The sequence below is a fragment of the Anabrus simplex genome, chromosome 3, assembly GCF_040414725.1.
Source record: "Anabrus simplex isolate iqAnaSimp1 chromosome 3, ASM4041472v1, whole genome shotgun sequence".
Lineage (NCBI taxonomy): Eukaryota > Metazoa > Arthropoda > Insecta > Orthoptera > Tettigoniidae > Anabrus > Anabrus simplex.
Window position 1 is genome coordinate 73,069,398 of NC_090267.1, and position 72,089 is coordinate 73,141,486.

Below are 72,089 nucleotides of genomic sequence, written 5' to 3' on the forward strand. Positions count from 1 at the left end.
CCGTTCGTGACAGTTCAAACGACACCGGGAATATTCGAACGCGTACGACAGAACTTTGTGCGACGGTGCCATTTGGAACATATGTTGTAGATGGAGCAGCTTGTGAAACTTGTGCAGGTAAACGGACTTAAGTGAGTAGAATTTTGCTTAACTTTTGACTCGATCGTTTCTGGAATACGGTTCCTTATCTCAAATTGATCCATTTGCCATCCTCCATCATTCTGAAAGTTTGTAACATCATTACTAGTGAAGGGATTTATGGTGCACCACCTTGCCTAGCATAGAGCTATTTTCATATAGATCAATGCATGTATTTAGGGACATGAATTGAAGCGAAATATACATAATTTCTTGCACCTTTTACGCCTTTTTTGTGAGATTACTACATGTTGCCGTCTTATTCCTTCTACTTCATACTTCAGCACTTTCTCCCCCACCACACAATCAATCAATCAATCAATCAATCAATCAATCAATCAATCAATCAATCAATCAATCAATCAATCAATCAATCAATCAATCAATCAATCAATCAATCAATCAATCAATCAATCAATCAATCAATACTGATCTGCATTTAGGGCAGTCGCCCAGGTGGCAGATTCCCTATCTGTTGTTTTCCTAGCCTTTTCTTAAATGATCGCAAATAAATTGGAAGATTATTGAACATTTCCCTTCGTAAGTTATTCCAATCCCTAACTCCCCTTCCTATAAACGAATATCTGCCCCAATTTGTCCTCCTGAATTCCAACTTTATCTTCATATTGTGATCTTTCCTACTTTTAAAGACACCACTCAAACTTATTCGTCTACTGATGTCCTCCCACACTATCTCTCCACTGACAGCTCGGAACATACCACTTAATCGAGCAGCTCGTCTCCTTTCCCCCCAAGTCTTCCCAGCCCAAACTTTGCAACATTTTTGTAACGCTACTCTTCGTCGGAAATCAGCCAGAACAAATCGAGCTGCTTTCCTTTGGATTTTTACCAGTTCATTAATCAAGTAATCCTGGTGAGAGTTTCACACACACTTGTACCCGCCTTTTTAAAATATTATACAGAATCTGTTTTCTCTGCTTCACCAGATTTCCTTGGGCAAACATTTTGATAAATGCTGAAGTCAACGGACGCAGAAGGCATCAAGCAGCCCCAACGATTTATCAAAAACAAAGACCTGGTGTTGGAACATTTCGCAGTGCATAGCTACAAGTATTTGCCTGATGTGATTCAGAGTTTGGATGAAATTGGTGAGTGTTAGGGAGAAACTCGATGGATTTGATAAAGAAAAATTCAAATTAAATTTGAAGGAAAATACAGATGTGGAAACTGAACTTGACTGAACTTCCTGTACGAGGGCTGACAAGATATGCTTCATTGGTTTCTGAATAATCTACTGAGCTAAAAGCGCCAGCGACTTACTGTCAACATGTTGGGTCCAATCCAATATAACAAGTTTATTCATTATTAGAAACCAGTAAAGGGGGCAAGGAAAGTTCATATAACTGGTTTAAACCTTAATAATGTGATTTCATCAACACCTTCTTCTCCTTCCTTTCTTTTCCAAGTTGCTTTACGTCGCACCGACACAGATAGGTCTTATGCCGACGATGGGACAGGAAAGGCCTAGAAATGGGAAGGAAGCGGCCGTGGCCTTAATTCGTGTACAGCCCCAGCATTTGCCTGGTGTGAAAATGGGAAACCACGGAAAACCATCTTCAGGGCTGCCGTCAGTGGGGTTCGAACCAGCTATCTCCTGAATACTGGATACTGGCCGCACTTAAGCGACTGCAGCTATCGAGCTCGGTACACCTTCTTTTGCAACATTTATGTATTTTCAGACCCTCCCCCTCTTTCGTGATCATACTACCTTAAAATCCTTTCCCTAATCATCGCGGATACACTCTGTATATTATGTCAATCCTTTTTGCCACCAAAAGCAATAATTCCTTCCCTTGGAACGTCATATTAGGCTTGTTTCTTCGTTTACATTCAATAGCGGACATAATTTATGACAACTTATTTGCAAACACCGTAAGTAATTATAAACCTGTTTACATTTCGATAATGGCGGTAGCACGCAGCCATTTGTTTTTCATGCATCAGTATGAAAAAACTGAGGTTCTAATTCCGATTGAAACGAAAACGGTTTGGTAAATCGTGATAATAAATTGAGGCTCTAATTCAGATTGAAACAAAAACGGTTTGGTAAATTGTGATAATAAATTGAGGTTCGAATTCATATTGAAACGAAAACGGTTTGGTAAATCGTGATAATAAATTCTGTGGTGAATACAGAAGTGAGCGTTATCCGAGATCGTGACATTATCCGAGTTTTGGAAGTCTAAGATAACAGTAAATGAAGTTGATGGTTACGGGCCTACAAATTACTTACTCACTAACCACTACGCCAAAAAACTAATGCTCACTAACAGTGCGATATCAGCCGCACCGAACTGAATACAAATCTCACAACTGGCAGGTGTCTGTTGACCTTGACAGGGTACAGTACGTTATGCATCTAAAAATAGACGGAGTGTACACTGCGCTGCTGCAGTGTGGGCATTATCGCGCGGGCCGGATGTTTGTGTAGAGCCAACACATGGTAGCACCAGAGTAAGTAGTTGCAGGATTATGAGCGACTTAAAAAAAAAAAAAAACCACCTCGACAATGTTATGAGATGGACACCAGCCAATGGCAAACGGGATGAAAAGACAGAATGTACGTTTCACCTAGACGAAAAGTTCTCTTACTGTTACTAAGTGAGTTGATAGGGTGAATGTACTCATGGGAATCTAGGTGTTAATATAAGGAAAGATCTAATCACATGAACGAGGTTGTAAGTAAAGATGAAAACTCTTCATATGGCTGTGAAAGTATTTAGGGGTTATAGTAAGGTTGTAAAGGGCAGGAGGTATAAGTCTCTGGTAAGACCCCAACTAGAGTACGATTACAGAGTATGGGACCCACATCAGGATTACTTCATACGTGTACTGGGATAGATTTAATGGAAATCAGCACAATTTGTTCTAATAATAATAATAATGTTATTTGTTTTACGTCCCACTAACTACTCTATTACGGTTTTCGAAGACGCCGAGGTGCCGGAATTTAGTCCCGCAGGAGTTCTTTTCCGTGCCCGTAAATCTACCGACACGAGGCTGACGTATTCGAGCACCATCAAATACCACCGGACTGAGCCAGGATCGAACCTGCCAAGTTGGGGTCAGAAGGCCAGCGCCTCAACCGTCTGAGCCACTCAGCCCGGCACAATTTGTTCTGGCTGATTTCTGACAAAAGAGTACTGCCACGAAAATGTTGCAAACTTTGACCTGGGAAGACTTGGGAGTAAGGAGATGTTCGACTGTGTGGTATGTTTCGAGCTGTCAGTGGAGAGATTGCGTGAAATGACATCACCAGAGGAATAAGATTGACTGAAGATTTTAAAAGTAGGAAAGGTCATATGAAGAAAAGTTGCAATTCAAGAGAAAAAATTGGAGTAAATATTAATTTCTAGGACGGGAAATAAGTTTTTGTATTAATTTATGCAAGAAAATGTTCTATATGTTTCCAAACGCTGTAAAAACATTTAAGAGAAACCAGATAAACAATTGATAAGGAATCTGCTATCTGGGCAACAGCCCTAAATGCAGATCATTGATGACTGATTGATTGATTGCTGTAAACAGCTGGCCTTACCAGCAATGGACTTGCTCTTTGATAAATTACAGTTATACGAAAAGAAATACAGTAATGTAATAATTTATTTGTTTAACGTACCACTAACTACTTTTACGGTTTTCTGAGTCGCCGAGATTTAAAATCCTTCAGAAGCGATTTCCAGTTAAACACGATCACGCACGATTTTTTTAAGCAATTCGGTTAATCCGAAAATTCGGTTAATCGGGATTCAGTTAAACGGGACGCTAGTGTAGTTACAGAGATTTGTTTACATGGATGATTTTCTGAAAGGTATAACATGACAGGCAGTGATGGGAAGAGTAGGCTACAATAAGAAGATAATTTTGCTGAATTACCGAGCTCGATAGCTGCAGTCGCTTAAGTGCGGCCAGTATCCAGTATTCGGGAGATAGTAGGTTCGAACCCTACTGTCGGCAGCCCTGAAAATGGTTTTCTGTGGTTTCCCATTTTCACACCAGGCAAATGCTGGGGCTGTACCTTAATTAAGGCCACGGCCGCTTCCTTCCAACTCCTAGCCCTTTCCCGTCCCATCGTCGCCATAAGACCTATCTGTGTCGGTGCGACGTAAAGCAACTAGCAAAAAAAAAAAAAAAAAAAAAAAAAAAAAAATGCTGAATTACAGTTTTTTAAGAAATATTTTATTCAATTACGATTACAAATTACCTTTTCAGCAAGTAATCCGTAAAATTACAATTTCTTTACAGAACGCCAGTAAATCACGGCCATATTCTCCCGCATAATGCCGAGCTTACACGGAAAATATATTCATCATCAGTCGGTTTACTCATTGCTGAGCGTCGTGACCTCATTTCTTCACTTCATTAGTAACTGCATCCTTTACGAGATTTTCCAGGTCTTCAGCTCTTCTTAAGATATTGTGAAGAGGTAGACCGGTGATCTTCTTTGCTTGGTCTAACCATCTACTTGTTGTTCTGGCCCTTGGTCTGGTGCCTTCAATTTTGCCTTGCAGAATGATCTCCTCTAAATTGCCTCCTTCTCTCCTCAAATCGTGTCCCAGGAACTGGAGGTAACTTTCACTAACGCGGGAAGATAAACGTTTTGTGATGCTCAGTTCTTCTATAGTGGAGGCATTTGTTCTTCTTTCTGTCCATAGTATACGGAGCATTCTCCGCCAACACCACATCTCAAAGGCATCTATTCGGTTCTTGTCACTAGCCTTCACAGTCCAGGTCTCACAACCGTACAGGAAAACAGAGAACACCAGTGATTCCACCAATCGTAATTTCACTGTTTTGGATAATGCCCGGTTCTGCCAGATCTCTGTAAGTTTAACCATTGCGGCACGACCTAGGACAATCCGTCGTTTTATTTCTTTATCACAATATCCCGTGTTACTGATTATGGAGCCCAGATATACACAATCATTCACCAACTCCAGATCTTTCAGGCATCCTGTTATTTGGATTGGGATTTGACTTTGTCGCTTGATAACCATTAATTTCGTCTATTTCATGTTCATTTTTAGACCAAAATCCGAACAAAAAAAAATATTATTGTACTTCATTTTGTGCGTGTTGTTTTTCAGCATAGAGACATTAAGTGGTTATCATCACTAAGCGAGTCCGACTCGTTGGCTGAACGGTCAGCGTACTGGCCTTCGGTTCAGAGGGTCCCGGGTTCGATTCCCGGCCCGGTCGGGGATTTTAACCTTAATTGGTTAATTCTAATGGCACGGGGGCTGGGTGTATGTGTCGTCTTCATCATCATTTCATCCTCATCACGACGCGCAGGTCTCCTACGGGAGTCAAATAGAAAGACCTGCACCTGGCGAGCCGAACTCTTCCTGGGATATCCCGGCACTAAAAGCCATACGACATTTCATATCATTTCATACTAAGCGAGACTAAGTATGAAACCATGGAAATTCCGAAATGACTCTTTTCCATCATATTTATTTTAGTTAACGACTGTAGCGTTTCAGATATTTTTCTATTTAATATATTAATTGGTTTTCAACATTCACTTTACACTTACTGAAAAGACGCCCAACAGGGGCACTTTAAGGAATACTTGTGTTTAATTTTAAGAACATCCTTGGTATAAGGATGATTCCTTTGAAAGTACTGGAGAGGTAAGAAAGTACCTAATCCAGAACTGGTGAAGTTACGGGTTCTGCTGTAATGGAGCGGTGCGGCGTGTATCAGTTACTAGAATATAACGATTACAATGTTATTTCAGGAAGCAAATTATTGAAATGAAATGAAATGGCGTATGGCTTTTAGTGTCGGGAGTGTCCGAGGACAAGTTCGGCTCGCCAGATGCAAGTCTTTTGATCTGACTCCCGTAGGCGGCCTACGCGTTGTGATGAGGATGAAATGGATGAAATGGAGGAAAACCAGCATCTTACCCAGGCGGGCTCACCTGCTAAGCTGAACAAGCGTTTAGGGGAATTTTGGAGGAGACGGGAAAAGAAAAGGGAAGAAAGTGTCCGTGGCTTTAAGTTAGGTACTATCCCATCATTTGCCTAGAGAAGAAGTGGGAAACCACGGAAAAGCACTTTGAGGATGACTGAGACGGAATCGAACTCCTCTCTACTCAGAAGACCTCCCGGATCCCGTTCCAGTCCTCGTACCACTTTTCAAATTTCGTAGCAGAGACGGGAGTCGAACCGGGGCCTCTGGGGATGGCAGCTAATCACGCTAACCACCACACCACACAGACACACCAAGAAGTAAATTAGACGTAAAATTACATTTTGATAAAAGTAACGATTACAACTAAAAGTGACTAAGACTGTAATCGTTAAAAGTAATTCGATTACCTTACTCAATAATTACTTCCCAACTGATGACAGGTAGTAGTTCACATTTGTGAGCATATGGTAAGACAAATTTGTCTCACGAAGGCTTTCTCTTCAGTGTAAATTGTGTTTGGAAAAAGATGTCTAATATCCTCGAGCTTCAAAAAAGAAAATTGTTAAGATTATGATTTGAAACTGAGCATTTCCACAACGAAAGTGATGTGAAGTGGAAAGAAACTTAAGAAGTTTGAATGTAGGACACGGAATACAAACTGGAACAGGAGGACCATTTCAAGTACTGAAGGTGTGTAATCTCCAAGGATGGTAGCACACTAAGTAAAGCTGGATCGAAGTCACTTGATGTTGTGATTCTTGTCTTGCTGAAGATGTTTGCTTGATCATCGTTCGTCAAGCTGGTGAAATAAATAGTGTCCGTCCGGAAGAGTTCGCCTTAGCTGCTAAATGATAAAGCCAATGAAAATATTGAAGTAATAAGCAAGTTATGTAACCTGATGGTGTACGTACAAATAATAATAATAATAATAATAATAATAATAATAATAATAATAATAATAATAATAATAATAATAATAATAATAATAATAATAATAATATCATGGCCGCCAAGCTGGAGTCATGAAGTGGAGCTCCGCTATCTTGACATCTTTTCTCGCGTTCTGTGCAGTGTCGGTGGGCATCAGGGAGTATTTGAGCATTTGATTGGTGTGGTGGTTGTGTGAACGTATTGTCTTGCGAGTCTGGAGCATGTTTTGATTGATTTGAGGGCATAGTTTTGTTTCATTTTATTGCCCTAAATGCCTCCATGTTGGATTTTACTACAATTGCTCCATAGATAACTTACCAAGAATGAACGTGATCGTAGAGTAATGAACTTACCAAGAATGCACCAAGAGTGTATGTTGGTTACTAACCTTGCCTAACAACCACCCACTCGCTAAATTTTCTTGGTCTCCATAGATACTACCAACTAGATATATAATTCCACTCTTCCATTGAGGCGTTTCTAAGGCAACAGCCTACTGCTGGGAGCTATCTTGGTGGTCTGTGAAAATATAATAATAAACATCATAGCAGAACATCAGCTACCCGTATGGACTAACAACCCTTGCGATGAGGGTGAATCAAAATGAATGATTCATCCGTCCCGGGCTCACACCCACCAGCTAACATCAACCACGAACTTAGCATGATGGAAACACAAGTGACAGAGCAACTACCTCAGGCCTGCACTGCTAACAGTAAAGGCGAACCTGGTCATTCGGATTCTGGGGGACCATGACATCATGCAGGGAAGAGTCGGAGCTTCCCAAAACTTCTGAAACACAAGAGAATGCAGTTAATTGGCATACTCAACGTACAGACTCTGGCTAAAACAGGCAAACTCAAGATTGTGACTGATACCTGAGACAAGTTTAGAATTCTTATTCTTGCAGTTCAAGAAACGCGATTTTGTGATTACGATCACTTTGATTCAGGTGGATATCGAATATATAAGGGGAGGCCTGCAACTAAACTCGCAAATAGTAATTTACATATTTTGGGCACTGCATTCCTAGTACATAACAGCATACAGAACTCGGTGATAAATGTTACATCACCTTCGGAACGTCTCTCTCTACGCACGGTTAAATGTGCTAACAAAGCCTACACACTGATTAATGCACACGCTCCGGTGAACAGTGAAACTGACAAAAACAAAATTGAGAAGTTCTGGTTGCAACTCCAACGAGCACACGCCAAGATACCTCAGCATCACGTTAAAATTCTCCTTGGGGACTTCAGTGCACAAATCGGCAGGGAACGAGAATACAGAAGCATCATTGGATGCTTTTCAGCACACAAGAAGACTAATGCCAATGGACATCGCCTAATGAACATATGTAGAATGGCTAACCTCCAAATAATGTCCACACACTTTAAGAAACCTCCGTGGAAAAGGAACCACTTGGAAATCACCAATCAACTACATAGGTGAATACCCAAAGTCCGCTTCAGACCTAACCGGAAAAGTTATCAGAAACCTAAAATACCACGCATTGATCCAGAATACTTAAACGATCACGCACAGGAATTCATGGAATCAATGCAGACTAACACAGAAACATGGGACACCCTTCTTGCAACCATTCAAGACTCAGCGAAGAAACTTGGCCAATCTCCACGAAAACGTAAACACAGGTGGTGGACTGCCGATTGCGATAGAGCTCTGGAATCCCGGATGCAAGCCTGGAAGAATTGGCATAGTCACCAAACACCAGAAAATTGGAGTAACTTCATAGAAATACAGAAGCGAACAGCCAAAACTATTAGACAAGTTAAACGTACCTGCCACCTCAATAGATTGTCGGAAATCGATTACGATTTCAAAAGGAACAACACTCGAAATTTCTATAGAACTTTTAGAGAAGAACTGACTAACTAAAAACCCTCTAGTATTTGTTTTCGTCGCATCGATGGAACACTTGAGCCGAATACAAAAGCCAACTGTGACATCTTAAAGCAGTACTTTGAGGCGTTACATAACTGTGAACCTCCTGCCGAAAAACTACAATTCAGAATATCCACCCCAAACCATGACTCACTTCCACCAACACAGGACGAGATACAGAATATTGTATTAAATCTTAAAAACAACAAAGCACCAGGGGAAGATGGTGTAACTGCCGAAATGCTCAGGACCGGATGTGAGGTCATTATTGACCGATCACAAGCCATCATTATATGGGAGAGCGAAATCATACCTGCAGAGTGGACAGCTGCTTTGATTCATCCTCTACACAAAAAGGGTGACAAGACAGATCCGAACAATTACCGAGGTATCTCTCTCCTCTCAATTGCTTACAAAGTATTCTCTCGTGCTCTCCGTACCAGATTAGAACAACAGATAGAATGGAAGATTGGAGAATACCAGGCGGGCTTCAGACCTCACCGATCGTGTGCAGAACAGATCTGGAACCTCAAGATGATTCTCCAACATCGCCAATCAATTCGAACAGTGGTCACTTTTGTTGACTTTAAAAAAGCTTACGACTCGATTGACCGTGCCACCCTATTAGATGTACTTCATGAATATGGTGTTGACAACAAAACAACGAAGTTAATCCAACAGACTTTAACTAACACAACTTCCAAAGTGAAATTCATGGGCGAAATCTCTGAATCATTTGCGATAAGAACAGGCGTGAGGCAGGGTGATGGATTATCTTCACTGCTGTTCAATCTTGTACTAGATAAGATCGTTAGAACGTGGGAGAAAGAAGTACACAAGATAAATATTGGAACGAGAGATAAGCGAATCAATATTAAGTGTCTTGCCTTTGCTGACGACCTAGCAATAATCACAAGCACTCCCGAGGAAGCCAGAACCACTCTTGAGAATCTACATGAGATTGCTATTAAGACTGGCCTCCAAATATCATATGAGAAAACACAATACATGGACTCCAAGAACACCAGTGTGGAATCACTTGGGACCAAATATGCCAATATCACACGAGTTAAACATTTCAAGTACTTAGGTGAAATTATCGGAATCTCTGGTAACGACAGGATAGCCAACAAGACCCGTGCCGAAAAATTACGTAAAGCCTACACAGTCACCTGGAATATCTACAATAAGAAATCCCTTTCCATCCAAGCCAAGCTGCGTCACTACCACACAGTAGTTCCTCCTGAAGCACTCTACGCGATTGAAACATCAACACTGACCATCAATATAAATGGCATCGAGAAAATGGAACGGCAAATACTTAGAAAAATATTTGGACCAAAGTTCCAAGATGGAATATGGATGCGAAAAAGCTCGGAAGAACTCTACTCGCTGACCGAAAGATTCACTTCAATCGCCCAGAAAAGACGTATGCAATTCTACGGACATCTAGCACGAATGGACGACTCGCGACTGAGCAAGAAAATCTTCCTCCATTATCAGCGGAACCCGACAAAATAAAGTACGGTGGCTTGCTGACACCCAGAAAGATCTCTCAGAAGTCGGCGTTGACCCACTGACAACTACACGGGCTACATTTAGACACAAAATTAACTTCCACAGCTTTGCAGCCAGACAATGTACAGGAAACTTCAAACTCCAGGAGGCATGGACTCAAGAAAGACGACAGACTCACAGTGCGAGGATGAAGAAGTTTTGGGAGGATAAGAGAAACAAGAAGAAGCTTGCTAACTAATGGTTCTACGTGCTCCTTAGAGGGCCTAACGCATATATATATAGGCTAATAATAATAATAATAATAATAATAATAATAATAATAATAATAATAATAATAATAATAATAATAATTGTACCGGGTGGTACACCTCCACGTCGCTAATTCAAACTTTGCGCCTGTTGAAACTCCCCTACTGGAGGAAGTCTGAACTTTATCTAATGTGTTAATTTTCAAGTTTCTCAGAAGATGTCACTACTTGGAAATTTTGAAGTTTCTGAACTGGGTCGTTTTCGATGTATTTTTGTTTTACCTGCAGTAAGAAGTGTGAACTTTCTCTTCTAGAGGACACTACTGAAGAATTACAATGGTGCACCCTAGTGCGAAGTGAAAGAACTGTTTTTTGGAGAAATTTTTATTTCAAAAGTTTGTTCCTTGTTAAATTTCTTTCTGTTATTGTTTAAGTTGGCTGTATAACACTTTCTTTCCCCTTGTTTTGAATCTAGCCAATCCCGTATTTTTTAATTAATTTGTGACCAATCAGGTGTATCTTCTCCAAAAGGGATGTGTGGCTTAACCCTAGCCAATAAAATTCTTGTGGGAGGGTGTTTTCATTCCTGAAACGCCTCGAACCTTCCGCGAGAGTATATAAACTGCTGATTTTAGGGTCTCTGCGCCACTTCAGTAACATTTTTCAATGTGTAAAGTACGTAGCAGGGGGCGGGAAGCGCCTCTTTCTTCGGGCAGCAGTTCATCCATAAGGTAATGGCCGTTTAATAACTTCTTTTCTTGCTAGCTCAGCAGTTTAACTCTCCGGGCAGGTCCGAAGCCTTTTACCATGTAACTTCCCTTAAAATGTAAAAACACTTGGTATCTATTCTATCTTTTAAATTACAAATTGGGATAGAGAGTGTTTAACCCTCTCGAGCTCCCACTCATATTGCATTGAGGTGAACTTATTTTCACAACCTTTTCTTCCTTAACGTAATGTAAATTGTTCCTTCTATAAGTCACCTCTTTAGTATGGGATTAGCCCTTGTATTAGCGGCCTAGAGCCAGATTAGGTTTTAAACAAAATGTATTAGGAGTGCAAGAACGCCTCCTCTCGAATTGGTATTTTAGAGGCCATGTAATTAACCTTTTCTCACTTAATAGGCCTCAGTAGGTTGGGTATTTGTACCCTTGTGTCTATGTCCTAGGAGGACAGCTTGAAGGTGGAATTTGGTGTGGCCTTTGATAGGCTAGAACTTTGAGAGTTGGTTGCTCTTTCCAAAATAAAAATTGTGTTTTCTGCGCGCCTCGAGGAGGCTTTACTGTGTAATTGGGAGCAAGTGCTCCTGGGCATGATTGGGGTCTTCTGCCCCTTTTTTTGAATTCTGTATATCGTAAAGTTGGGCTAATTGCTCAAGAATTGTGTGTCTGGCTCTCGGAGCCCAAATCCTGTAACTGTCATTGTACATTTTCGAATTGTGTTTCGGCTACTGAGTACCTGTTCAATTGTTATTCCTTATTCTTGATTTTGAAAAGAAATATAACCTTGTTAAATTTTACCTTAACTTTAATTTCGTAGTTTGAGACCCGTTCACCCCCGCACCTTTTTTCACCTCTGCTGTTCCACAGATACCTCGGAATAATAATAATAATAATAATAATAATAATAATAATAATAATAATAATAATAATAATAATAATAATAATAATAATAATAATAATAATACACTGATGGCGCAACAGCCCCCTTGCGCCTTAGCCAACCGAGTGACCATTGCTCATCTCGAAGGCCTGCAGATTACGGGTTAACGCGTGGTCAGTGTGACATATCCTCTCGGTTGTTATTCTTGACTTTATAGACCGGGGCCGTTACCACAGCATCAGATAGTGCCTCGATTGATCTAATGTACGCCTCGATTCTGCTCTCGGATCCAACCCGCTGTGGTAGAATAACATCCACGGAGTGTCCCTGCCTATCGTAAGAGGTGACTAATAGGGGCGACAGGGAAAGTGGATTGGTGACCACGGGGCCCTAAGGTTAGTCCTGGCATTGCTTCCACTTACTTGTACCAGGCTCTTTACTTTTATCCATCTTATCTGACCTCTCTTGGTCCACTCTTGTTCTTTTCCTACCCCGACGGTAATAGGTTTGCGAAACCTAGGGTATCTTACATATTCACGCCCGTCGTGATTCCTGTCTTTCTCTAGCTGATACCTTCATTTATCGACGTGTCGGATCCCTTCAACCTCTTCCCTCTTATTAGAGGATGGTTGCCCAGGTGTTCTTTCTCTTAAAGCAATAATCACCATCTCAGATCCCTGACCGAGAATGGCAGGTTCACTACCCCTAGATTGCGGGGCTGTAATAATAATTGTTACCGTGGTTGGTGGATCAGCAGAGGTGAAAGAAAGTGCCGGGGTGAATGGGTCAACTACCAAATCAAAGTTAACAAGGTTATATTTTCTGAGTTTTAACAATCAATAACAACAAAATTTAACCACTTTTCACTGGTTGAGATAACCATAACATACCAGGTACCAGGACAAAATTTATACAGAGCAAGTACATCCAAAATTTAGTGACAGTTCAGTAATCCGGGCTTTCAGCTCCTCGCATTACATTTCCTGAGCTCTCGGCTCGACCTTACAACAGATTACTATTTACACAAGGGCAGAAAACTCCTAGTCCCTGGAGCCCATGCTCCCAAAATGTCAATGTCAAGCCTCCCAGAGGCACTTTTACAACACTTGGAAAGAGCTGACACGCTCTCAGTTTTCCAAGCCTCTTAAAGGCAATACCAGACTTTACAATTAATTGCCATCAAGGCACAACTTACAATAATGATACGGGGGTATCTTGTACCCAACCTACTGGGCCTTAGCGGAAAAAGAACAGGTTAAGTAAATGGCCCGAAATACCAAAATGAATGGAGGCGTGTACTCGCACACCTAAATACTAGGCACTAGGCCGATGAAACAGGGGCTATTCCTAAACTGTGGAGGTGACTCGTATAACAATAATTTACGACATTACAGAAAGGAAGAAAACCAGTTACGAAATGTAGTCACCTCAAACCAATATGAAGGGGAGCTCGAGAGGGTACAGCACTCTCTATCCACGATTTCCAGTTAAAGATATTTACATAAGCCGGTAGAAAATTACATTACAGAAAAGTAGGTTACATCGTTAAAGTTTCGGACCTATCCCTCTGGTTAAACTGCGGAGCTAGCAAAAGGTGAAGATGGCAAGTGGCCATACCTTGTCGAAGTACTGCTGCCTGATGAAAGAAGCACCTCCCGCCTCCTGCTTCACATACACACACTTAGTTAGATGTTGATCAAGTGGCGAAGAGACGTGAAAATCCGCAGTTTATAAACCCTCGGGGAAGGTTCAAGACCTTTCCTGAATAATCAAGACACACCCACTGCGTTTTATTGGTTAACATCAAAAGTTACACTCCAAATCGAAGAAGAAATACATGATAGGCTTAAAATTAATTACAGAAATTAGGGATTGGCTGAATTTAAAACTGGCGGAAAGAAAAGATAAATATTGCCAATCCAAAGATGAATGAACAAAATTTAGTAAAGAAAAACTTATGAATACAAAATTTCTTTAAAAAAGGTTCTTTCCCTTCGCACCAGGGTGCATGATCATAGTTTTTATAGTGGCATCTATGAGAGAATGTCCACACTTCTTGATCAATGGAAAACAAAACAAGTTGAAATTCACACAGTACTGGCAACTTCATAATCACAAAATTACGGTAGTGACATCTTCTGAGGAAAAATTTAAGTAGGTCTAGTTCAAAGTTCAGTGTTTCTCCTGTAGAGGAGTACTAATTGGCGCAAGATTTAAATTTGCGGCGTAGAGGTGTACCTCCCGGTACAACAACAACAACAACAACAACAACAATAATAATAATAATAATAATAATAATAATAATAATAATAATAATAATAATAATAATTCTGACGTTTGCTGTGATGGTTTGTATATTTTACGTAGTTCAAGTACATTTTGGATCCTTTAAAAACTGCATTAAATTTTACGTCGAAAATTGTGGGACACTCTGTACCACACATGTCGATTTTTCTGCGACTTGCACAAGATATAAGCTTCGAGATGTTTCCAAAAGACAAGATAACACGCGTCCAGTTTAACATTTAAATTCGATTGGTTAAAATAAATCGAAAGGTAACTCTTGTGCGGTCATTGGTCATTAATTTTGCTGTGCCATTTCCGGTTGCACATCCAGCGCGGGCTACTTTCGGGAAGCGCGTCGCAGGGTGTCATAATTCTATCTTCGGCATCATGTAGAACGGACGTGTTGTCCGGGAGTTCTGTGCTCCATGGGAGATCTGCCTTCTCTAGAGGTAAGCAAATCTTAAATGTCCTAATGTAACTTAATTTTATTTTATTTCACGTTTTAATTTGTCAGAGGAGTTACCCCTCGATCTTTCCATCAGAAGTCACTTGTAATTACGGCGATGTAAAGAGCTTTTACATCCATGCTCACGTTGGCACGAGGCAAGTTTTGTCTACCAGTTTTGTAATTTAATCAAATTGCTCATAGAAATTGACCTCGGTAAATCTGCTTCTTTGGATTTATTTTCCTTTAACCTGTAATTTATTTTTGGTGGAGGTGGTCGCTTCACATTACAAGTATTTTCTATGAAGACTAGGATTGGTAAGACTGCAACTTCATTTCATCTGGGTTTGTATTTCTATTTTGTGCTTATGCTACCGGTAGTGTTCTTTATTTCCTTTCCCTTCATATGCTTTATAACAAATTGGTATTAACTAAACTGTTCTTGGTTGAAGTTTCAGCCATAGAAGTCCTTCGATCCACAACCTCATAGGGTTCCTTCCGCTGTCTCATCCTGCCGTTAGTTTTCGTGTATTTAGCTTGTTTAATTTTGATTTTATGATTTTATGGACTCTAAATTTTATTTAATGTTCCAAATGTTTTTCTATTATTATTGTAATGTATGCCTTTGCTGGCAGTGTTTACAGTGCACTGTGTCTTCCGGCATGGGCTAGAATGAATTTGTTGCTTTCCTTGACCTATCGAAGTCTCCTCCTTGGCTTTGACTATATCAAAGTGGCTGAGGTATGAGCGATGCTAGTAATACCGTTTATTATGCAGCCAGTCCCTGTTATGAATGTTGTGAATGTATCGCTCAGAGGGTCGGTTGGTGCATGCATTTCAGTGGGCTTGGCAGACTGATATGCAATAGCAACTTCTGGCCCAGTGAGGAAAGCAACGGGAAACTACCCCACTCCTCATTTCCCTAGTATGCCTCTTCAGTGACACCTAGGCTATCTATGGCAGCTGTTGGTGCGTCTGTGGAGGATCAAACCAGCCTTCGAGCTGAATACCCAACAACATTGTTATGTAATGCAGCCAATCGTCGCTCAATCATAATAATAACGCGACGACCTGCTGATGTTCTACCAGTTCATCCCATACCGGGCGAGTTGTCTGTGGGGTTAGGGACGCGCTGCTGTTAGCTTGCATTCGGAGGTAGTGGGTTCGAACCCCATTGTTGGCAGCCTTGTAGACGGTTTTCCGTGGTTTCCGATTTTCACACCACAGCAAATTGTAAAAAGAAATCATCCCATAGAGAAATTCTGAACACACTCGTTTGAAGCTTCCTTTAGTAGTTGAGGCTTTCAAGGCCGGCGTAGTAAAATCATGTCTGTATTTTCTTTCCACAGCAGGTGTCTACAAGAGCCCGTGTGGCTGCGGTAGGTTTACAAAAGAACTATGAAACGTAGCATTGCCACCCGACTGAAGGAGCACATCAGGCACAGCCGGCTGGGACAAGCTGAAATGTCATCAGTCGCCGAACACTTGCTGCTACCGGGCCATGGCATGTAGTACAGGAGAAAAGGGTCAAAAAAGCCTGGTTTCCAGTCCTGAAAGCTTTAAATCATGGGGGACACGATAGCCACGGCAGACCAGAAAAGGCGCCAGGTGATCAGTTGCTTGTCTCCGCCAAGGCAGTTCGACCAACGTCGTGCTCCTAAACGCTTCAATCATTGGCCAAAGAACAAGATATCGGCAAACGCCCCTCCAATATGGCGGATCAATAGGCGAGCAGGGCACCGTAGCATGGACAATGTAATGAGGTGGAATTGCATCACTCCATTCTCACCTCCTTTAATCATGCCCACTCTCCCGCCCAGTGAGAGGGCGTTGCCCTATGGGTGGCCCGCCTCACCCCTTCAGGGAGGTGAATGAAAGCATAATAAAAAATCACTCCTTTTCACTGTGAGCTTCGCAGCTATCGAAGTAAACTGGAGCCATTGAAACGTCGGGACAATCATATGCTCCTACAGACATGATTCAAGCTTCCTTAGTTTGAAGTCCCTCTGATCTCTTGTGGAAAGTGGTTCCATTTACTGCTGGTCTCCACCGTCTTCTTTGTGCCTCGGTCTTGGTCCATCCTTATGATGTACCAGAGGTACTGAAGTCTCCTCTGTTTCTGGACTCTGAGTCAATTTTGAGGTCACCGTACAGGGTGCGGGCTTCTTCGTTGGTGTTGATGCGCTACTTTCATTGATCGTGAACCGCGCCGAAGATCTTCCTCAAGATCTTTCTCTCCCACACCCATATGAAGTTCTTGTTAGGTTCCACGTCTTCCATGCGTACAGCAACACTGGGCGGATTCTAACCCTGTACACGGTATGTTTCAATGATCTGAAGAGCGTTGCAATCCTGGAAGGCGAAGTAACACCTGTTCCCAGTTGCGGCCCTTGCCTTTATGTCATCGCCGACCTTGTTGTCCTCAGACATGAAGGCAAAAACTGTTGGTCGAAATTCATACCAAACTGCATGGAATTGCATGCGTTTGAAGCCATGGCCAAATGCTGGTCTCATTGCAGATGTCCCTTCATTACTGAGGATCTTGACATTCTTCGAGACAGTTGTCCATGTCGTTCTCTCTTGAGATTTTCTATATACGTTATCAACTGTAGGACCAACATAATATTTAATTTTATGAGCCAATGGTAGTCGCGTTCTCATAAGTGGTCTGGCCGGACACCGGCACCTTATCCAGAGATTCACTTCCTCTACTTACGATGCGGTGAATGAACTGCGGTTTTCATTGGAGACAGAAACTATATAACTATTTCTCAATTTCCAGCTCGTTTAAAATCGAGTCCTTAGTATTAAATTCCGTCAAAGAAGTACGGGGCATTCTCAAACTCATTTCAAAAGCATCTATTTTCTTCCTATCCCAGCCCTACAGTAATAGTCTACGTGCCTGCATCGTACAGGAAGATGAATCTGTTAATATAGAAAGTGAACGGTAGAGTACATTACACAAATTTGACCATTTTCACATACATGAGACAGAACCAGGGGCGTCTCGTATTAAGGATCAACACTAATTAACGTTATTTGCTTTTAAGTCCCAGTAACTACTTTTACGGTTTTCGGAGACGCCGAGGTGCCGGAATTTAGTCCCGCGGGAGTTCTTTTACGTGCCAGTAAATCTGCCGACACGAGGCTGATGTATCTGAGCACCTTCAAATACTACCGGACTGAGCCAGGATCGAACCTGCCAAGGTGGGGTTAGAAGGACAGCCCCTTAACTGTCTGAGCCCGGCGTGTTAAGGATCACACGAGCACGTGAGCACACTGGTAATCCCAAAACTCTTGAAATTTACACGATATTGAGAACAAAATTTCTGTACGTTGGGAACGTATTTACGAAGTTGTAAGTACCGAATCACTTTCCGTTTCCATCTGAATCACGCGCCTCTCCAGCCCATCACAACCCCGTTTTGAACTATAAAACTTCGGCGTATTGCATAGCTAGAGCTTGAAGGTGAAATGCTGTGGGTGTGACGAATATGATCACAGTTTACTGTGTGATCACGGCACTGCCTGCTCAATATGCTTCCGATGGCTGTTTCATATCGAGCAGGCAGTGGATTACGGACCACTGATCCGCTTCCAGTGCCTCCTCTGAAAGTTCTTTTGAAATCCCAAAGACGTCAGCACGTATCGCGTAGTACGTGGCAGTGGTTAATGCACAAAACTGTTAGCCCAGAGTGGCTAATTGACTAACCACATGGCGCTGTTGACAGTTGCATATGTAACATAATATTGCTTAATGAACCAAAGAAGCGACGCAATACAGGCTAACTTGAGCCCCTGTTAACGTGTTGACCGACTGAGGAGCAACTTGGACCTATACATCGGTTATTTTTATCTACTGTCAGCTCTGTGTGAACACCCAAAGATCTTAAGCATGCGACGCCACTGGAGAGGAGGTCAGTAGATCCAGAGTGGGTCTCTGTCAATAAGTGACCACGGCTGGTCCATGGTCCAACAGCTCTGCATTCTGATCGGCCAACCGAGCAGAGGAGGGGGGACCATAGCTCTACCGTGGCTCCACGCCTCTGTATTCGGGAGACGGGGCAGGGCTGGACCTCATGACTGGCCCCAACCGTCGGCTGTCCTGAGAATAGTTTTCCGTGGTTTTCCATTCTCCTGCACTAAGGCGAATGCCGGGACAGTTACTAGTATAGGACACGGCCACCAATCCCCTCAACTTTTCCGAGCATCTCCTTCACCGTAAGAAATCTCCCGGCCTGAGATACGGTGTCACCGTCTAAGAGGCCCGCATCCCCCTTCCGGAGAGAAATGAAAACATTTTTAGTAGTTTAGTAGTAGTCGACAGGACAGGACATACCAACTACCCATAACCTGCCAGGAACCGAAGGCACTGTGTTGCTTTATTATTATTATTATTATTATTATTATTATTATTATTATTATTATTGTTATTATTATTATTGCTATTTGCTTTACGTCGCACCATCACAGATATGTCTTACCGCGACGATGGGATAGAAAAGGCCTAGGAATTGGAAGGAAGCGGCCGTGGCCTTAATTAAGGTACAGCCCCGGCATTTGCCTGGTGTGAAAATGGGAAACCACGGAAAACCATCTTCAGGGCTGCCGACAGTGCGGCTCGAACCCACTATCTTCCAATTACTGGATACTGGCCGCACGTGAGCGACTACTTTATTTGAGCATCCTCAAAGACGCCTACCACAGTCGAGATCTAACCTGCTGTTTTGGGTACAGAGCGCCAAAGACTTAGCCACTATTCTAGATTTTTACATCCTAAACAGAATTTTAGATGAACTGGGTTTCCCGAAAGATGTATCACTTTATGGTTACATCCAGCGGAAACGTTCCGATACGTGCTGTCATCAAAGTGAGGATTTTATAGGCCCTAAAAGTTGGAAGGTGTTTATACGAGCCCCGTTGGAGCTTAGAATGCAGTAACTTAGCGACCTCGAGCAACAATCGATGGCGCACAGGAGACGGAATCCTAAAATAAGTTCGCTTTGGAGCGCAAGGTCGAATTAAACGACTTCTATTCTGGAACAAAGAGTGACGGAAGGTTATGAATAGGAAACGACTGCTGTTATAAATGCCAAGATAATGTGAGAGTTTTTACACGGTTATTATTATAGCATCATCATCTACTACACGCATAAATGCATACATACATGTAAAAGATCAAAGGTGACTTTCGTGAAAAAGGAAATATTTTAATGAAAAGTGTTTCAGGATCAGGGAATTTGTGCATTAATGGTTACGGCGAGAGAGTCAATTTTTCGTATTAAATTTTATAATCAATTAGGAAAGTAAAAGTCATTTAGTAGAATATTTAATCCATTTACCCTCGAGGGTTGTTTTTTACTCGGACTCAGCGAGGGATTCCACCTCTACCGCCTCAAGGGCAGTGTCCTGGAACGTGAGACATTTGGTCGGGGATACAACTGGGAAGGATGACCAGTACCTCGCCCTAGCCTCACCTGCTATCCTGAACAGGGGCTTTGTGGGAGATGGGGAGATAGGAAGGGATAAGAAAGGAAGGTGTAAGGAAGTGGCATGGCCTTAAGTTAGGTAATTTCTCGCATTTGGCTGGAGAAGAAGTGGGAAACCACGGAAAACCACTTCAAGGATGGATGAGATGCAAAACGACTGCCACAAAGCTAGTATCGAACCCGGGCCTCCGGAGGTGGCAGCTAATCACGCTAACCACTACACTACAGTGGCCGATTAGTCTCATTTTAATTCTTTTATATACGTAAGAGTACTTCCGAGGGCGTGTTGGTTGGTCCCTAGTAAGCATAAACGAAGGCCCTCTCTTCTATTTCAGGTATCGCTGTAAATCATCATTTTAAAATAATAATGCTACATTAATCTTACGTCCCACTAACTACTTTTCCGGTTTTCGGGGACGCTGTGGTGCCGGAATTTTGTCCCGTGGGGTTCCTTTGCGCGGTGGTAAATCTACCGACACGGGGATGACGTATTTGAGCTTCTTCGAATACCACTGAACTGAACTGAGCCAGAATCGAACCTGCCCAGTTGGGCTGAAAAGGTAAGCGCTTCGATCGTCTGAAACACTCAGCCCGATCATATCATTTTTAAATGCTATGTTTCCAAATATGAGTACCCGCAAAAGAATCGCTACCATTCTTCTTCTACCGCTTTTCTCACACCTGTGCGGTCGCGCGTGCGAACTTTGTGCCAAATGTTTCGGCAGAATGACCTTCCTGATACCAATCCTATGTGGACAGATGTATTCATTATTACGTGTTTCTGTGTTGATTTGATGTGTGTAGATGTGTACTGATACAAAAAAAAAATAACTAGTCCCCTAGCCAGAGAAATTAATCGGGCATGTTTAAAAGCCTAGAACTGGCCGGGAATCGAGCCCGGAACATTCTGTATCGAAGTTCTGGATGGTGGCCATTCAACCAAGGAGTCCGCTGACTTTATTATTGTTATTATTATTATTATTATTATTATTATTATTATTATTATTCTTTTCCTGCCGCTTTTTCCCACACCTGTGGGGTCGCGGGTGCGAACTGCGTAGCACATGTGGATCTGGCCCTGTTTTACGGCCGGATGCCCTTCCTGACGCCAACCCTCTATGGAGGGATGTAAGCACTATTGCGTGTTTCTGTGGTGGTTGGTAGTGTAGTATGTTGTCTGAATATGATGAGCAGAGTGTTGGGACGGACATATACACCCAGTCCCCGAGCCAGAAGAATTAATCAGGACCCTCTGAACCGAAGGCCAGTACGCTGACCATTCAGCCAACGAGTCGGACTATTATTATTATTATTACTATTATTATTATTATTATTTCTATTATTCTTTCTTTTCTTTCTTTCTTTCTTTCTTTCTTTCTTTCTTTTTAAATCCTTTTACCCTCCAGGGGTTGGTTTTCCCTCCGGCTCAGAGAGAGATCCCACCTCTACCACTTCAAGGGCAGTGTCCTGGACCGTGAGACATTTGATCGGGGATACAACTGGGGAAGAGGACCTGCTATGCTGAACAGAGGCCTTGTGAGGGGATGAAGGATTGGAAGGGATAGCCAAGGAAGAGGGAAAGAAGCGGCCGTGGCCTTAAGTTAGGTACCATCCCAGCATTTTCCTGGAGGAGAAGTAGGAAACCACGGAAAACCACTTCGAGAATGGCTGAGGCAGGAATCGAACCCCCCATCCTCTACTCACGTGACCTCCCGAGGCAGAGTGGACCCCGTTCCAGGCCTCGTACCACTTTTCAAATTTCGTGGCGGAGTTGGGAATTGAACCCGAGCCTCCGGGGAATGGCAGCAAATCGCACTAACCACTACACCACAGAGGCGATTGCTATTATTATTATTATTATTGAAAATGAAAACCTACAACCTGTTTTCCAGTCACTGACCGGGTCAGGGAAGTAACGAATGAAACATATATAGGCTGTTATTACAATGGGGTCGCCATTCCCAAGGTGATTTATTAATGAGTGATAAATGGTATGAAATGATAATGGAGAGAGTTGCTGGAATGAAAGATGACAGGGAAAACCGGAGTACCTGGAGAAAAACCTGTCCCGCCTCCGCTTTGTCCAGCACAAATCTCACATGGAGTGACCGGGATTTGAACCACGGTATCCAGCGGTGAGAGGCCGACGCGCTGCCGTCTGAGCCACGGAGGCTTTACTATTATTATTATTATTATTATTATTATTATTATTATTATTATTATTATTATTATTATTATCACACCTATGACAACTAACATGTCTTAATACTCTAATTAATTGTCAAGTATTCATTTTAATCGTAAGAGCTTTAACAGTATATAGCCCTCTCCTTCTTCTTGTACCATATCCTCACTGGATGTCGGCTGTCATCAGGGCGATCTGTTTCTTTATCTCAGCAACTCGGAAAACAGTGGGGGTATTCTCGTAGATTCCGTAGCCAAGATATTCTCCTTCTTATCTTACTTGTCCTTCATTCATTTTACCTTGTAAGATAAGGTGAAGGAGTCTCAAGTTTCTTCTTTTTGGTTGTGCATGCCCTCTAGCTCGTTGTCCAGGCGTTGGAGTACTTCAGTGTTACGTATTCTGTCAACCCATGATATTCTGAGCAGGCGTCGTTAGCACCATATCTCAAACGATCCAAGTTTTTTGGTGGTGTTCTCTGTTAGGGTCCAAGTCTCGGCACCATAACATTAAAATTAAGAGAGAGAATACATAACACTGAAGTCAACGGAGATGGAGATTGTTCTTAAAGTCCTTGTTACAGAGAAATTTGCTCATTCTCTTGAATACAGTCCTTGCCTGTTCAGTTCGGGACCTAATTTCCACAGCATTGTTCCAGCTGTGATCAAGTATGCTGCCGAGATAAAGCGAAACAAAATCCGTTTGCAGCCCAAGGTTGGTTTTTCTCCCGGACTCAGCGAGGGTCCCACCTCTACCGCTTCATGGGTAGTGTCCTGGAGTGTCACACTTTGGGTGGGGGAGATACAATTAGGGAGAAGGACCAGTTCCTTTCCCAGACGGCCTCAACTTCTATGCTACAGTGGACTTGTAGGGGGATTATAATGCCGTGTGGCCTCCGGAGAGGTCTTTTGATTTGACGGCCGTAGGCGACCTGCGTGTCGTGATGACGATGAAATGATGATGAAGACGGTGCATGCACACAGATCTCGTGCAGGGAAATTAACTAATTATGGTTAAAATTCCCCACACTGACGGGAATCGAACCCAGGACCCCTGTGATCATAGGGCCAGTACGCTAACCACTTACCACGGAGCAGGACTCTGGGGAGATGGGAAGATTGGAAGAGATAGACAAGGAGGAGGGAAGGAAACTTCTTTCAAATGTTCATTTTTGCAATGTGCTCTACGTCGCACCGACACAGATAGGTCTTATGGCGACGATGGTATAGGAAAGGCCAAGGAGTAGGCGGCTGTGACCTCAATTAAAGAACAGCCCCAGCATTTTCTTGGTGTGAAATGGGAAATCATGGAAAACCATCTTCAGGGATGCCGACAGTGAGGTTCGAACGCACTACCTCTCGGATGCAAGCGACCGTGGCCTTAAGTTAGGTACAATTCCGGCATTTGCCTGGAGGAGAAGTCTGCAAACTTCGGAGAACCACTTCGAGGATGGCTGAGAAGGGAAGCGAACCCCCCTCTATTCAGTTGACCTCTCGAGGCTGAGTGGACCCCGTTCCAGCCCTCATTCACTTTTCAAATTTCGTGGCGGACTATTATATCTTCCGCCTCTGTGGTGTAGTGGTTAGTGTGATTAGCTACCACCCCCAGAGGCCCGGGTTCGATTCCCGGCTCTGCCTCGAAAATTTGAAAAGTGGTACGAGGGCTGGAACGGGGTTCACTCAGCTTCGGGAGGTCAACTGAGTAGAGTAGGGGTTCGATTCCCTCTTCAGCCATCCTGAAAGTGGTTTTCCGTGGTTTCCCATTTCTCCTCCAGGCAAATGCCGGCGTGGTACCTAACTTAAGGCCACGGCCGCTTCCTTCCCTCTTCCTTGTCTATCCCTTCCAAACTTCCCATCCCCACACAAGGCCCCTGTTCAGTATAGCAGGTGAGGCCGCCTGGGCGAGGTACTGGTCACCCTCCCCAGTTGTATCCCCAGACCCAGAGTCTGAAGCTCCAGGACACTACCCTTGAGGCGGTAGAGGTGGGATCCCTCGCTGAGTCCGAGGGAAAGACCGACCGTGGAGGGAAAACAGATTACGAACGAACGAACTATTATATCTTACTATAATTATGAGTATTCATTTTAATCTTAAGGCATTAACTATATATAGTCTCCTTTTAACACATTCCATGGTGTATTCTGCAATTTTTCGCCGTCTGTCATTTCCAGCAATCTCAGTGGTATGAAGATGAAAAATAAATACTATTGAAGTCACGGTATCATGGATAAATGACCTTGTGAACAACGCTTTAACAAGATTCAACCTTCGTACGATTTAGTATCGCGATCCAAGGCTTACGCAAGAAGCGTCACTCTGGACGTTCTGAGTCATTAAGCTGGCAGTTCCTACGAAAAACAAAAATAAAACACAGCCTTGTATAGTTTATGAGTCGGTCTCAAGGTGCCGTTAGTACAGCCCGGCTAGCTCAGTCGGTAGAGCATGAGACTCTTAATCTCAGGGTCGTGGGTTCGAGCCCCACGTTGGGCGATTATTTTTATTACAATGAGATAATCTAAAAACATAAGAACGCACCAGGTTATTACGTGAAACATACCGAGGGTTGATTACGTGGAAGAGATCGTTGTAACTCCAGTTTCTATATGAACAGCAGTTTCACGTTACGTCAGCAGTTGTTTGAAGTTGAGATTCGTCACAATGCCCTTCGCTACCAAGATTAGAATTAACGGCCATTATATCAATGGCTATCACTCTTGCGTTTCTTCCTGAGTCGTTGTGGAGAGATAGCTCATTACCTCGTGGTTAGTAACTGTTACAATTCCAAAGTACGAAAGTCCCCGCCGCACTGCACCGTTGTTATGTTGTTACTAATTAGCTACCATACTTGACTTGGACGGAACAGCCAAGCAGATGGTTCAAGGAAATAGGAAGAAATAGTAATTAATCAGTAGAATGTTGCGGTTAAAAACAACCTGTTATGAACAGCTCGATCAAAAGAAAAGCGGCTATTATCACTTTGAAGAAGAGAAAGGACATCACCGGGCGAGTTGGTCATGCGGTTAGAGGTGCGCAGCTGTGACCTTGCATCAGGGATATAGTGGGTTCGAGCTCCTCTAGCCCTTTCCTATCCCATCGTCGCCATAAGGCATATCTGTGTCGGTGCGTAGCAAAGTACTTTTAAAAGAAAGAACACCTGCACGGAGCAGAAATGGATACTTGCTACACGACATCCGTCAAGGATAACAATAATAATGTCCGCCTCTGCGGTCTAGAGCTCCGAAGACCCAGGTTCGATTTCCGGCTCTGCCACGAAATTTGAAATGTGGTACGAGGGCTAGAACGGAGTCCAGTCAGCCTACGGGGGTCAACTGAGTAGTGGGGTGGGGGTGCGGGGGTTCGATTGCCACTTCAGTCATCCTTGAAGTGGTTTTCCACTGTTTCCCAATTCTTCTTCAGGCCAATGCCGGGATGGTACCGAACTTAAGGCACGGCCACTTCCTTCCCTCTTTCTTGTCTATCCCTTCCAATCATCCCATCCCGGACAAGGCTCCTGTTCAGTATAGCAGGTAAGGCCACCTGGGAAATGTACTGGTCCTTCTCTCCAGTTGTATTCCCGACCAAATATCTCATGCTCCGGGGCACTACCCTTTAGGCGGTAGAGATGGGATCCTTCACTGAGGAGTCCGGGGGAAAACCTCTGGAGGGTAAGCAAATCAAGAAAGGAGAAAGAAAGAAACAGAAATAATTCCTGATTGAGCTTGAGAACCGAGTTAAGTCTGGTATTTTATAATTTGCTTTTCGTCGCACCGGCACAGATAGGTCTTATGGCGACGGTGGGTTAGGAAAGGCCTAGGAGTGGGAAGGAAGCGGTCGTGGCCTTAATTAAGGTAGCCCCAGCATTTGCCTGGTGGGAAGAACAACTTCAGGGCTGCCGACATTCTGAATAGCACGATTTATCGTTTACTTGTGTAAGGAAGCAAAGCAAAGCGAAGTCACCTCCGTACAGACCATGAAGCCCCTTGGAGGAGTGGAAGGTAAACGCTTCCACCACTGATAACCCCGGCACGTGATGGGGTAGGGTGGTTAGCTCGACGCCCGGCCGCTTTTGCCCCCAGGAATTAACCTGGTACTCATTTTTGGTGTACGTCTGGAAGTGGAAATCTCGTTACTGAGCTCGATAGCTGAAGTCGCTTAAGTGCGGCCAGTATCCAGTAATCGGAAGATAGTGGGTTCGAGCCCCACTGTCGGCAGCCCTGAATATGGTTTTCCGTGGTTTCCCATTTTCACACCAGGCAAATGCCGGGGCTGTACCTTAATTGAGGCCACGGCCGTTTCCTTCCAATTCCTAGGCCTTTCCTATCTCACGTCGCCATAAGACATATCTGTGTCGGTGCGACGGAAAGCAAATAGCGAAAAAAAATCTCGTTTCTTAAATTTTACGACTTCCTGATGGGGATTCGAACTCACGTCCTTCCGGGCGAACCAAGCACGCCTTTACCGCCTCGGCCAGGAAGCCCATACTTGTGTAAGGGAACCTCCATTATTGATGCTTAAGCTGAGGTTATGATTATGTCATTTCAGTATGTCACTAGTCAGGTTGGCAGCAATGATTAGCCATTAAATATAGGAGTATAGGCGGCGCCTCCTGTATGAACCATGCGACCTTGCCGCGGTGGGGAGGCTTGCGTGTCCCAATGACGCAGATAGCCGAGCCGCAGGTGCAACCATATCGGATGGGTATCTGTTGAGAGACCAGACTAACGAATGGTTCATCGAAAGGGGAGTAGCAGCCTTTCGGTAGTTGCAAGGGCGGCAGTCTAGATGATTGACTGATACGGCCTTGTAATAATACTCAACATGGCTTAGCTGTGTTGATACTGCTACACGGCTGAAAGCAACGGGAAACTACAGCCGTAGCTAACTCCCGACGACATGCAGCTCTCTCTGTATGAATGATGTACTGATGATGGCTTCCTCCCGGGTAAAATATTCCGGAGGTAAACTAGTCCCCCATTCGGATCTCCGGGTGGGGACCACACGAGAGGGGGCGATCATCAGGAAGATGGATACTGACATTCTGCGAGTCGGAGCGTGGAATGTTAGAAGTTTGAATCGTTGTGGAAGGTTAGAGAATCTGAAAATGGAGGATAGACTGAAGTTAGATGTAGTTGCTATAAGTGAAGTACGTTAGCAGGAGGAACAGGATTTTTGGTCAGGTGACTACCGAATTTTCAACACAAAATCAAACACGGGAAATGCAGGAGTTGGTTTAATAATGAATAAGAAAATAGGGCAGCGGGTGAGCTACTACGACCAGCACAGTGAAAGAATTATTGTTGTCAAGATAGACATCGAACCAAAGCCTACCACAACAGTGCAGGTTTATACAATATGTAAAATGTGACGAGAATCTAATTGTGATGGGAGACTGGAATGCAGTGGTAGGCCAAGGAGGAGAAGGTAATACAGTAGGAGAATTCGGATTGGGACAAAGGAACGAAAGAGGAACTCGGCTGGTTGAATTCTGCAATGATCATAATTTAGTCCTTGCCAATACGTGGTTCAAACACCACAAACGACGGCTGTATACGTGGACGAGATCTGGAGACACTGGAAGATATCAAATAGACTTCATTATGATTAGGCAGAGATTCAGAAACCAGGTGTTGGATTGCAAAACTTCCCCAGGAGCAGACGTGGACTCTGACCACAACTTGTTGGTCATGAAATGCCACCTGAAGTTCAAGAAATTCAAGAAAGGAAAGAATGCAAAAGGATAGGATCTAGACAAGTTGAAAGAAAAGAGTGTGAGGGATTGTTTCAGGAACATGTGGCACAAGGGCTAAATGAAAAGGCTGAAGGAAACACAATAGAGGAAGAGTGGATAGTCATGAAAAATGAAGTCAGTAGGGCTACTGAAGAGATGTTCGGAAGGAAGAAAAGACCAACTAAGAATTAGTGGATAACTCAGGAGATACTAGACCTGATTGATGAACGACGAAAATACAAGAATGCTAGAAATCAAGAGGGCAGAAAAGAATACAGGCGGTTAAAGAATGAAGTGGATAGATAGTGCAAGGTAGCTAAGGAAGAATGGCTGAAGGAGAAGTGCAAGGATGTCGAAGGTTGTATGGTCCTGGGAAAGGTAGATGCTGCATGCAGGAAAATCAAGGAAACCTTTGGAGAAAGGAAATCTAGGTGTATGAATATTAAGAGCTCAGATGGAAAGCCACTTCTAGGAAAAGACGACAATGCAGAAAGATGGCAAGAACATATCCAACAGTTGTATCAAGGTAAAGATGTAGATAATTTGGTTCTGGAACAAGAAGAGGCTGTTTTTGCTGATGAAATGGGAGACCCAATTTTGAGGTCAGAGTTTGACAGAGCTGTGAGAGACCTAAATAGGAACAAGGCACCTGGAATTGATGACATTCCTTCTGAATTACTGACTGCCTTAGGAGAAAGCAGCATGGCAAGGTTATTCCATTTAGTCTGTAAGATGTATGAGACAGGAGAAGTCCCATCCGATTTTTGGCAGAATGTTGTTATACATATTCCAAAGAAAGCCGGTGCTGACCGGTGTGAAAACTACTGCACCATTAGTTTAGTATCTTATGCCTGCAAAATTTTAACACGTATTATTTACAGAAGAATGGAAAAACAAGTTGAAGCTGAGTTGGGAGAAGATCAATTTGGCTTCAGAAGAAATGTAGGAACACGTGAAGCAATGCTGACTTTACGTCTCATCTGAGAGGATCGAATCAAGAAGGACAAGCCCACGTAAATGGCATTCGTAGATCTAGAAAAGGCATTCGATAATGTTGATTGGACCAAGCTATTTATGATTCTGAAGGTAGTTGGGATCAGATACCGAGAACGAAGAATTATCTACAATGTATATAAAAATCAGTCTGCAGTGATAAGAATCGAGGGCCTTAAAAAAGAAGCAGCAATCCATAAAGGAGTGAGGCAAGGCTGCAGTTTGTCCCCTCTCCTTTTCAATCTTTACTTAGAACAGGTAATAAAGGAAATCAAAGAGGAATTTGGAAAAGGAATCGCAATCCAAGGAGAGGAAATCAAAACCTTGGGATTTGCCGATGTTATTGTTATTTTATCTGAGACTGCAGAAGATCTCGAGAAGCTGCTGAAAAGTCTTGGGTAAGGAGTACAAGATGAAAATAAACAAGTCCAAAGCAAAAGTAATGGAGTGCAGTCGAACGAAGGCAGGTGATGCAGGAAATATTAGATTAGGAAATGAAGTCTGAAAGGAAGTAAGTGAATATTGTTACTTGGGTAGTAAAATAACTAACGATGGCAGAAGTAAGGAGGACATAAAATGCAGACTAGCACAAGCAAGGAAGAGCTTTCTTAAGAAAATAAATTTGCTCACTTCGAACATTGATATAGGAATTAGAAAGATGTTTTTGAAGACTTTCGTGTGGAGCGTGGCATTGTATGGAAGTGAAACATGGACGATAACTAGCTCAGAAAGAAAGCGAATCGAAGCTTTTGAAATGTGGTGTTACAGAAGAATGCTGAAGGTGCGATGGATAGATCGAATCACGAATGAAGAGATACTGAATCGAATTGGTGAGAGGAGATCGATTTGGCTAAATTTGACAAGAAGAAGGGTTAGAATGATAGGACACATCTTAAGACACCCTGGACTTGTGCAGTTGGTTTTTGAAGGAAGTGTAGGTGGTATGGACAATAGGGGTAGACCAAGGTTTGAATATGACAAACAGATTAGAGCAGATGTAGGATGCAGTAGTTACGTAGAGATGAAAAGGTTAGCACAGGACAGGGTGGCATGGAGAGCTGCATCAAACCAGTCTATGGACTGATGACTCAAACAACAACGACAACAACAACAACAACAACAACAACAGGGCGGCGATATTTACTTTTTAGTGCATAGTCTTATGTGCCGAATACTACACACAACATCCCACGAAGTTTCAGAAAATTAGAACAAAGTAAAGGAAATGCCACGGTGGAAGAGAACAAAGAGGAGAAGGAACTAGCCCGTCTTAATACAGCGATACTTTCAAATATTAGAAACAAGACAGAGAGCATTGAGAAGATCTGAAGAAATAATTACATCAAGACCATTTAAAAACCACCGAGCTCGATAGTTGCAGGCGCTTAAGTGCGGCCAGTATCCAGTATTCGGGAGATAGTAGGTTCGAGCCCCACTGTTGGCAACCCTGAAAATGGTTTTCCTTGGTTTCCCATTTTCACACCAGGCAAATACTGGGGCTGTACCTTAATTAAGGCCACGGCCGCTTCCTTCCAACTCCTAGTCCTTCCCTGTCCCATCGGCGCTATAAGACCTATCTGTGTCGGTGCGACGTAAGGCAACTAGCAAAAAAGAAAAAAAACTCGCCGGAAAAGAACTTGTTATCAAGACAAAATAGAAATATAGGCCCCTGGAGACCTCTACTCAGCTGACCTCCCGAGGCTGAGTGGACGCCGTTCCAGCCCTCGTACCACTTTTCAAATTTCGTGGCAGAGCTCGGAATCGAACCCGGGCCTTCGAGGGGGGCAGCTAATCAGTTAAGCACTACACCACAGAGGCGAACGCAGATATTAAACATCCTGAATATGTTCGAATTTTTCTATTTTGAAAGTAATACGTATGTCTCTTTAAATTGAGCTTTGCTCGTTGGGGCATTTCATGAATAATAATAATAATAATAATAATAATAATAGTAATAGTTACCGTGATTATGTGGATCACAGGGAGGTGAAAGAAGGTGCGGGCTTGAATGGGTCTATCTACGATCTCAAAATTCATATAAACTTAAAATTAAGGTTATATTTCTTTTCATATCTCAAAACTTAACAAAGTCTTCACTTAGTGAAGGAAAACCAATGTATCAGATACAATGACAATTTAGATACCAGAATAGAAAACCCCAGAATAGGGAATTTAAGACATTTGGGCTTCAAGCCCCTAATTGACAAATATACAATGCCGCCAATATAGCGTTTACATAGAAAAGGATAGAAACCTTGCGCCGATCGATACACATTTATAGCCTTATAGAGGCATCCCTCAATATTACAGTAGAATTAGCAATCACCGAAAAGAGCTTACATGCTCTCCGACTTTAACCAAGGAGACTGCGCTCCCAGTTTCTTACAGCCCACTTAAGGCAAGATTACACCAGAAATCTTACAAATTTATTGCCTCTCTAGGCCCAACCTACAATTTACAATTTTACACAGGGTTATCTATTACCTAAACTCCTGGGACTCCGTGGAAAGAAGAACAGGTTAAATTACTAGCCCGAACACAAAACGTATGGAGGCGTACACTTGCGCTCCTAGAAAATTAAGTATAAAACCCTAATTGGGCTCGCTGCCCGATGACGCGGAGGCTAATCCCAAGCTACTGAGGTGACTAGAAAGAAGGTTTATTAATGCTTTACAGAAGGGGAAACAGTTACAAAATCGTAGTCACCTCAAGATAAATTGAAGGGGAACTCGAGAGGGTAACGTACTCTCTATCCCCGATTTACAGTTAAAGACTTTATGAAGTTTTACATTAACAAAAAGTAGTTTACATTTTTAAGAAATGGATGGTTTCAGAGTTAGAAATGATAACCTTCCCCTCGAGTAAGTCTGCGGAGGTAGCTACAGAAAAACAAGACTGGTGGCCATTACCTTGGCTGCTGAACTGTCTGGCGAAGAATGAGGCACCCCGCCTCCTGTCTTAGCACACACACTCAGTAAGACGACGATCAATAAGACAAGGTAGCTTGAAAAAGCCGCAGTTTATATACCCGAGGGGACGATTCGAGAGGGTTCTGGACTAAATCCGGACACACCCTCTCATTTTTATTGGCGAATTCAAAGATAAAAGAAGCCTATTATTGGCTGAAAAGTAATTACAGAAAATTCCTGATTGGCCAGATTCAAAAGCTGGCGGAAGGTGAAAGAAGTGTTGCAAACCTTGAAATAACAAAATGAATGAAAGTTAATTTAGTTGAGAAAACATAATAACACAAAACTTCTTTAAATCACTACTGTAGTTCTTCCACCGTGCACCAGAGTGCATGACCACAGTTTTTGTAAGGACATGTATGGAGAAAAGTTCAAATTTCTTGAAGTAAACAAACACAAAAAAAAAAATCCCGTCAGTTTAAGCAACTTCAAAATAACACATTACTCAATAATTCAATGGTGACATATTATGGTCAATGTGCCAACTTCATGCATTAGTTGTTTCACGTTTTGTTTGAGAGAAAGTATTCCTTAAGGTGCTTCTTTAAATGTGCGGTGTTGAGGTGTACCTCCCGATACAATAATAATTAATAATAATGATAATAATAATAATAATAATAATAATAATAATAATAATAATAATAATAATAATAATAATAATAATAATAATAAATCATCACTGGGTAAGAAAACTCGTCTCCTCGCCCTGAGGTGGTGCAGCTCTTTTCAGGCATATCCCTAATAGAGGTGAGCTGCATGTACCATTTTAACCACATACCAGCCCTCCTGACTTTCTCAAATTTCTGGCAGTTCAAGGAATCGAACTTGGGCCCCGAGGACGGTAGCTAATAGTGCTAACCGTTACGCTACGGAGGCGGACATCAATAGGTAAGACTAAACCAAACTTTCAACATGATTGCTTTCAAGTAAAGTTTGTATGTCTCATTCGTGTTTCCATTACTTTCAGGATAACTAATTCAACGTATGTGTAACCAAATAGGGGAACGAAATTTTATTAACCCATTCGCAGTCACATGTTTATTCCGGCTCCATTCTTGACCATGCAATCCCCTCTGGTTGGAGGAGGTAGAATAACATCCGCAGTATCCCATGGCTGTCGTAAGAGGCAAGTAAAAGGGGCGCCAGGGGTTGTCAACTTGGGAGCGTGGATTAGTGACCACGGTCTGGCATAGATTTTACTTACTTGTGTCAGGCTCCTCGGTTTCTCCCTTGGTCAACACTTCTTCTTCTCTGACACCGACGGAATTATCTTTTGAAGGTCTGGGGAGTCTTTTAATTTCACGCCCTTCGCGGACTGAACCTTTCTTTTGCCGGTAACCTCGCTTTTTGATGTGTAGGACCTCTTTCATTTTCCTTCTGAGTAGTGTTATTAGAGGGTGGTTGCTCAGTTGTACTTCCTCTCAAGACAATCATCATCTTTGCCATGAGACCTATCTGTGTCGGTGCGACGTAAAGCAAAAAAAAAAAAAAAAAAACAATCATCACCCCCAACACAACCATGTCCGTATCCGTGGCTAAATGGTTAGCGTGCTGGCCTTTGATCACAGGATTCCCGGGTTCGATTCCCAGCGGGGGGTTGGGTGTATGTGTTATCTTCATCATCATTGCATCCCCATCACGACTCGCAGGTCGCCTACGGGAGTCAAATCAAAAGACCTTCATCTGACGAGCCGCACTTGTCCTCGGACTCCTCCGGCACCAAAAGCCATACGACATTTCATTTTACCACCACCATCCCCACCAACTCGACCAAGCAGTACATGATTATATAAATCTCAACCAGTAACTCCAACTGCCTGAGAGTAAATGAACGTGTGCGCGGGGTATTTTGGACTTGAACCCTTGGCGTGATGCCTTGTGAGTGCTAGCACTCCAGAGTTGCCAGGCTCTCGATGTTATCTATATCGATTACTAGAATGTAACGCTTACAATTTTAATTTTAGAAGTAAATTCTTTCTTAATCTGTTTATCGGTCAGGTTTGGTTGTTCCTTCGAATTCAGCCAGGGATACCTCCTCTACCGCCTCATGGCCAGTGTCCTGGAGCGTGATTCTTTGGGCCAGGAGATATAACTGGGGAGGAGGACCAGTACCTCGCCCAGGTGGCCTCAACTACTATGCTGAACAGAGGACTTGTGGGGAATGGGGGTGATTGGAAGAATTAGACGAAGGAAGGAAGCAAGCGGCCGTGGCCTTAAGTTAGGTACCATTCCTGTATTTGCCTGGAGGAGAAGTGGTAAACCACGGAAAACCAAATCGAGGATGGCTGAGTTGGGAACTGAACCCATCTTTACTCAGTTGACATCGCGAGACAGAGTGGACCCCGTTCCACCCCTCGTGCCACATTTCAAATTTCGTGGCAGAGTCGGGAATCGAACCCTGTCCTTTGGGAGTGGCAGCTAATCACGCTAACTACTACACCACAAAGGCGGACCAGAAGTAAATTACGAGTAAAATTACTAAAGAAGTAATCGTTAGAAGTAATTCAATTACTTTTATTCAATTACTTCCCAACTCTGGCCTTCCCATGGTATATGGTACCGCTTCTGCCACTGGAATTTCAAGGTGGTTTTTGGCAAAAGGGTTGAGATACTTGCCTTGAGGAATATGAAGGAAATGCTAGCTAAACTTGTGAAACGAGTTGTAGCCGTAGTGAAGACAAACCGATCTTGCCTACTGACATTTCCCTAATGTTGTTTCCTCGCCTCCACAAACGTACCTTGTCGAATAATTCATGATATTATATGATATTATTTTAGAATGTTCCCGCGTCACAGAAAACAAGGAGAAACTGTTTACGTTTCGCGGAGTCTTTGCTCCACGTCTTCAGAAAAGAAATCACGTCTGTCCAAGACTAAGACTTCTTTAACAATGACGGTTGGAACCTGGAAGTATCTGACCTTTAATCTATTTTAAATGATACTCTCGTTCGTAAATCAATCAATCAATTAATCAATCAATCAATCAATCAATCAATCAATCAATCAATCAATCAATCAATCAATCAATCAATCAATCAATCAATCAATCAATCAATCAATCAATCAATCAATCAATCAATCAATCAATCAATCAATCAATCAATCAATCTATCCAGATGTATATTTAGGGCAGTCGCCCCGGTGGCAGATTCTCTATCTGTTGTTTTCCTAGCCTTTTCTTAAATGATTGCAAAGAAATGGGAAATTTAATGTACATCTCCCTTGGCAAGTTATTCCAATCCCTAACTCCCCTTCCTACACATAAATATTTGCCCCAATTTTTCCTCTTGAATTCCAACTTCATCTTCACATTGTGATCTTTCCTACTTTTAAAGAAACCACTCGAACTTATTCGTCTACTAATGTCATTCGACGCCATCTCTCCACTGACAGCCTGCAACATACCACTTAGTCGAGCGGCTCGTCTCCTTTCTCCCAAGTCTTACCAGCCCAAACTTTGCAACATTTGAGTAACGTTACTGTTTTGCCCGAAATCATCCAGAACAAATCGAACTGCTTTTCTCCGCCAGATGACTCACTGATCGCGTTCCTTCTGAGCGAGTGAGAGTGAGAAATATTCAAAGTAAGATGTTGCATGTTCAATACGCTGTGTGTTGCAGAATGGACAGCAAGGTCATCGAAATAACCAAAGAGGATTGGAGGAAGAATATCATTTAAAAGAATAGACCAACGGTTAGGTATTTTGAAATTCCAACCGTCGTAGTCCCAATTTAACAGATTCTTTCCAGTTCCATTCAACCATTCATAACATTCCAATCAGAGCTGCAGCTAACCTAATCCTCAAAATACCAAAACACAGATCCACCCTCTACAATAATTCTTTTGTTGCCAGTACAATTCGAACTTGGAATTTGTTGTCCAATGATCAAATTGATTGTAAATACAGGAATTCTGTTTTCCTGTTTTGTTATTTCATTCCTTGTATAATTAATTTTTGCTAAATTCGTTTTTATTGATGCATCAGGACAACTTTCTTTATTCTTGGTTATTTTATATACGTTTATTTTTCTTTAATTTTGTTACGGGGATACCCGTGGATCAGCAGAGGTGAAAGAAGGTACGGGCTGGAATGGGTCTAACTACAAGTCCGAAAGATGAATTAAAATTTAAATAAAGGTTATATTTTCAATAGACAACAAGATTTAACAAACTTTCACTAGGTGAAATAACCATAAAAAACACAGGTACAATGATAATTTTACAAGTGAAAACACAAGTTTTAAGGGGATCATTACAAGATCTGGGCTACGAGCCCCAAGATCAATAATTCCTGAGCTCTCGGCTCACAACCACAATTTACTAAAGGGCAGAAAAACCCTAATTGCATGGAGCACTTGCTCCCACCTAGTAATGTCAAGCCTCCTGGAGGCACCTTTCAAAATACCAGAAAGAGCTGGCCCGCTCTTAATCTTTCAAGCCTATTAAAGGCAATACCAGACTTTACAGTAACTTGCCATCGAGGCACAACTTACAAGAATTAAACAGGGGTATCTCGTACCCAGCCTAGAGGGCCTTGAAAGAAAAATAATAGGTTAATTAAATGGCCCAAAATACCAATAAGAATGGAGGTGTTGCTTGCGCTTCTACATGAAACCTTATAAAACCTAAGGGGCACTAGGCCGATGATACAGGGGCTATTCCCAAGCTAGGGAGGTGACTCGTATAAGAAAATTTTAAGACATTAAGAGTAGAAAATCGGTTATGAAAACGTAGTCACCTCAGCTCAAGATGAAGGGGAGCTCGAGAGGGTGAAGCACTCTCTATCCCCGATTTACAGTTAAAGTAATAAGAAACTTTTACATAAGCCGGCACTAAATTACATTTTTCAAAAGGTAGGTTACATTGAAAAAGTTTCGGACCTTCCCCGAGGGCTAAACTGCTGAGCTAGCAAGAATTATAGTTAAAAGGCCATTACCTTGTAGAAGAACTGCTGGCGGATGAAAGAGGCGCTTCCCGCTTCCGCTATACTTCCATACACTAGGCTAGATATTGTACGAATGGCGGAGAGCCAGGAAAATCAGCAGTTTTTATACTCTCGGGGAAGATTCGAGACCTTTCATGAATGATTAAGACACACCCACAGGCGTTTATTGGGTAGCTTACAGTTACGCATCGACATAGGGGAAGAAAGAAGCCATTGGCTGAAAATTAATGACAGAAATTTACGATTGGCTAATTTCAAAACTGGCGGAAAGAAAGATTAATATTGCCAACCCACAAATGAAAGAACAACATTTAGTAAAGAACAAACTTATGAATACAAAATATCTTCAAGAAAAGTTCCTTCACTTCGCACCAGGGTGCATGATCATAGTTTTTGGTAAAGACATCTGTGAGAGAATGTCCACACTTCTTGATAATTTGTAAACAAAAACAATTCGAAATTAACTCAGTGACATCTTCTGGTAAACGGTTGAATTAATTCAGTTTTAAAGTTCAGAGTTTCAGCAGTAGAGGAGTACTTTAAGGCGGAAAATTGAAATGTGAGGCGTGTAGGTGTACCAACCAGTACAAATTTAATGTCTTTTTTAAATTATGTGTACAGTTTAGTGTTATGGTGTGTGTGTGTGTGTGTGCAATATATTGTTAAACCGTATATACATTATAGGACAGGAATAACGAGCTTCATAACCTGAGTCACGCCATGCATATAAAGGCATAATAATAATAATAATAATAATAATAATAATAATAATAATAATAATAATAATAATAATAATAATAATAATAATAATAATAATAATAATAATAATAATAATAATAATAATAATAATAATAATAATAATAATAATAATAATAATGCATTATCATAGCTATTAATACGGGACTGAAAGGATCAGTTTAAATACAAATATTATATTAAAGTCATAGGAGTTAACAAGAGCGAATGGGAAATATTAAAACCAGATGAAAATTAAAGGCAGTACCTCATTGATTTTCGCTGGACATATTAAGAACCAAGAAAGATGCATTCAATTTTAATGTTGAAAAAATTGTTCTTAACAGACGAAGTAGGGGTTCCCATAGTAAGAAAAGCCTAAAATTAAGAAATGTTCTCAATTGTGCCGAAATTTGATGGACTAAAGGGCCCAGAAATATTTCAAACTATGAGTCTTGGATAAGTTTATCAAACTAATAAAACACATTTCGAAAATCACTTAGGGCTAAATGCAATTCCGGAAAAACCGCCTAAATCTTTTGTTTCTTTACTCGTTTTCTTTTATTAAAATCCTAGCCAAATTAACTTATTTATATAATTCTTTCTGTAATGTGTTCCTTTGTTCATTACCCTGAGGAGATTTTTAATTTTTGATTTTTGATTAATATCCACACCGAATGTTGTTTTAAGGGCTTAAGTGAAATTCTGCATTGACTCACAATAGCGCTCGTAGTGGTAGATAAAATCAAACTGGTAATCTAATCGACCGGATAATGATGATTAAGAAAATGATTGCCATTTTAGGAATAAGTAAGGAATATATTCTCATACTATATTATATTTTATTTACCCAAAATTTGTATCTCATATTCCTAGGATGTTTTCAACATTGAGTTGCTTGTCTGAAGGGCTAAAATTGGATTTTTCTTATATTAAAAAAAAAAAGTTTCTTTATTAACAAACCTCCCTCGTGCAAAGAGTGGATAATTCAGCAAGTATTGTATTGTAACCACAATAAAATATGCTCCGGTATGCGATCTCTAAATCTTATCAGCCTCGGACTGTTTAATGACAGACACTCTCTGGAGGAACATTTAACAATCTGCAAGATCTAACCCAATTTTTTCCAGTGTATTGTTCTGTAAGGACGTTATCTACCTTATCACACGGGCCAAGTAGCACAGAAACTTAATCTCTCTTTCTATATTAAGTGTCGTTGTTAGATTAAGACATCTCCTTCTATATTTACTCTCATGATAATGTGTGTGTGTGTGTGTGTGTGTGTGCAGTTCACATAAGGTATGTAATGCGAGCAGCATGTACAGTACTTGTATTCAAAACACCTGAATCATATTTAGAGTATGGATTTTTAGGCAGTAATAGGATAGAAAGCAAACAGTGTTGCCAACTTATATTTTCAAGATCCGCTAAATACTACTAAAAATCCGCTAAAATTTCGTCAAGTAATCCGACCTCAAATAATGAGCAATAAAAATTAGCAATAATAATAATAAAAGTAAATGCGTGCACTCACCTGATCTGTGGGTTTCACTGGGATTAATCCCGTTCTTGCAAGCCGTTGCAAGGCAATTTACTGCCGGGTACAAATTAGGTGAATCCCCTACCATAAATGCTGCTCTCTCACAGTTTCATTATCTGTAGTCATTCGTCAACTAAGGGATCAGTAACCTTTCCCCACGAAATCAAGTCCAAATAACATGTTTTCCTCAAGTGACTGCTAGCTCTTCACACACATTAAAAAAAAAAACGGAATAGCTCGGAGACAGACTGGAGTACAAATTTAGACAAAATCGTAAAATGTTAAAACACTAAATTCCGCTATAATAAATCTAGAATTCCGCCAAAAAATCCGCTGTCCGCTAAATAACATATTTCTCCGCCGACAATCTTCTAATTCCGCCAAATTTAGCGGAAAATCCGCCAAGTTGGCAACACTGAAAGCAAACGTACTGAAGCGAGTAAAAAGTAAACTCCAGCCTCCGCAACGGTAATGCAACCAGTTTTGCACAAACATTAGGGGTTTGTCTACAGAATCCCTAGAATTTATGTTATTCTCGCTACATTATGGAAGAGCGGTCTAGTCGGCACCTGCTGATAACTAAAGTAGTTTGCATTCTAACCCATTACTGGCTAAACAGCTGTCTTCATTATGGACTGTTATGTATTTCAGAGTTCAGTCTGTAAGTCTCTGTGAATTATGTAAGCCTCTACACTATTCGCAGTGTGTAACTAGCTCTTTGGTCTTGTTCAATTCAGTCTAACAAACCGTCAAATTCGTCTCCCTCTGCTTCTCTTACCCTCCACTACTGCATCCATCGAGTTAATTCCTATTGTATCTTACCCTATTTCTCCTAATTACGAGTAACCTCCTGTCATTGTTCCCACCGTCCGGCTCCATGGCTATATGGTTAGCGTCCTGGCCTTTGGTCACAAGGGTCCCGGGTTCGATTCCCGGCAGGGTCGGGCACTCCCAGCACTAAAAGCCATACGTCATTTCACTTCATTTTTATAAGTAACTAGCTGTTACCCACGGCATCGCTCGTGAGGATTTTGTAATTTGATAAAAATTACTTGTTCCTCGGTACTGCACTAAGACGTTATCTGTAAATCCCTAAAGTATAAAAACTCACCGAAAAATTGCATTTCATTTACCCCAGAACCTCTTTGTAAACCACGTTTGTGGCATTGCCTTTTGGGGCTAAGATGACCAGGCTACTGGCAGACCTTAATATGGAACATGCGACATGGAACTCTGAGAAACAGTCTTCTTTTATGTCGATAAAATTCTTTATTTCTAAAGGAAATCCCAAATACCAAATTTCACGTCTGTAACGTCTTAGTTTTGGAGATATAAGTATCCTAATTAAGAGAATCATCCCCTTCTTCACTTATTTTCGATCTCCAGCTTAAGCTGATTTTCCGAAAACAAAAAGTACGTGTTTCTTTATTTTTAAAGGAGACTATAAATACCAATTTTCACGCCTGTAACATGTTACGTTTATGAGATATAATGTATATATACTCATTATAAAAACTGCTCCACTCCTTTGCTGAGTGGCCAGCGTTGAGGTCTTCAGTTCACATTGTTCCGGCTTCGATTCCGGGCTAGGTTGGGTTTTTTACTCGCGTGTGATTAACTCTTCTGTCTTGGGGACAGGTTGTATGTGTTTGTCTCAACATTCTCCGCTTCATATTCACTCAACACACCACACAACCAACCACAACAGGAACACGCAATGTTAATTACATCCCTACGCATACGGTTGCCGTCAGGATGGGCATCCAGCCATAAAACAGGGTCAAATCCACATGTGCGACACAGTTCGCACCCACACCCCACAGGTGTGGTAAAGCAGTAGAAGAAGAAGAAGATACTCATTTTAAAAATTCACCCGCATTTTTATTCTTTTCACCAAGTGGATGTTACAACAAAAAACTGTGTTCATATTTAAAGAAGATTCCATGTACCAATTTTAACGTCTGTAACATCTTCATTTTTTGAAATATATGTATCCTCATATAAATAATTAATTTAACTCCTTCCTCACTTCTTTTCACACCCCCCTCCTTAAGTGGATTTTCTAAAAACGAATATTTGTGTTCTTTTATTTTTAAAGGGGATTCCATGTACCAATTTTCATGTATGTAACATGTTAGGTTTTTGTGATATACTGTAGATAATTTCGCTGCTGTAGAATACTGGAGCTGACGTTGCCATGGTTACGTCAGTTCATTACTTTATCCGATCCCTAGAGCAGGGGGTAGTGTGGCACCAATATCTCCGTAACGGTTGGTTTTAGGACGTTAATACATGGTTTTCGGGCCCATAGGATTTAACGAGTTTTGTTATTTGCGTCAAGAGGATTAAATTGGGCTTTGTCTCGTCCTTGTGCGACAAATTCGATATTTTGCTTATATTAGCCTATTATTTTTATATCTCCCCCCGTGCCACCCACCTCGAATTGTTTTGAAAATAAAGTACTCGGTGGCAATATAGCTTTCTATAGGTGAAGTAATTTTTAAAATTGGTTCAGTAGTTTTTGAGTCTATCCGTTATAAACAAATATACAATTTTTTCCTCTTTATAATATTAGTATAGATAACTTGACTCCACCCGGATTTCACTCCCGAATAATTGGATCGTTCTGAGAACTGACTGGCCTAACCGGAATTCAATAATAATGTTATTGTTTTTACGTCCCACCGATTACTTTTGCGGTTTTCGGAGAGGTGGAGGTGTCGGAATTTTGTTCGAGAGGAGTTCAACACTATCCTCCCTAACCAGCCTTTATTGGAGAATTCCACTTCTCTTCTGGGCTCAACGGTATACGATTTGCGAGGCGTAGAGATAATATCCTTTTCCTGTCCCTCACAGCCCTGCTTCTTCCTTGGGCGATGTCTTCATTCTTGTTCCGATCATAAATCTTCCATTTTCCCCTCTGATCTGTGATAACAGAGAATGTTTATCTAATCATCACCATCGGCACCCCCAACTTGGTTGCTGCTGCTCAGATATATAAGTAGTGAACTGGACTGGCGGTATGTGCTGTTACTGATTGCATTCACGATCCTGGCCAAAGCACGAGAATAAAGTTCCGAAATGTAGAACTGTGACATTTCACAATTCTTGGTTCCTTCAGACTCTGCGGACACTAAACCAATTGGATGAGAGCATGGATTTATTCGGCACCTCTTCTAATGAGATACGGAGAAGTCTCCTCGAGTTGAGGATTTACTACTGAACGCAACAACACGCAACACTACACCCGATTTCACCACTCCGTCTGCTGTTAATCGCACTGTCCTGCGTACGAACAATATTACTCTTCATAAATTCAGTACCACACTGTACGGTTACAGTGGTTGTAGTTGTTGATAATCACGACTGAGTGCTTCAAAACAAGCACAAGTTTTACTGTGGTACATTTACCCTGGGTTGAGAAAGAGTTGCTTTATAGAAATGATAGAGAACAAGCCAAAAACCTGGACAATATTTACTACATAAAAAGTAATTAATGAATTTCGAAAACAGTGTGTCTTATACACCCTAGTGCAGTATTAAACAGGAAACATATTGGTATAACTCACTTTGCAATATGCCTATCGGTTCATTTGTAATTAAAGCCTAAACTCGAGTGTTTACAATGAAAAATCCGACAGTAATCCTCCTCAAAAACCTAAATATCGCATGTAAATCGAACTGTATTCAGAGATGAACATTGTACTTAGGTTTATGTCTGCATAGCTGTCAGAGTTATACGTTTGTGTTATGCATTGTTGTATGTTATGTCTTTGTTTATCGGTTGAGTTAAATGTCGTTTTGATTGACTTTATTCTATTTGATGTCTCTCTTTAATGTTTAGGGTAGGTGTATGTTGATCTCAAGTTCTTTGAAAACATTTAAGAAATTTAGGAATGTTTATTTATTCCACCTATTCAATACGTAAAAAGTGATTTTAAATTATAGAGACATGTTTCGCCCTTCATTTAAGGGCATCTTCAGCCTATATCTCAACATTTAGGAAGTCTGCCACTTGGATTACAGCCCTAAATTCAGATCATGGATGATTTATTTGTTTATTTATTTATTTATTTAATTTATTTATTTATTTATTTATTTATTTATTTATTTATTTATTTATTTATTTATTTATTTTTATATACTGTCTGTGTTTAGCGGTTAAATTAGATAAAGTTCTTTCCACTTGTCGTATGATTTCACTTCTCACCTTACAATATCACCTGTAATAGGGATTTATCCTGATGGTGATAAATCTTTCTCTCTCTCTCTCTCTCTCTCTCTCTCTCTCTCTCTCTCTCTCTCTCTCTCTATCTATCTATCTATCTATCTATCTATCTATCTATCTATCTATACATTTCGCAGTTGGATTAATGAAATCCGTGTCTAACAAGCCCACTGCAATGATACCATTATATTGGGCGTACGATTCTCTGTTCAGAGATATACAGACCATGTACCGGAATTTACATTCGGAAGTCGACATGAAGACAGTTAAAAGGGTTTCACATTTTCGACTCTGCATATCTTTGTTGTTGTATGTCCGGCGCTCCCTTTCTCGCTCCACCAGCCAGCTGCACGCGCGCCTGTGTATCATTCTGCTAGCTTCGACGCGCAGCCCTCAGTGCGCGTGCCTGACCATCGAGTGTACTATAAATAGGAGCTCCCGGCCTGCTCATTGCCCACTCGCCCGGTGTCCAGCTCCAGAATACACCCTACGTCGAGCACGGAGGCTACTCCTCTTGAAAATGTGCTTCGACCAGGTGGACTGAATTTCTGGCAGTACGAGGTTTCACCTCTGGTCACCGCTCCCTTTCCTGTTTCCGCTACCTATGTTCCGTAATTCTTTTACAAGCCATTTTCATTCCCTAATTTATGCAAGCTCCCTTAGTTTCGCTAGGTGGAATTTCTTCAATCAATTGAACTTGCTTTTTAGGAATTCAGGCACTTCAACAAACAAGGACTCTCAAAGACATTCATGTTAGTGTGCCAGATAGTTTTCGACTATCAACGTGTCAATTCACAAAGACTATCTTTTCAAGATAGAAGTGTATATAAAGACTGTAAACCTGTACATATTGTATAAAAACAGACTTTTCTCAAGATTCAATATTCCTTTTTGCTTCAAAATAATTTTCAGTTATTTGTGTAAATATCATAAAGTGAAGCAATAAAAGTTGTGTTTTGTAAACTTCAACCTTGGTTACAACATTTGTCACTAAGGGTCGTTGAACAACCGCTGTAGTACCACACCCTCAGGCCTTGAGAGAGATTTCTAAGTGGGACTCACATGTGGGGGTCGGAACTGATGTTTATACGGTCAAAGCACCTGTGTTACGATACTTCGGTGCACATTTTTATGTTCACAGTCATTTATTCGCAAATTGTACTTCTATTCCTTATAAGGTCTCTTGTACTTTTTACCCTATCTCTTTGCGAACAAAGCGAGACCAAGATATCAATCGGTGGAGTGAGACGTTGTCACGCCAATAAGAACTAATGTGTCCACCATGAGGCCTCCAAAAAGATTAAAATCAAGAAGGAGCTTCCTCGATGTGTCTGGCACTTAAAACACTTCACCAGCAACAGCGCGCCGAGATTTGTGGCGAAGTAGAATACAACACCTTTAGGAGTGGATGGTATCTCATGAATCTCCACTTCCTGGATATGTGCTCAGCCGGGCTACTTGGAGGTCACTTAATCGTTTGAGGAGTGGTGCTGGAAAATCTAGGTACAACCTCAGGATGTGGACGTATTTAGAAAAACAGGCAGCACTTTGTGACTGAGGGGAAATACAAACCACCCCGCACATGTATAACTGTCAACTGTCCAATGTGCACTTCAAGATCTCGTCCAAGCGACCAAAGAGGGGATTGCTGTCGCTCATTAGTGGATGGACTCAGTGTGATCACACGAATTATATCTGTAAACTGACGGGTATTTTGTGTCATGTAACGTGCAAGTTTTGTTTATGTAAATTAGTATTTATGTATATTTGTATTGTTCCTAATGTATCAACGGTCTGGCATGAAATAATAATAACCATAAGGTAACTTATCTCTAAACGTCGTTCTTCCCGCATCAATCAGTAAACCGTTCAGTTCTTCGGGCACATCACGAGAAGAGATGAAAAAAAAATCTTGAGAAGTGCAACATACAAGGGAAGATGGAAGGTACAAGAGCACGGAAAAGTACGGCGTAAATATGGATTGACCAAGCTAATAAGGTTCGTGGTTTACCCCTTCAGTAGACTTTAAGCAGAAATATAAAAAAAGTCTAGGAAGGAGAAGCGTATTTGATGGGGTGACGGCGCTGTGAAATAAGTGAAACGACTTGCTTATTTAGTTATTTATTTAATTATTTATTCCTGACACATTTGTGACAAAGATAGTGTCCACGACCCTTTAAATAATACAAAATATAAACATAAAAGTTAACGTAAGATGTAGTAATTCTACAAAAATAAACCTACCGACAGATACGCTAGGACCAGATTACAAATCAGAAAGGCAATTGGACTGATAACACTAACAATAATCAACACTAGCGGACAGTGATATCACAGCAATCAAACGGATAGAAGTCCTCAAGAATTTGCTGAAAACGTTGGACTACAAGTTTTATTTGAGAAAACTAAGTTCATTTGTACTAGATTCAACATCAAGAAACTCAAGACAAAACACGGGCAGACAAAACGGTTTCCACACTTCAAATACTTTGGTGAAGTTGTAGAACCAACATGGTTAGAAAAGGAAGCAAAGAAAGTTCGCCTACAGAAACTAAAGAGAGTGTACATTAAAACATGCGACATTTACAACAAAAAATACATGTCCACACACACACAAAGATGGGGCTCTACAATACTGTGATCAAACCTGAAGTTTTACACAAGAACAAAATGTTGGTACTCAGTAGAAAAGGGGATCTACAGAACATTTTCAAGGAAGAACAAGAGATGATGAGGAAAATTCTTGGTCCATAAAAAATTCAAGAGGGATACAGACTGAAATTCCGTAAAGCAACAGAGCTACTGTCCAACCTGGAAGCAGAGCATTGACATTTTATGGACACGTCCAAAGACTCCCGATAACAAGTCTTACAGACAAGATCATGCCATACAATAGAAAATCGAAGAGTCTACCATGGATCCAAGAAGTCAAAAAGGACCTGGATAAAGCCCAGATAGATATACTAGAAATATTAGACAAAAATCTGTTCCATAAAAGAGTAAACAGGTGGCTAGTACAGCCAGAGAATGAAGTTCCAAGGAGACCAGGAACCATGTGGACTGAAGAAAGGAAGAGAGCCCACGAGAAAACATGTAAGCCATATGGAAGACCAGAAAAGCGAATCATAGAAGCACTACGTGATCCAAAAGTATCCATACGCAAATAATAATAATAATAATAATAATAATAATAATAATAATAATAATAATAATAATAATAATGTGCATTATAAATAAAAGAATATAGATTTACACAATATACACACGATGACTCACACAGTTCAGTTATATGTGCCCAGGAAAAACATTCGGCAAGCAAATTTGAATCTATGATAAGAAGGAAAGTGACGAATGTCCATTGAGAGTGTTTTCCAAAATAACTAAAAAGCATGATTGTAGGATTTCGTACGATTTAGTGGAATTTCAAGTAGGGAACCAGAACGGGTACTAATTTCATGAAATGAGGAAAGGAACTAAAATTAGATGAGAGGTAAGTAGGAGTATTCGTCGAGAGCAGTTGATAAACAAGTGTTATAAAGTGAAAATTTCTTCGTTCATTTATGCGTAGTCATCCCAATGTTTTGAAATATGGTGTAACATGAGCGTAATGACGCAGATGGAAGGCACATCTTATGCATGAGTTTTGTGCTCATTAAAGTCGCAAAGCCTGTGATAATGTTGATTATCTATATATATAAAGTAAGAGTTTTGTCTGTACATTGCTCAGAATTAGAAAAAGAATGGTTATAAACCCATAACCTTTGTGCCCTAAGAATATTATGTATTAAATTGTCAATTGGAATAAGAAGTTCGATTTCTTGATAGCACGGAGTTGACACGTGATCAAGGGGATAGCTACTTTCCGTCCCACGCTCTGGGATACGTGACGTCATCCGCACGTGTCGTACGAGGAAGGATACCGAAGAAAGTTTGAGACTGCTAAGCCATTTTGGTAGGTTATTTAAGAAGAGCGCGTGTGTATGGCGTACCCACGCCAAGTCGACTTAAATATAGTGCCTGTCCAATGAGGTCATTTATCCAGCTAATCTAATATGTATAAATTTTAAATGTCCATGAACACTACCGCCAGCAATGTAGCAAGTATGTGGTTACCTTCAAAACTCTTTCAATTATAGTTCAGTTAAGTCAAAAAAGTTACGGAAATTTTCTTTGCGGTAAAAGGAAATGCTCGGAGAGAGGGGGTAGTTTCTATAAATAAGAAGGGACGCCATGATGAAGCCCCCCTGCATTTTGTATCACGAGGCTGAAGACAGAGTGTTGAACTGCTCTGTAAAATCGAACGACAAAAGTAGATCAAGTCCAACCAACAGATTTTAGCCGATGTGGCTGGGGTCTTGACTGCATGTGGAGATAGATTTTCTTGAGTGGAAATAATTGTACAAAAAGGACGGTCAAGGTACCGAAGAAATTTGTATAAATTGTGTGTGGTAAAGAAAGTAATTATTCGTGTGCGGGAAATAATTACAGTCCGTCGTGTGCGAGCAACAAGAACGACAAGTGAAGAGCATTTTCTTTTTTTATATGCTTTATTTACAGGAAACCGGAAAATAAAAATGATCTGTACAGCCAGAAATGTAAAAATGGCTAAATAAAAATGCCAGGGTCGCAGGTGAGCCCTAAGATGAATGCTGGCGTGACTCAAGGTATGAGACTTACCATCTTACCACCTACTATATCTTGTTTCATGATGTCTAACTTATAGTTTATTTTATGGGGTATATACGACGCAGTTGGTCGCCCCTATGTGGTTTTTGTAAATGTCAGGCTACGACGAAAAAGGGTCATTTGTTTTATTTTCCACCTGGATAAATTTTTGAAGTCCTGCGAGTGCCGTATGATGATGTAAAAGTTAATAATGGCGAGGTGATATCACGTCCAATGTAGATCGTCATTTCCGTGTGTTTATTGCCTATATTTTTGAAGTCAAATTAAGATGTTCATTCGACGTAAAATTTTCAGTTGGAATTTTGATGGAGTTGGTGCAAAAGGGATCTGTGGTTACCCATTTTCAATCGGATGGAAGCGCTGTACGCAGTGTTGAGTAACGCATGTCGGTGAATTTGTCATGAGTGTAATGTATTCTATGTCCGTTTATACCGTGTCTGAGTGACACTAAATCAGGAATTTTCATTTTCGTGAAAATCCAGTTATTAAAACACGATATCATTTTACACGAAGTTATTCATTATTAAAGCATTGTGCGTTATTAGACGTCGTGGATTCTAGTAAGGATTTTTATTCCATTTCTTTTGTCAGTGATAGTCGTTGAGTTTGGGAAACAGAGGTTAGTTTTGTCGTGTGAGTCGAGATAGGATTTGTGAATCAGGTGTTTGGAAACCTGTCAATGAAGCCGGGACTTGTGGGAGCCCGAGGAAGATTTCATAATGTTGGGAATGGAAAGCAGAATACGAGAATCCGCGCCGGTATTAATTTGCGACGTGTACATTATTGTGGGACTTTTAAAAGTAAATCTATGTGCGTTTTTTGTTGGTCAGAATATATCGTATTTTGTAATTAGTCTTTTTGCGAAGTTAAATGTTTCATTCTTTGAGGTCAGTCAGGAAAGATGAACAGATGTTTCATATCGAGACTGACAGATAGAGAAGGGTCGTTTGTGTCGAGATCGGCAGCTGATCGAGGGGGGACAGTTGTATAACGGAATGTGTAGTCGTTTGCGTGTGGGATGGAGATTGCATTCTTGGTAACGGAGATAAATAATTACGGAATCTAGTTGAAATTTCCATCCGAGAATAACTTGCGAGTTGTTGGATACTGGAAATTTGTTAAATTGAGATCGTAATGAACATTTGAGACCACGAACTTAGACTATAATGAGTAAGGTTAGCCAAATTCAGGGTTGTCCAAATATAGAGCGGTGGTAGTGATAATTGTTTTGTCTGTGAGGGGTGCGCAAACTTTATGAAATGTTATGACGAGATATGACCTCGTAATTGGCTTACATTATACGGCGAATTACTTTTGGTTTGTACGTAATTATTAGGGTTATCCAAGTGTTAATAACGGCTAGGGTTAGATTAGATTTAAAGTGTGAGGTCATGAAACAATATATAAACTGGACATGAATGATGTAATATTTCTTTTCCAGCAACAGTAATCAACAGATAAACATCAAACATGATAAATGAATTACGTTGAGAATTGTGTAGGGACTTGTGAAGAAACCATTCGTCCGTGGAGATAGAATTTGTTGTTCTTTAAGATTTCATTAAATCATTTAAATTTATTTAATTATTAAATTCAGTGAAAACCGTATTTTGAAATACCTTTAAATCAAGCGAATAACTTGAAGATGCATTCTGGAAATCGTAGTTTATTTTCTGGGGTGTATGTAAATGTTAACGTAACGATTAAGGGGACATATCCGAAGATAATGGATTTTACGGCCACAAAGTATTGTGAGCATTGTTGTTGTTGTTGCATTATTTGACTTTGATTGATTGAGCAGTAAATGTGCTGAGGATAGTAAAGTGGAAACTTTGGCCATCAACCGATGTAACTTAATTGTGTTTAGCCTTCAGCTTAGAAACTTGGATGGTCAGGGGGTCATCAACCTCAGTGACTTAGATTAGGGCCATATGCCACTGTAGCATCATTTTCCTTGCGGTCATCATCCACAATGACTTTAAAGTAACTTAGAAGTTTAGATGTCGGTCCATGACATAGTCGCAGGTCACATCGATTCAATTAAAGGTCTATGCCGTATAACCAATGTGTGACACACACCGATTGGACTGCATTAATTATACCCAGAGCCCAGAGTTCATGTTACGAGGGCTGGACCATAAAGAATCACTATGATGGTACATGTAGTCTCACATGGAAGCCGAATTTAAGGATTTCCAGACTTTCCTTTCTTTAATTAATAATTGAGACAATGGTTTCTAATAAGGATGCCCATCAGGCAGTTACGTCAAAGGCTCACACCAGTGTTCTGACCTTCTATGTAAAAATTATTGTGGTGTCCACTAGACACGATTGAGTTCAATGATACCGTTGATAAATCATAAATGCTTCAGGAATTACTTGAATAAATAGGGACATATTTTTAACACAAACCTTTCATTTGAGTAGATAGATTAGAATTACTGAACCCTACCTTTACCTCAGCAAGTGACAAAGAACCCGATACGACCCAAGAGACAGATCTCGTGAACTTTTGCTGATAGGTAAGGAAGGTAGGTATCCTTCAGTACGGACCAAAAGATTCAATGAGCGTAATGACGCAGATGGATGGCACATCTTGTGCATGAGTTTTGTGCTCATTGAAGTCGCAAAGCCTGTGGTAATGTTGATTATCTATATGTATATATATAATAAGAGTTTTGTCTGTACATTGCTCAGAATTAGAAAAAGAATGGTATTCCTGTGTCGGTCATGCCCACAGCAACAAGGAAATGCACGTTTTACTTTTCCGTAATTTTTGTCTGTCTGTCTGTCAGTCTGTCAGTCTGTCTGTCCGTCTGTCTGCCTGTATGTATACTTAGACTTATGGATGAGTTATGGATCGAGAAATGGGTTGATGATGAGATGAGAAGAAGATACGAGGCCGATCTCTGGGTTGTATTAGGGAAATGTGGTAATGAGGATGAGTTAGTATAAAAACGGACATTTTGGAGGGTTGCGCAGGAAGCTGGACTGGGAGTGGGGTTCCAGAGCACACTGTCCAGCGCTGAAATAAGGGGGAGACATATGTGTCAAGTTCAGGGAATGGAAAGATACCATAGGGTTCAGTGGTGTGAAAGAGGGGAGAGGGGCCAAGAGCGTGGTGTATAATTCGCCATTGGAGGGAGAGGAGGGGTTGATAGAGTGTGAGATAGAAGCAGGAAGGTAATAACGGATCGGATAAAGAATTTATAGGTGCGGAGAAAGAGCTTTTGATTTAGACTACACAGGATTACTTCTCTCATAAAGGCAATCGAAATATCTTATCTATAATTCACAACAAGCGGAAATAGACATGGAATGGACCCGGATTGTCTGCTAAATGAAAATATATAATGTAGCACTGGATTATATTATCTGAGTTTGAGAAAATCTCCTTCCGAATATATTCTTGCAGCTGGTACCGAGACCGTATGATCTTCTTCTTATTTTTCCTTCTTCTTCCTCTTATGTCGGACTGAGTCGTACAGACAGTTGAGGAGCTGAGGTTCTCTTCCCAACTTGGCAGGTTCGATCCTGGTTCAGTCCGGTGGTATCTGAGAGTGCTCAAATACGTCAGCCTGGTGTCGGTAGATTTACTGGTTCGTAAAAGAATTCCTGTGGGACAAAATCCTGTTACCTCGGTGTCTCCGAAAACCGTCAAAAACGTAGTTAGTTCGACGGAAAACAATAACAATATTCTTCTTCTTCTATTATTATTATTATTATTATTATTATTATTATTATTATTATTATTACATTTTATGTCCTTCATATTTCTGCCAGTACTTATTGTTCTGTTTCTCAAGTAACAATATTCAACAACTTCCTTTTAGATTTCACTTCCTAACATATTTCTTGCACCACTTGGCTGCTTTCGAGACTATTACTACTACTATGTAGGCACAGGGCTGTGTTATTGGACCTTTTTACCGGGCGAGTTGGCCATGCGGTTAGGGGCGCGCAGCGGTGAGTTTGCATCCGGGAGAGAGTGGGCTCCAACCCCAGTGTCGGCAGACCTGAAGATGGTTTTCCGTGGTTTCCCATTTTCAGACCAGGCTGTACCTTAATGAAGGGCACGGCCGCTTCCTTCCAACTCCTAAGCCTATCCCATCGTCGCCATAAAACCTATCTATGTCTGTGCGACGTAAAGCAAATAGCTCTTATTGGACCTTTATCTTTTTCTATATGAAAATTATATGGATAAATAACTGGAATCACAGATAAGGCTCTTTGTTGATGTTATAGAGTAGTAACTAAGTTACAGATTTGTGAGCGACTGCGAAAATACCTCTGACATATTGAGAGATGTACAGCAGCAAATGTGATGACAAGTCAGGTTGTGAGTTTCACCACGGGGAAAAGTCTTCTCAGTTTTAATTACTGTGTTGATGGGGTGATAATATCACACGGGGATCGTTGTACGTATATGTTAATATAAAGAAAGATCTTCATTGTGGAAATCACATAAACGAAGTTGTAATTGGAGCTTAGAGGCCTCTTCGTATGGTTATGAGGCTATTTAGCGGCTGTAGTATAGTAAGGATGTAAAGGGGACGGCGTATACGTGTCTAGTAACACTCCAATTAGTGTATGGTTCCAGTGTCTGGGACCCTCATCAGGATTACTTGATGCAAGAACTGGAAAAGAACCAAAGGAAGGCAGCAAGATTTATTCTGGGTTATTTTCGAAAAAAGTGTACGTTTGCGAAAAGGTTGCAAACTTTGGGCAGGGAAGATTTGAGAGAAAGGAGACAAGTTGCTCGACTAAGTAGTATGTTTCGAGCTGTCAGTGGAGAGATGGCGTGGAGTGACATTAGTGGACGAAAAACTTTAATAATTTATCAAGGCAAACGTTCGATAAATTTCCAAGCTCTTTGAACTTATTTGAGAAAAGACCAGGTAAAATACTGTTAGAGAATTTGCCGTGTTGTTGGTCAGTGATGACTGCTGATGATGGTGATGATGATTGATTACCAGGTGACGCGAGATCAGTGCCACGAATCCTCTCGGACTTTATTCTTTGCTTTATGGATCGGAGACGCTCTCTCACCGTCAGTTATTTCCTCAACTGTCCTCACATAGGCTGAGTGAACCTGAAACCAGCCCTCAGATCCTGGTAAAATTCCTTGTTCTATCAAGAAATCAGCGTTAGATGAAGGCTTTCTACCTCTAGATGACTGGGACAGACTAGATATTATTATTATTATTATTATTATTATTATTATTAATAATAATAATAATAATTGGACCGTGAGATTGCCCTCTCCGTGCCTTCAAATAGTCCTCCAGCACTACTGTAGTGCTGTCTACTTCAAAATTCATGATCCATCTGATGGAAGAAGATATCACTACGAGGACCGCACTAACGTCATTAGTATCCAAAAAACTTTAAGTAACATCAAGAAATTTCGTTTTTGTAAATTTGATCCTGATTGTATTCTGTATGCTTCGTTTATGTTGCCACTCCTGCTAGTGAAGTGTCCTCCAATCATATTGCTCCTCTTCTAGAAACCTATCATCCAATCACTTCTTCTCTTTCTCGTATGTTCGACTCATAACCTAATGAAGGACGGGTTTTTGCTTTATTCTGGGTCTTGTCTGGCGGCAGTGTAACTTGTGTTGAACATCTGAGAGGCGGGTCTCTCCAATAGGGGTACCGATAGAGGTGGGGGATTCGTCCTGCGTGAGAATGAGCTGATAAGATAGGCAGAATGAAAAATACGGTACCGTACGTGATTTAGCTGTGTGTGCCCAGTTAGGTGACCGCGTATTTTCTTTAGAGTGCTGGTGTTTTTCTTCCATTAATTTTTGTTTTCAGCCCTTTGTAAAATTTAACCTTTCTTGTTCTTTTTTCACTCGGGTGGCCGTGTAGTGTGGGCCTTGTGCTCATGTTTTCTACGGGTCTGTACATCTCTTTGTACTCCCCTATAGTGTAAATAAGGAGTGTACTGTTGCTTTTTCTTATGGTAATGTAATCTATTGGCCCATTTGTGGGGATTGTGTAAAATGTTTTCCTGGGTTCGTGACTCTTATAAGATTTTGTTCAAATGGACTTCAGGATTTCATACCCATGCTTTGTAAGTTATACTCCTGGGTTCTAGATCCATGTACATTTTTTAAATGAAACTATCGGGTTCGAGACCCACCTGGCAAATTGTATCAGAACCAACGGCTTCCTCCTTGGCGGGTATTTTGCATATCTTTTTCTAATCAGTACTAGTTCATTTTCCCCTTATGTAACGGCATGTAAGGTTTAATTCTTCTGTAAGTTTATGAGCTTCTGTGCTCGTGTGTTGAAAATTACTCTGAGCTGTTGAGCTCTTTCTTGCAAAATGATCTCCGAGCTTTCGAGCTCCTTTTGTTTGAGCTGAGGAGCTCTCATTTGGTGTTTGCAGATTCTGACTTGGGCTCGTGTTGTTGTTTCTTGAGCTTACTGCTCAACTTCCAAATTGTCTATTAAATTGTTATAGCGATTCTGCTGGAGAGTAAGAAAATATTAATTTCTGAAATTTTTATAGGTTTTTTTGAACTTCAATTTCTTTTTGCTTTTTCCTCTAATTCACCTCTCACGTTTCCTTCCATCTGCGAAACATGGAAATGCCCCTGACAATAATAATAATAATAATAATAATAATAATAATAATAATAATAATAATAATAATAATAATAATAATAATAAGGGAAGACAGAATACATGACCCGCAACAAACAAGTACCAAAATTATTTGAGACAAAATATGGCTAAATGAAACGGTTATCACAATAAATATCGTGGTGAAATAATTCGGACCGAGCTCGATAGCTGCAGTCGCTTAAGTGCGGCCAGTATCCAGTATTCGGGAAATAGTGGGTTCGAGTCCCACTGTCGGCAGCCCTGAAGGTGGTTTTCCGTGGTTTCCCCATTTTCACACCAAGCAAATGCTGGGGCTGTATCTTAATCAAGGCCACGGCCGCTTCCTTCCCACTCCTGGGCCCTTCCTGTCCCATCACCGCCGTAAGACCTATCTGTGTCGGCGCGACGTAAAGCAAATAGCAACAAAAAAAAATCGGGAAAATGGACTCGAAACAAAATCCAACGAAATTATTATAGATGCCAGAAGATGGAAACTGCATGTCGACTAACCCAAAATATCTTCAAAAAAAAAATGCACCTCCAAGCACACAAAACTAAGACATCGCAATACAGCCATTAACCAGAATGTCTATGTATGGGAAACGCGAATTTCGAACAAGAAAGCAGATATTGAAAACGTTGAGGTAAAAGGAATGCAAAATCATATGAAAAACGCTAGGCCCGAACACCAAAAACCAAACCAAACCCCACGGCACTTAACGCCCTTGAAAAGGCTTTGGATTGCCCAGCGACCGCTGCTCAGCCCGAAGGCCTGCAGATTACGAGGGGCCATGTGGTCAGCATGACGCATCCTCTCGGCAGTTATTCTGGGTTTTAGAGACCGGGGCCGCCATCTCACAGTCAGATAGCTCCTCAATTCTAATCACTCAGGCTGAGTGGACCTCGAACCAGCCCTGACCTGGACGGGAATCGATCCTGGGGCCTCCCTACACCAAGGCCCGAACATGAAGATGGACAATACAAACTCATAGGCAAACAGAAAATTAAATAATATAGAAGTATTCACAGTGACAGTAGAAAACGCAGGTTAAGATTCTATGGACATATTAAATGAATGGACACAGGGAGACTTAACAAACAAATGGTCAAGAATCTCTGTAAAAAGGATTAAAGCCAAAACAGACAAAATGAAGTGGATTGGCGAAATCAAAACCAACCTGAAACAGGCAAGAATTACACCAGCAGATGTCTAAAACCGGGTAATTTTCAGATCCAAAATCATAAATGGCAAGTTCTTCAAGAGGAAAGATCAAAGAAGACTGGAACAATCTGGTCTGAAGAGAGAAAGGAAGACAAATGCACGCCTAGTACTTTGCGTATTCGCAATGGGCTTATTTGTCGACAATGCTAATACTACTTCTAATAACAACAACAACAACAATAATAATAACAATAAAAAGCAAAGTCATCTCCGTACAGCCCATGACGGCCCCTGGAGGGGTGGAAGGTAAAGGCTTCCCCTATCAGTAACCGCAGCACAAGAGTGGGTAAAGGGGTTAGCTCTACTCCCGGCTGCGTTTGCACCCCAGGAATTAACCTGGTACTCATTTTTGGCGAAGGCTGAGTCAACCTCAGGGCCATGTGCACCTCAGGAATTGTGAAAATCTCGTTTCTTAAATTTTACGACTTCCTGACGGCGAATCGAACCCACGTCCTTCCGGGTGAACCGATCACGCCTATACAGCCTCGGCCAGGCAGCCCCTTAATACAAATAATAATATTTTTAATAATAATAATAATAGTCCGCCTCTGTGGTGTAGTGGTTAGTGTGATTACCTGCCACCCCCGGAGGCCCGGGTTCGATTCCCGGCTCTGCCACGAAATTTTAAAAGTGATACGAAGGCTGGAACGGGGTCCACTCAGCCTCGGGAGGTCAACTGAGTAGAGGTGGGTTCGATTCCCACCTCAGCCATCTTGGAAGTGGTTTCCGTTGTTTCGAACTTCTCCTCCGGGCAAATGCCGGGATGGTACCCAACTTCAGGCCACAGCCGCTTCCTTCCCTCTTTCTTGCCTATCCTTTCCAAACTTCCCATCCCCTGCCAACGCCCCTGTTCAGCATAGCAGCCTACGTGATTAGAATTGAGGAGCTATCTGACGGTGAGATGGCGGCCCCGGTCTCGAAAGACCAGAATAACGGCCGAGAGGAAGCATCATGCCTGGGCGTCGTACTGGTCATTCTCCCCAGTTGTATCCCCCGACCCGATGTCTCACGCTCCAGGACACTGTCCTTGAGGCGGTAGAGGTGGGATCCCTCGCTGAGTCCGAGGGAGAAACCTACCCTGGATGGTAAGCAGATTAAGAATGAAATAAGATAATTATAAGGCTGATGTGTTTTCTTGGACAGTAATGCTCGGATATATTACTGAGATCTATAGTTAGCCCAAAGCGCGCAGAATGCATGTATCACGTCAGGCTGAAGAAGGGACCTTGAGAAGAGGCGACCTTGTAAGGCGAAACTCATCAAGCTTGTACTACAAGCAGACCAAACATCCATGAGATGTTCACCTTGGAGAACATCTAATCAAAAGAGTGAGAAATAAACACGTTGGGGGAAGTTGTGTTTATCTTCAGGAAATACTCTTTGTATTGTTGTAAATACTCTTGCAAGTCTCAGCTAGTAATACCATTAACAAACCAAATATATCAAGGCAGCCTGAACATGAACCTTGGAAGAACAGTGGACTCTTTAATTCGAACTTCACCGGGCGAGTTAGCCGTGCCGATAGGGGCGCGCAGCTGTGAGCTTGCATCCGGGAGATCGTGGGTTCGAGCCCCACTGTCGGCAGCCCTGAAGATGGTTTTCCGTGGTTTTCCATTTTCACACCAGACAAATGATAGGACTGTACCTTAATTAAGGGCACGGCCTATTCCTTCCCACTCCTAGCCCTTTCCTATCCTATCGTCGCCATAAGACCTATCTGTGTCGGTGCGACGTAAAATAAATTCTAAAAAGAAAATCGAACTTCAAGGGGAATCAGAAAATAATTGAATTTTTCAAAATTCGAATTAACCAATTAATATTTTAACGCAAATATGGTACAGTACTGTACAAATTCATATAATTTAATGAATTCATTGTAATTAATAATTATTACAGTATTATGATTCTACCGTAACTTAACAGCTGCCGTGTGGTCCTGTGCTGTATATGAATGTTTGCACATGAAAATATACCGTATAAGCACAACAGCATTAAAACACAATTTAGCATATGTAAACAATACACACATTTTTGACCCCAGATTTTTGTGCACTAATAGGTTGGAATGCAAACTAATTTGGTAATAATTATGACGTGTCATCTAGGTCGCTCATCCATAATGTAGTGAGAGTAACATAAATTCTAGGGGTTCTGATGGTGTAACCCGTAATGTTTATGCAAACCTCACAACATTACCGTTGTGCAGGATAGACTATACTTGTTATTCGCTTCAGTAAATTTGAATTCTGACCTATTGCTGAATAAAAATCCGGGCTGTACTAATTTCATTGCTCACTCGAAAAGTTAACGATGTTTGTTTTGGTTTGTTTAGATTTACATGATATACAAAATCTTCGATTTAATTTAAAGCTTGAAACGTGTCATCATAAACATTTGACTGAGCTTCAACAAATCTTCATACCAGTCTTGATTAAGCTAGTGAACGGAACGGATGTGCTGCGTAATGGGGAACACTGTGCAACAATATAGAGCTGCGATAAGAAAACGAAGGATATGAAAGAGGGGTTAATGGCAGCTCTGCTTGTAGTAGTGGTGGCAATGTTGCTAATGATAGGGGGAGTGGAGACGAACTCAGGACCAGGACAAGGCAATGTGGGTGCTCTTGGTTGGGAGGAATATTGAGGCAATAAAGGAGCTGGTGAAGAAGGCTTGTCAGGCAGACCAAGTACGGCATCTGATAACGAACCAGGCTTAGGATATCAAGCAGTGCATCAAGGAGGAGTTGAAAGATCTAAATTGGAAGGTGGAGAACAACAGAGAAGAGGTAGAAATACTACGAAAAAGAACAAAAATTTGGAGGAGGAGCTGGTAAAGGTGAAGTTGGAAAGTTTTAATGGTGAGCAGGAAAGATGAAGGAAAAACCTTTTTATGTATGGAATACAAGAAGGAGATGGAGAAAATAAAGTGTACTTAGTGTATGAGGTGATGGACGTGGTACAAAACAAAATGAAGATAAATTTCAGCGAGGTTGACATTGATGATGTTTACAGAGTGGGGAGAAGGAAGGGAAATAGGCCCATTAAATCTTCATACAATTTTGAAAACTTCAGACGTGATCGGTAAAGGCTCTTTTGTGACCTCATGTCTGCTCTCTTCATCATTGAATGGATTGGAATTTTGTAGCACTTCTTGCAGAATCCTGTCTCCTGTCAGATCTCGACGTACTGTAACTTCAGTATCAACAGCTAAATACACGCCATGCCTGTCACCAGTCACTGCTTCTTGCCATCTCTTAGGTTCCAGGTGCATTTCTAGTTCTTCTGGAACAATTTACGCATTAGTTTTTTTTATTCCAAGGTTGATGATTTCGGGTTGGGGGAAGGGCAAGATATCCGGTGGCCAAGTGCGGATGCCCGTAGACAAGCGATGGTCAAGGCAATGCCGATCCTACACTCGTTGACAGTCGCAGAGATAAAGGTTACGGGCCGGTTTGTTTAATCTGTGTTAAGTTTTACTTAACAAATGTTAACTAACATTGGACTAGTATTTTGTCACACATGGTTCACATTATTTTGACTTTTGGTTAGCGGAGACAGCTAAGACGTAAACATGCCAAGTAAGAGGCAAACAAAAGCGTTATTATAATGAATGAGAGACAAATTCTGTTATAGATATAATTTGAAATTATGCGACTGTGCTTGAAAAATGAAGGAACGGACTGTTATGTCACAGCATACAGTATATTCTTATATGAATGCAATCTAAGGCTCCTACATCACAGGGAAAGTGTGATTACTGATATGTCTTGAATGATTTTCGGGCATTCTTTTACTGCGGAAAAAATAATGCTCTTTTTTTTGCAAGTGGCATTACGTCGCACCGACACAGATTGGTCTTGTGGGGACGGTGGGATAGGAAGGGACTAGGAGTTGGAAGGAAGCGGCCGTGGCCTTAATTAAGCGACAGCCCCAGCATTTGCCTGGTGTGAAAATGGGAAACAACGGAAAATCATATTCAGGGCTGCCGACAGTGGGATTCGAACCTCCTATCTCCCGGATGCAAGCTCACAGCCGCGCGTCCCTAACCGCACGGCCAACTCGCCCGGTAAAAAATAATGCAATGCCTTGTTGATGCTGCAAGGCAGCAGGGATTCTTTGAAGAATTCTACACACTCCTGTCTTACGCTTATGAACATAGTCGCCTGCAATTACGTGAAAAGAGTCTGAAGCATAATATCTAAGAATTATAAGCAACTGCTGCACTGGGGACACTGATAAGTTTCAATCTGTGGGAAACTCTAAACTATTTTCAATTTCTTCTAGTACGTTGTTCATCACGACTTTGCTAATTAGGCATCTTTGTAGAAAAAATTCTTCTGGAAACTCTAAAAAGTAGTTTCTTCTTAGTATGGGTCGTCCTTTGTCTTACAGCTTCAAACTTATTTCTTCTAGATGCTACAGTTTTGAAATTTTAACAGCAGTTGAGAGGTTTAACACAAGGCTGCTGCCATGTTAATTTAAAACAAGTATTAACAATTTCTTGAGTTAACAATTCTTGATGAGACGGTCATTTTGTTAAATTATGTGTTATGTCTCCTTAACAGCAGTGTTAACTCTTAACATTTGTTGAAGAAACTGCACCTAAGTCTGTTAACAATAGCGATTACCTGACCATAACTAGGAAGCTACAAAAAAAATATAGAATTCTTGGTAATTATTTTAAGGCTTAAATTAGTCGAACTGCTACAAAAACAACTTGGGATACAATTCTGACTTCGAATTATCCAAATTTAAGCATAAAAATTCGAATTTAAAATGAAATTTTGCATTGACTAGAATAGAAATTTAAAGGGGAATATTTTTATTCGCATTATATAATTTTCGAATTATTCAAAGTCAAATTAACAAGAGTGCACTATATTCAGGGGCATTTTATGGGTTCGTATCTGTAAAACTTGTAAGAATGAAATTCAGTTTACGAAACTTTGCTCACGTTTTAACACCAACTGGAACAAAAAACGAGGGCGAATGAAAAATGAAATTACACTTCCAATTTATGGTAATTTATGAAACCACTTACACATAGGCAACACGACTGTGACAACATACAATGTAAGTTCACTTTTCCACATAGTCCCTAACAGACTGTAAACATTTCTGGGAACGGTCAACCAACTTCGATTCCGGATGCGTAGAAATCACCTCCATCGCCATGTAACCACCTGGAGACAGCTGCTATCAACTCCTCATTGTTTCGGAATCGTCGTCCACCGAGATCTTTCTTCCAGCTTACCGAACACATGATAGTCGCATGGTGCTAAGTCTGGACTGTATGGAGGATGTTGTCATACCTCCCACTTTATGCGCTGCAGCAGTTCGGACGTTCAGCGAGGTGTTGCGTTATAGTGCAACAAAATCATACCGGCGCTCAATTTTCCCCGCCGCTTTTTTTTTTGATTGCCTTATGCAACCGGTTCAACATTTGACAATACGAAGCCGAGTTGATTGTCATGAGTCATAAATGATGCCATATATATAAACATAATCATTTAGAATCACCTACCACAAATTAAATATATACATCTTTCCAATGAATTACACAGTTTGATAATTTTGTACATGCTGTGATGTTAAAAACATCACATTGTCTGAACTAACGAGTCCAGCCACGGGCCGACGTTGAACTGATTTTTTGCTGTTTATTCTGAACATTCATCTGGCAACAATCCATTTTGATTTACATGATGTATTATTACCTTCTAACTAGTGTACTGAACTGTGAGGTATTGAACATTTATAACTAATAGTTTCCCAAGTCTGTCGAAATAAATATGTATTTAAAAACTACCCGAGAAAGAAAATATTAATAAGATAATTATACCTGAAATATATAAACAGCTTAATTAAAAATAGCATAATGTGTTTCGTTCCTGAAAGAGCATCATGAGGTTCTACCAAATCACACTCGAGCAGAACTGTATAAATTATGTACGTTTAAATTACGTTTAATAATTTCATACTTAAAATTTTGAATTTTTCTTAATGAAGTGCAGTGCTTCCACACTTATTACCAGTTTATATACTTTTAAGTGTGATTTGATGGAATTTGGTAATATTCTTTCAAAAACGAAACATGTCATTCTTTAATGAATTTGTTCCTTTGGCAGGTAGTTATTTATTTATTAATATACAGGGTGTATCAGAACTATACCGGCAAAAAAATATCAGGGATGCTCTTCCTGTTATGTAAAGAACAAATTATCTCATTTTCATGAAAAGAAGAATTTTCTCCGCCAATATGATTGCACCATCGTTTTCAGTTTCGGCAGATTGATGAAGCTAACATTTACAAATTGACGGATTCGAAACTGAAAACAAAATACACAAAGTGATGAAATTTGTTGGATTATTTAAAATGATACCACCGAACGAATTGGCTACGTTGTTTGGGGCACATAGCTGTAAGTTTGCAATCGGAAGATGGTGGGATCAAACCCTATTGTCGGTGTCTCTGAAGATGATTTTCGGCATTTCCCATTTTCACACCGGGCAAATTAATTAAGGCCGTTCCTTCCTAATCCGAACCCTGTTCTATCGCATAGTCGCCGTAAGACCTGCCTGTGTTGGTGCGACGTACAGCAAATAGAAAATGCGTCGTTACAGTGAAACTTGTACTTGCATAGCTTAGATCTATATCAGTTCATGGGAATCAGGACAAGAGATGTGTGCTTAACCCTTTGTAAGGCAGTGGGAATTATTTTCCCACCTCGGTTTTTTGTCATTTCTGGGCGCTCGTAGTTTATTTCCTATGTAGTGATGTGTGCTACACTCTGTGGAACTATTCTGATCTCCTTGGAACCTTTAGCTTCTTTGGAAAACATCTGAATAGCGATATTGTGCCAGCGAACGCCTGTTGTGAACAAGATTTATGAAGTGAAAATATAGTAAGAAATCAACATTTTATAAGTCTATATACTATTTACATGAATGTTCTTTGTTTATTGTGCATTTTTCTCATTTGTTCTGAGATTATTTACTTCCTTTTACCAATTGAAGAGTTCTGAGATATAAATTTCTTTCACATGGTATGTGGGAATATGCTTCCCAAAGCTCATATAGGGGTCCGAAATATTTCTGCTAAATAAAATGTGAACTAACTGAACTGAAATTGTGTCCGTAGGTGGGCCTTGGGAAATGTGTTCCCACTTCTGAATGGAAGACACCTGGCGGTGGGAAGTAAATTTCTATCTTATTACTGACCTCCTTAGCACTGGATTTTCTTTTTTCCCTGTAAAATTGTATTATTTAGCACTTACAGAGCCTGTAAATAAAGTTAGTTAGAAGAGAAAGTGTTTTATTGAGTACTGCCTTATTAAGGGTTAAAGAACCTCAAACCAGGTATTAAATCAATTTTCAGGGGAAGCATTTCTTTTGGTTCTCAAACAATATGAAGATTTGGCAGGACTTACGTGACGATTAAGCTTGAGTGAGTCTCTTAAGAGTGGAGGAAAATCATTAAATGAAGGTAAAGTTGGAATTCAAGAGGACAAATTGGGGCGAATATTTGTTTATAGAAAGAGGAATTAGGGATTGGAATAATTTATATGGGGAGATGTTTGGTAAATTTCCAAGTTTCTTGAAATCACTGAAGAAAAGACGAGGTAAAGAACTGGTAGGAAATCTACCACCTGAGCGACAGCACTAAATGCAGATCAGTGGTGGCTGATTGATTGATTGATTGATTGATTGATTGATTGATTGATTGATTGATTGATTGATTGATTGATTGATTGATTGATTGATTGATTGATTGATTGATTGATTGATTGATTGATTGATTGATGAAGTCACTATTTGGCCTTGGGTTTGACTTTTAACGGGGAGTGAAAGTGGCTAGTCCTATAAAGAGCAGGCATTTTCTTATGTGGACCAATCAATATAAAAATGATGTAAATCACATTTCTGTATTGTTAGCTTTCATTAACACACACAGCTTTGTAAATTCACTGCCAATACTGCATTTACAAGATGATATCCACGTACACAATGTTGTTGTTGTTTGAGTCATCAGTCCATAGACTGGTGTGATGCAACCTTCCATGCCACCCTATCCTCTTCATTTCTACGTAGCTACTGCATACTACATCTGCTCTAATCTGCTGGTCATATTCATACCTTGGTCTACCCCTACCGTTCTTACCACTTACACTTCCTTCAAAAACCAACTGAACAAGTCCTGGGTGTCTCAAGATGTGTCCTATCATTCTATCTCTTCTGCTCGTCAAATTTAGCCAAATCGATCTCCTCTCACCAATTCAATTCAGTATCTCTTAATTCGTGATTCGATCTATCCATCTCACCTTCAGCATTCTTCTGTAACACCACATTTCAAAAGCTTCTATTCTCTTTCTTTCTGAGCTAGTTACCGTCCATGTTTCACTTCCATACAATGCCACGCTACACACGAAAGTCTTCAAAAACTTCTTTCCAATTCCGATATCAATGTTTGAAGTGAGCAAATTTCTTTTCTTAAGGAAGCTCTTCCTTGCTTGTGCTAGTCTGCATTTTACGTCCTCCTTACTTCTGCCATCGTTAGTTATTTTACTACCCAAGTAACAATATTCATCTACTTCCTTTAAGACTTCATATTTCCTACATCACCTGCCTTCGTTTGACTGCACTCCATTACTTTTGTTTTGGACTTATTTATTTTCATCTTGAACTCCTTACCCAAGACTTCATCCATACCATTCAGCAACTTCTCGAGATCTTCTGCACTCTCAGATAAAATAACAATATCATCGGCAAATCTCAAGGTTTTGATTTCCTCTCCTTGGACTGTGATTCCCTTTCCAAATTTCTCTTTGATTTCCTTTACTGCATGTTCTATGTAAACATTGAAAAGGAGAGGGGACAAACTGCACCCTTGCCTCACTCCTTTCTGGATTGCAGCTTCTTTTTCAAAGCCCTCGATTCTTATCACTGCAGATTGATTTTTATACAGATTGTAGATTATTCTTCGTTCTCAGTATCTGATCCCTATCATCTTCAGAATCATATATAGCTTGGTCCAATCAACATTATCGAATGCCTTTTCTAGATCTACGAATGCCATGCACGTGGGCTTGTCCTTCTTGATTCGATCCTCTAAGATCAGACGTAAAGTCAGGATTGCTTCACGTGTTCCTACATTTCTTCTAAGGCCAAATTGATCTTCTCCCAACTCACCTTCAACTTGTTTTTTCATTCTTCTGTAAATAATACGTGTTAAAATTTTGCAGGCATGAGATACTAAACTAATGGTGCGGTAGTTTTCACACCTGTCAGCACCGGCTTTCTTGGGAATAGGTATAACAACATTCTGCCGAAAATCGGATGGGACTTCTCCTGTCTCATACATCTTGCACACTAAATGAAATAACCTTGCCATGCTGGTTTCTCCTAAGGCAGTCAGTAATTCAGAGGGAATGTCATCAATTCCAGGTGCCTTGTTCCTATTTAGGTCACTCACAGCTCTGTCAAACTCTGACCTCAAAATTGGGTCTCCCATTTCATCAGCATCAACAGCCTCTTCATGTTCCAGAACCAAATTATCTACATCTTTACTTTGATACAACTGTTGGATATGCTCCTGCCATCTTTCTGCTTTGTCTTCTTTCCCTAGAAGTTGCTTTGCATCTGAGCTCTTCATATTCATACACCTAGATTTCCTTTCTCCAAAGGTTTCCTTGATTTTCCTGTATACAGCATCTACCTTTTCCAGGACCATACAGCCTTCGACATCCTTGCACTTCTCCTTCAGCCATTCTTCCTTAGCTATCTTGCACTTTCTATATACTTGATTCTTTAATCGCCTGTATTCTTTTCTGCCCTCTTCATTTCTAGCATTCTTGTATTTTCGTCGTTCATCAATCAGGTCTAGTATCTCCTGAGTTATCCACTGATTCTTAGTTGATCTTTTCTTCCTTCCTAACATTCCTTCAGCAGCCCTACTGACTTCATTTTTCATGACTCTCCACTCTTCTTCTATAGTGTGTCCTTCAGCCTTTTCATTTAGTCCTTGTGCAACATGTTCCTTGAAACAATCCCTCACACTCTTTTCTTTCAACTTGTCTAGATCCCATCTTTTTGCATTCTTTCCTTTCTTCAATTTCTTCAACTTCAAATGGCATTTCATGACCAACAAGTTGTGGTCAGAGTCCACGTCTGCTCCTGGGGAAGTTTTGCAATCTAAAACCTGGTTTCTGAATCTCTGCCTAATCATAATGAAGTCTATTTGATACCTTCCAGTATCTCCAGGTCTCCTCCACGTATACAGCCGTCGTTTGTGGTGTTTGAACCAAGTATTGGCAAGGACTAAATTATGATCAGTGCAGAATTCAACCAGCCGACTTCCTCTTTCGTTCCTTTGTTCCAATCCAAATTCTCCTACTGTACTAGCTTCTCTTCCTTGGCCTACCACTGCATTCCAGTCTCCCATCACAATTAGATTCTCGCCGCCTTTTACATATTGTATTAAATCTTCTATCTCCTCATATATTCCTTCGATTTCTTCATCATCCGCTGAACTAGTAGGCATACAGACCTGCACTATTGTGGTGGGCATTGGTTTGGTGTCTATCTTGACGACAATAATTCTTTCACTATGCTGGTCGTAGTAGCCTACCCGTTGCCCTACTTTCTTATTCATTATTAAACCAACTCCTGCATTTCTCCTGTTTGATTTTGTGTTGATAATTCGGTAGTCGCCTGACCAAAAATCTTGTTCTTCCTGCCAACGTACTTCACTTATACCAACTACATCTAACTTTAGTCTATCCATCTCCCTTTTCAGATCCTCTAATCTACCACAACGATTCAAACTTCTAACATTCCACGCTCCGACTCGGAGAATGTCAGTATCCTTCTTCCTGATGATCGCCCCCTCTCGTGTAGTCCCCACCCGGAAATCCGAATGGGGGACTAGTTTACCTCCGGAATATTTTACCCGGGAGGAAGCCATCATCAGTACATCATTCATACAGAGAGAGCTGCATGTCCTCGGGAGGTAGTTACGGCTGTAGTTTCCCGTTGCTTTCAGCCATGTAGCAGTATCAATACAGCTAAGCCATGTTGAGTATTATTACAAGGCCATATCAGTCAATCATCTAGACTGCCGCCCTTGCAACTACCGAAAGGCTGCTACCCCACTTTTGATGAACCATTCGTTAGTCTGGTCTCTCAACAGATACCCATCCGATATGGTTGCACCTGCGGCTCGGCTATCTGCTTCATTGGGACACGCAAGCCTCCCCACCGCGGCAAGGTCACATGGTTCGCAGGGGAGGACGTACACAATAACAACATAAAAGTACCGCATACAAGACAAACTGATTTATCTGGTTGAAGCCACTTTGACTAACAACATTCAGAATATAAATAAACCGAGCTAGCTTTTCGTGCGTTCAGAGTGGCGTAGCTCTGAGCTTGCGCTAGGTAGATGGTGGATTCGAATCCCTCCCTTTGCAGACCTGCAGATGCTTTCCCGAAGTTTCCCTTTTTCACGCCAGTCAAATGCTGGGGCGGTATCCTATTTAAGGCCACGGACGCTGCCTTCCCAATCCTAGACCTTTCCCGTCCTTGCGTCACCGAAAATTTTCGATGCCGTTTTTATTACTATTTTTGCTAGTTGCTTTACGTCGCACCGACACAGATATGTCTTATTGCGACGATGGGACAGTAAAGGGCTGGGAGTGGGAAGGAAGCGGCCGTGGCCTTAATTGAGGTGAGTCTGTTCATCATAGGAAAGTTGCAAGGAAAACGCACAAAACGTAATATAAAAAGGACATGGAGCGTACCATGTAAGTGTGGTACAAGTGTTAAGGAATTACACCTTTCTCAGGTCTGGATTGCTCATGGCATTTGATGGCATTCAATTAATGCAATGCATATCAGGGAAATACTCATTTTTATTTTGGAGTGGAAATAGAACCTCTTGAACATACATTCCTCAATTAATAAACAACCCCTTGCCTTAGTGTGAAAGGGAAACCATGGAAAACCATATTCAGAGCTGCTGATAGTGGGGCTCGACCTCGCCATCTCACCAAAGCAAGCTGACAGCTACTCTACGTGGCATAAACCGCGTATAAACTTCACTCGGTTTTCGATGTGTTAGTGCGACGTTAAACCAAAAGAGAAAAAGAAAGAAAAGAAAAAATATCAAATTATCTGGTTCTTACCGGAGACTGTTTTGTATTATGGAAGTAAAATGTGGCTGTTTCTCCAATATTATGAAGAAATTGCTTATCATGTTAGTGTCAAAGGATGGAGAACACTCAACAAAATAGCTTACCGCATAAATTAAAAAAATCCGGGGGGAAAAGGAGAGAAACAGCTTTTTCATTTGCTGTCATAATGATCATACATTATGTTTTCCGGTCATGGCTATCCATCAGCGGCTACTGACTTCGGATGGCAACACCAGCCATAAGACATAGCCTGCACGGTTGCTAGGTAATATTGTTTGACCATCCATCCATACCTTACATCACTACCAGCACGGTTGCTAGGTAACATTGTTTCACCATCCATCCACACCTAACATCACTACTTGCACGGTTGCTAGGTAACAATGTTTGACCATCCATCCATAACTTACAGCACTACCTGCACGGTTGCTAGGTAACATTGTTTGACCATCCATCCATACCTTACATCACTACCAGCTCGGTTGCTAGGTAACATTGTTTGACTATCCATCCATACCTAACATCACTACCTGCTCGGTTGCTAGGTAACAATGTTTGACCATCCACCCATACCTTACATCACTACCTGCACGGTTGCTAGGTAACATTGTTTGACCATCCATCCATACCTAACATCACTACCTGCACGGTTTCTAGGTAACATTGTATCACCGTCCATCCATACCTTACATCACCACCTGCACGGTTGCTAGGTAATATTGTTTGACCATCCACCCATACCTTACATCACTACCTGCACGGTTGCTAGGTAACATTGTTTGACCATCCATCCATACCTAACATCACTACCTTCACGGTTGCTAGGTAACAATGTTTGACCATCCATCCATAACTTACATCACTGCCTGCACGGTTGCTAGGTAACAATGTCAGTAATCGGGAGATAGTGGGTTCGAGCCCCACTGTCGGCAGCCCTGAAGATGGTTTTCCGTGGTTTCCCATTTTCACACCAGGCAAATGCCGGGACTGTACCTTAATTAAGGCCGCGGCCGCTTCCTTCCACTTCCTAGGCCTTTCCTATCCCATCGTCACCAAAGACCTATCTGTGTCGGTGCGACGTAAAAAGAAATACCAAAAAAAAGGTAACACTGCACGGTTGCTAGGTAACATTGTTTGACCATCCATCCATACCTTACATCACTACAGGCTCGCTTGTTTGACCATCCATCCATACCTTACGTCACTACCAGCACGACCGGGCGAGATGGCCGTGCGCGTAGAGGCGCGCGGCTGTGAGCTTGCATCCGGGAGATAGTTGGTTCGAATCCCACTATCGGCAGCCCTGAAGATGGTTTTCCGTGGTTTCCCATTTTCACACCAGGCAAATGCTGGGGCTGTACCTTAATTAAGGCCACGGCCACTTCCTTCCAACTCCTAGGCCTTTCCTATCCCATCGTCGCCATAAGACCTATCTGTGTCGGTGCGACGTAAGGCCCCTAGCAAAAAAACTACCAGCACGGTTGATAGGTGACATTGTTTGACCATGCATCCATACCTTACATCAGTACCAGCACTGTTGCTAGGTAACATTGTTTGACCATGCATCCATACCTTACATCACAACTAGCTCGGTTGCTAGGTAACATTGTTTGACCATCCATCCATACCTAACATCACTACCTTCACGGTTGCTAGGTAACAATGTTTGACCATCCATCCATACCTTACATCACTACCAGCACGGTTGCTAGGTAACCTTGTCTGACCATCCATCCATACCTTACATCACTACCAGCTCGGTTGCTAGGTAACATTGTTTGACCATCCATACATACCTTACGTTACTGCCTGCACGGTTGCTAGGTAACCTTGTCTGACCTTCCATCCATACCTTACATCACTACCAGCTCGGTTGCTAGGTAACCTTGTCTGACCATCCATCCATACCTTACATCACTACCAGCACGGTTGCTAAGTAACCTTGTCTGACCATCCATCCATACCTTACATCACTACCAGCTCGGTTGCTAGGTAACATTGTTTGACCATCCATCCATACCTTACGTTACTGCCTGCACGGTTGCTAGGTAACCTTGTCTGACCGGTTGTGTCCCATTTGCGGTCAGTCCCATTTGCGGTCACAGCAAAATTTGTCCCATTTGCGGTCACTTCCAGTTCTGAAGAAAAAAGGAATGCGAAGAAAGACCAGTTCGTGTTCCATTTGCGATCACTTTAAAGTTATCAGCAGCCTGTTGGGGTTTTCCAACGTCCATGCAGCAGGGAGACTGATAATTAGGCTAGACTCAGGGATTCTCCCAACCTCTCCCCGAAGTTCTATTCGCACGAATATAATGTGATTGACTTTACGTCTTCTAACTACTTATTAATATTGAAAACATTTCCTAGCGGACAAAGTACTACGAAAAACGTAAAAAGCAGCAATTTACTCAATTTTGCCGAAAGTTAAAGAGCTAAAAGGCCCAAAAAGGTTTCAAATCGTGAGTCTTGGATAGCTCTATCAAAATAAAAATAAAATAAAAATCTGAAAATCACTTCCACCTGGCAAGTTCGCCGTGCGGTTAGGGGCACGCAGCTGTGAGCTTGTATCCGGGAGATAGAGGGTTCGAACCTCACTGTCGGCAGCCCTGAATATGGTTTTCCGTGGTTTCCCATTTTCACACCAGGCAAATGCTGAGGCTGTACCTTAATTAAGGCCACGGCCGCTTCCTTCCCATTCCTAGGCCTTTCCTATCCCATCGTAGCATTAAGTCCTATCTGTGTCGGTGCGACGTAAAGCAGCTTGAAAAAAAAAGAAAGAAAAAGTGTCCCTTATTGTATAACGGGGAGAAGGAAGTGTAATTTTACTGCTAAGTTGGAGATGAGCTACAACTGCTTCAAAAAGGGGTGTCGTCCTGATTGCGAACAGAATTGGGATCAGTATACAAAGTCCTAAATTACTAATTCATCTCCTTCGTGTACAACCTACCATACGTTATTCAATGTATAATGGGAAAGTGCCAAATACATTGGGGGGGGGGGGGGCGGCATTCATTATAAAAAATATTGCAAAGCAAATCTATCACCGTTCAGACCAAGAAGGACTTGGAGTAGTGGAAGATAAAGGCTTCTACTATTCGTAAAATAGGGAGTAAATTGTTAACTCTATACCCGGCAGCCGTTGTCCCCAAAGAATCTACTTCGTACTCACTTTTAGTGTGAGCTGAGTAAATCCCAGCAAAGTGTGCCTCTCCAGAAGTGAACATCTCGCCTCTAAATTTTTCGACTTCCTGACGGGGAATCGAACCATGTCCTTTTGCGTGAAAGGAGCACGCCTTTGGCGTCTCAGTTAAGCAGCCCCTGTTGATGCAAAATATTCACAACTGTATGCTTTGGAACAATAATACACTGTTGAACACGTCTTGTGAATATTATGTAAATATATGTCTATGGAAATACGGTAACTGTATATAAGCAGAATATAATTGCATATTTTAATATTGTAATTTTAAGTGGGGATGGAGACACATTCGTGTATGTGGGGCTATGACCTTTCGCAGTTCACCGTCCCTCAATTGTACCTACAATTTGAGGAAAATAAAT

General features: G+C 41.2%; 1 non-coding gene across 1 annotated transcript; it reads left to right on the forward strand.

Annotated features, from left to right (window-relative positions):
- The first annotated feature begins 25,097 nt into the window (after window positions 1-25,097).
- Window positions 25,098-25,170, forward strand: TRNAK-CUU (transfer RNA lysine (anticodon CUU)). The gene has a single exon. It is a non-coding gene; the product is annotated as a tRNA-Lys (tRNA).
- The last annotated feature ends 46,919 nt before the right edge of the window (window positions 25,171-72,089 follow it).